This window comes from Nicotiana sylvestris, chromosome 6 (assembly GCF_000393655.2).
Source record: "Nicotiana sylvestris chromosome 6, ASM39365v2, whole genome shotgun sequence".
NCBI classification, from domain to species: Eukaryota; Viridiplantae; Streptophyta; class Magnoliopsida; order Solanales; family Solanaceae; genus Nicotiana; species Nicotiana sylvestris.
The window spans coordinates 24,471,360-24,542,971 of record NC_091062.1 but is presented as its reverse complement, the minus strand read 5'-3'; the positions used below and the strand labels follow the sequence as shown (position 1 = coordinate 24,542,971).

At 37.9% G+C, this 71,612-nt stretch overlaps 5 protein-coding genes and 1 pseudogene across 7 annotated transcripts; 4 read left to right on the top strand and 2 right to left on the bottom strand.

Moving 5' to 3' along the window:
- Window positions 1-6,735: 6,735 nt before the first annotated feature.
- Window positions 6,736-8,732, bottom strand: LOC138870374 (uncharacterized). Its single transcript, XM_070148172.1, has 4 exons — window positions 8,703-8,732; window positions 7,509-8,405; window positions 7,208-7,390; window positions 6,736-6,840 (listed from the first exon to the last, which is right to left on the bottom strand). The coding sequence occupies exons 1-4, from the start codon at window positions 8,730-8,732 to the stop codon at window positions 6,736-6,738; spliced, it is 1,215 nt and encodes a 404-aa protein (XP_070004273.1).
- Window positions 8,733-9,604: 872 nt separating this feature from the next.
- Window positions 9,605-10,135, top strand: LOC138870373 (uncharacterized). The gene has a single exon (XM_070148171.1). It carries the CDS (start codon window positions 9,605-9,607, stop codon window positions 10,133-10,135), a length of 531 nt encoding a protein of 176 aa, XP_070004272.1.
- Window positions 10,136-41,325: 31,190 nt separating this feature from the next.
- On the top strand, window positions 41,326-41,682 carry LOC138870372 (uncharacterized). The gene has a single exon (XM_070148170.1). It carries the CDS (start codon window positions 41,326-41,328, stop codon window positions 41,680-41,682), a length of 357 nt encoding a protein of 118 aa, XP_070004271.1.
- Window positions 41,683-45,248: 3,566 nt separating this feature from the next.
- Window positions 45,249-47,979, top strand: LOC104243393 (uncharacterized). Its single transcript, XM_009798575.2, has 2 exons — window positions 45,249-45,547; window positions 46,000-47,979. The coding sequence occupies exons 1-2, from the start codon at window positions 45,341-45,343 to the stop codon at window positions 47,977-47,979; spliced, it is 2,187 nt and encodes a 728-aa protein (XP_009796877.1). The 5' UTR covers window positions 45,249-45,340.
- A 343-nt stretch (window positions 47,980-48,322) lies between these two features.
- LOC104243394 (uncharacterized) lies at window positions 48,323-53,448 on the bottom strand. Of its 3 annotated transcripts, none has more exons than XR_011400409.1 (5): window positions 53,214-53,393; window positions 52,959-53,029; window positions 52,152-52,202; window positions 51,031-51,117; window positions 48,323-48,607 (listed from the first exon to the last, which is right to left on the bottom strand). XR_011400409.1 is itself a non-coding variant. In XM_070147945.1 (5 exons), exons 1-5 carry the CDS (start codon window positions 53,320-53,322, stop codon window positions 48,528-48,530), a joined length of 414 nt encoding a protein of 137 aa, XP_070004046.1. In that variant the 5' UTR covers window positions 53,323-53,416; the 3' UTR covers window positions 48,323-48,527. The 3 variants fall into 3 exon arrangements, 2 of the variants coding, with proteins under 2 accessions (XP_070004046.1, XP_009796878.1); XM_070147945.1 differs by having other exon boundaries at window positions 52,152-52,218; window positions 53,214-53,416; XM_009798576.2 differs by lacking the exon at window positions 52,152-52,202 and having other exon boundaries at window positions 53,214-53,448.
- Window positions 53,449-67,182: 13,734 nt separating this feature from the next.
- LOC104243395 (tetratricopeptide repeat domain-containing protein PYG7, chloroplastic-like) lies at window positions 67,183-68,165 on the top strand (annotated as a pseudogene).
- Window positions 68,166-71,612: the final 3,447 nt, after the last annotated feature.

Below are 71,612 nucleotides of genomic sequence, written 5' to 3'. Positions count from 1 at the left end.
ATTGCACGCTTGAATCCCTCATAAATTGCTTGCAAAATTGACTTGCTCTTTTGCTCTCAATTTACATTTAACTTCTGCTTATGTGCATTACTTGTAAAAGAGAACAACACTGATATTTAATGGGTTAGTAATTAGAGATTGACTGGGATACAGATGCTACTCTTCTATGGTAGAAGAGTTCTAGTTGATCTCATACTCTAACATTATCCTCTTTCTAAACTGTGTTCTCTTCGTGTAAGGAGTCTTTCTCTCCTTATCCAATATGCAACCTTTTTGATTAGATCAGGAGATATTACTTCTGATAAGTTAGATTTATATCCTTCACATGCATCTCACATGTTTGGGTTGATCATGACTGTGCTTCACAAGATGGACCTGGTCCATGTTTGAGTTCCTTTAGTCAGTCTTCAAAACTTCACATTTACTTGGGCCAACAAATTCCCCTTTTTGATGATGACAAACTTTGTGTTTTTTACTTACTTGGACCTTGTAAGAACTCAGCTTAACCATCAATACAAAGTTTAGAAAATTCACTTATCATTAAGGACCAGGTTAATTAGATTATAAATATCACTTATTCAGAATATGTAAAGCACAATATCTCTTCTCCCTTTTGGCATCATCGAAAAGTTGCATACATAAAGTGTGAATCCCAGATTTTAATAAGTACTCATGGCCACTGGGGTAACTGCAAGTGCAATCATGGATTAATCATCGATAATCAAGCAAACATATTTAAACTATCAAGGAAATGTTAACATTTAACAAGAGCAAAAATAGTAGATATCATTGATAGAAGATATGTTGCTACCACAATCCACAACCAGAAAGCAAAAATATTCAAAACATGAGCAAAAAGAAAGAAAGATCTCTAATTTGGGTCATTGAAGGCGCTAGACAGGTTCAGGAGATAAAGGCTAGAATTCCTAAGGCTTGGGAGAGCTAGAGGGTTGGTTTTGGGCTTGGAGAAGATTCATCATATTGTGAAGAATTCCATCATTCTTCTTCTTTTCCTTGGTGAGCTTAGTTCTAAGAGCATCCCTCTCAGATTCCACCTCTGCCACACGAGCCTTTAGCCTAGCTATCTTAGCATCCTTGTCCTCACTTTCCTAAACAAGAGCCTGACTTTACTGTTGATAGGAGTCTTCTTGGATGAACTAGGTTCATTTGGGATGGCATTGACTAAGTAATCACAAGCAAGCAGAGTATTAATACCAAAGTAATCCTTGCTTGTAGCCATTTTCCATTTCTTCAGAGGCACATTGCACCTATCCAGAACTGTAGTCAGAATAAAGCCATAGGGGGTAGCATGAGCCTTGGAGCCATTGATAACCCTGTCCAGTAGCTTGATGATGAATGCATGCCAATTATTTTGCCTTCCATTTTCAAGGCACTCCATCAGAACTAAGTCCATATAATTTGCAATATGCCTTCTCTCCTACCTGGGCAGTAGGCACGTGTTGACAAACCCAAAAATGACTTTGTGTTGTGGCTTCATTTCACTCTTGTGCACAAACATGGCCTCATTCACTTCAGCAACATCACAAAATCTCCTAGTGACTGTAAGGGTAGATGGAAGGGAATCCAGACTTGGCCATCTTTGTCTGGTGTGATCATCATATCCCTCAGTAGGGATGTCTAGAATCTCTCTCAGCTTCTCTACATCAAATGTCACTTGAACTCCTTTGACTTTGCTTGTAACTTTGCCATCTTTGACTTCAGTATTTGCCATGAATTCAATGATTTCATTTTTGGCCAATCTCCCATCCATCTGAAGGACCATGTCCTTCTAGCCCTGAGCAGCTAGTGTGTCAACCAAACGAACCATTCCTGGTTCTACCAAATCTTTTAGCAATCTTCCCTTCAAAAGATTTTTTTTGCCAAACATGGCTAGCTTGTCTAGTTCACCATCAGACTAACTTTCTTCATCACCATTCCATTCCTCATCTTTAGAAACTCTAACTTGTTTGCTTTTTACTGCAGATCTGGTCCTCTTGGCCAATGAAGGTTCAGGAGTCTCAGACATAGAGGAAGACTTCTTGGAAGAAATCTTGGTCTTTTTGGGCTTGGGGGTCTGAACCTCTACTATTGTAACTTTCTCCTCATGGACCTGTTCCATCTCCTCAACATCAACAGCTTCTGAGGACTTTGCAACCTTACATTTTCCTTTATCCATCCTTTTCTTCTTACTTTCAGCTAAAGCCTTTTGTAGATCACTCTCACTCTATTTTACTCTGCTTCTTGTGGCTCTTCCCTTTGGAAAGGAAGCTTCAGTAGTTGTTGGGGAGGAAGCCTTTCATTTCTTGGAAGGTTTAGCAGCACTGGGGGCTTTTGGTGTGGGAGCTTTCCTTTTCTTTGGATCATAACTTGCACCTACATTTTTCAGAAGATCTGCTAGGGTTTCTTCAATTGATGAACCAGAATCATCTCCCTATGAACTTAGATTAACTAACCCTTCAGCAGCTTCACCAGAACCACTTCCCCTGACTTCTTGCCACTTTCTTCAACAATTTCCAGTGCAACCCCACAAATAGCAGGTATAGCCAATACAACAGTGGGTGAGTAATCAGCCACTACTTTCCCTTTTCTCTTCACATCACCATATTCACCCTCTCTCTCCTTTTCTTTTTCAAATATCTTTTTACATTCACTCCTTCTTAACTCAGGCAATTTCACATCCCTGATAGGCCCAACCAAAACAAATCTATTTTCTAAATTTTCAGTTAAAGAAGAACTTACCTTAAAAGGGATTTTTTAGCCTTTTCAGAGTCAGAAGATCCAGGTCCTTCCCCCTCACTAGCAGATTTGTACGACTTAGAATCAAAGTTAGAATCAGAATCTTGAGCCTGACTTGCCTTTAATTTTTCATTCAATTTCTTTGAGAGAGCACCAGATGCCACTATTTTGCGAGCAAACATTTTTACTCTCCTTAACCTGGGTTGGGGAGTCGTGCTAGGTGGATGAGGGGTAGATGAATCAGAGGGAGTAGGTTGTGGAGGAGTTTTAGGGTTGTCTTGTGGGTTTATCATTATAGCTGATTTCTTAAGAGAATTAGTGAGTTAAACCTTTGGAGAAGAAAGCAATTGAGGGTGAAGAAGGTTTTCGACGGTTTTGAATTATGAGGGTGGCAGGAAGTAATAATGAGTATTTAAAGGGAAAGACTCATTTAATAGATAACGGTAGCTTTAGCGGTCAATTAGAGGTCTAATCAACCTGAAATTGTAGGTTGAACGAATGGTTAGGCTTCCGTAGATTTTAGGCAATTTTTGTGGTTAGAATTCTAATGAGGACGGAACTGGTTCAAAAACAAACGAATAGGATTTTATAAGGAGTTGAACAATTGTAGGACTCTGCTCATGATTTAAATATTTATATTTTTAATTGTGAAGAGTATAGAAAACATACCTTGGCATTCAGATGAAACAATACTGATGAACCAGGTTCTTCATTTAGAATTCTCTTGACCATGCCTCAATTTACCACAATAGAGAAAATTTTGTTAGAGATCGGTGAGTCATATTAACACATGTCACAGGAGTATACTATTTACAGTATCAAGCTGAGTAAAAATTAATCTAGATATTTACACAAGTTCAAATTTCCTAGCCAAATTTTTTTTTTCTTTTTTTCAATATTTTTTTTCTTTTTTTTTCATTGTGCATTCTGAGCTGGTCCCATTAGGTGATCTTAATCATCCCTAATACCAACTTGTTCCTTTCAAAGTTTCTCTACTCAGTGCTTTAGTAAAGATGTCAGCAATTTGTTTATCAGTAGCATAGAATTCTATGGTAATCAATCATTTCTCATAGTTATCTTTTAAGAAGTGATGTCTAACATATATGTGCTTAGTCCTCTTATGATGAATAGGGTTCTTTGTCATACTTATAGCACTAGTGTTATCACAGAAGATAGGAATGCAACCAATTTCAATGCCAAAATCTATCAGTTGTTGTTTGATCCACAACAATTGAGCACAACAAGAGGCAGCATCAACATATTCAGTCTCAGCAGTGGATAAGGCCACTAAATTCTTCTTTTTAGTGGCCCATGATACAAGACATGAACCAACAAAATGAGCCATACCTGAGGTGCTCTTCCTATCCACAAACAAACCTACATAGTCAGCATCAACATACACTACTAGATTAAAATTACTACCTTTAGGGTACCAAAGATAAAGATCAATAGTGCCTTTCAAATATCTCAGTATTCTCTTGACAGCAGTCAAGTGATATTCTATAGGATTTGCCTAAAAACAAGCACAAAGCCCTACACTGAAAACTATGTCACGTCTGCTAGCAGTAAGATACAAAAGTGAACCAATCATGCCCCTATACAACTCTTAATCAACAAATGAACCAGGTTCATCTGTGTCTAATTTAGTAGTTGTTTCAATGGGTGTGTCTATTTCCTTTGATTCATCCATTTTAAACTTTTTAATCAACTCTTTTGCATATTTCTGCTGATGGATCATGGTTCCATTTGGGTTTTGTTTGATCTGTAAGCCTAAGAAAAAGTTAAGCTCACCCATCATACTCATTTCAAACTCACTCCCCATTAATTTGGCAAAATCTTTACTTAGTTTGTCAGTGGTTTCCCCAAAAATTATGTCATCAACATATATTTGTACCAAAAGAAAATCCTTACATTTTTCCCTTAGGAATAGAGTACTGTCAATTTTACCGCTTTTGTAGCCATGTTTAAGAAGGAATTTGGACAGTCGTTCATACCATTCTCTAGGAGCCTGCTTGAGTCCATAGAAAGCCTTGTCTAATTTGTACACATGTTCCGGACACTCCTTGCTCTCAAACCCTGGAGGTTGTTTGACAAATACTTCTTCTTTTAGGTAGCCATTCAGGAAGGCACTTTTGACATCCATATGATTAAGAGTGAATTCCATGTGTGCTGCAAAGGCTATGAGGAGTCTTATTGCCTCCAATCTTGCAACTGAAGCAAAGGTCTCATCATAATCTATACCCTTCACTTGGCTATAACCTTGGACCACCAGTCTTTCTTTGTTCCTTGTAACTGTTCCATATTCATCAAGCTTGTTTCTGAAGACCCATTTAGTGCCAATTACTGATCTGTCCTTGGGTATTGGAACTAGATGTCAAACTTGACTTCTCTCAAACTGATAAAGTTTATCTTGCATTGCATTTGCCCAATCTGCATCCTGTAAGGCTCAGCAACATTTTTAGGTTTAATAGCAAATAGGAAAGAATCAAAAGCACACAGATTCTTTAATTGTGATCTAGTTTTAACTCCAGAGGTTGAATCAGTGATTATGTTCTCAATGTGATGAGAACTTTGATACTTGTGAGGTTTCACAACCAACTGATTTTTGCTTGATGTTTCTCCCATGTTCTGTTGCTGAGGAACAAGGTCATGAACAGGTTCCTTTAGGGGATTGGTTTCAGTTTCACTTCGTTCAGTTCCCCCTGGCAGGTTGCCCTGGATGGAAGAACCTATTCCATCACCTGTTCCTTCTTTTGGTGCAACTTTAGCTTGAGCTGAGACTTCATTCAATTCTTTTACCAGCCCAATAGCTTCATCTTCATGTCTTCATCAAAAACTACATGTACACTATCTTCTACACACAAAGTTCTTTTATTGTACACTTTATAAGCTTTTCTATGTGAAGAATATCCCGAGAATACTCCCTCGTCACTTCTGGGATCAAACTTACATAGGGAGTCCTTTCCATTGTTGTGCACAAAGAACTTTCATCCAAATGCCCTAAGATGAGATATATTTGGTTTTCTCTCTTTAAGTAATTCATAGGGAGCCTTCTCTACAAGAGGTCTAGTCATGCATCTATTAATGATGTAACATGCAGTATTTACAGCCTCTGCTCAGAAGCTATGGGGCAGTTTACTAGAAAGAAGCATAGTTCTAGCCATATCTTCAAGAGTCCTATACTTTCTTTCAACTACTCCATTTTTTTAGGAGTCCTAGGGGTAGAAAAATTATGATCTATACCATGCTCATCACAAAATTCAGCAAACTTAGCATTTTCAAATTTAGTTCCATGATCAGACTTGATTGATGCAAGATGATTACCTAGTTGTTTCCGAGATTTCTAACAAAGGCAGTAAACATGTTAAATGTTTCATCCTTAGATGTTAAAAACAGTACCCAGGTAAACCTAGAATAATTATCAACAAGTACTATCACATATTGTTTACCACCTCTGCTCAATGTTCTCATTGGACCACAGAGATCCATATGAACCAATCCCATCGTCCTAGTTGTGCTTACCATTTTCTTGCTTTTAAAGGATGATCTTACCTGCTTTCCTATTGCACAAGTGTCACAAACTTTGTCTTCCTTGAACTTGATGTTAGGTAACCCTATCACCAGGTCCTTGGAGACTTATTTGTTGAGTTAATTCAGACTTGCATGACCAAGTCTTTTGTGTCACAGGAGGGGATCATTGTCTAACACACTCAAGCAAGTGAGTTCATTTTCTAAAAGAGTGGACAAATCTACAATGTAAATATTGTTAACTCTTTTTCCCTGCAAAACAATCTTGTTAGTGGTAAGATTAATCACAAAGCATTTGGTAGAGGTAAATGCTACAAGGTTACCTCTGTCACACAGTTGTGATACACTGATTAGGCTATATTTCAAGCAATCTATCAAGTAGACATTCTCAATGGAATGTGAGTCTGTCTTACCTACCTTTCCAACCCCAATAATCTCACATTTCTTCCCATTTCCAAAGGAGACATTACCTCATTTTAAGTCCTCAAGTGAAAGGAACTGGTTCTTGCTTCCAGTCATATATTTTGAGCAGCCATTATCCATGTACCATATTTGGCTACTTCCCTTCACTTGGACCTGCAACAAGAAATCAGGGGTTAGTCTTAGGAACCCAAACTAGTTTGGGTCCCTTTCTATAGGCAAAGAGGTAAATTAAATTCCTTTTGGCCCACCCAGGAAGCCTATTTTTCTCTTGAACAAAGATTTTGTTCTTTTGACTAGACTTTTCTTTTGCATTACATTCATTTTTGTAATGACAAGTCTTGCCACAGTGTGTGTAGATTTTGTTTTCAGGAAGAGTGATGTACTTGCTTTTGGGGTCCCACTTAGTTTCTTGGGTCCCATAGACAAGTCCTCTCTTGTTGCTAATGTGGTGTTCTTGTAGTCAGGATAGTGCATCAGAAGCCTTATTCCATTTGCAAGTTCTGTCAAGTTCATGGTTTACCTTCCCTAGGTCTTCTTTTAAGACTCTTATTTGTTCATCTTTCTTGTACAGCTCATCCTTCAATTTTCCTAGATTTTCTTCCAAGGTGATATGTGTGTGATCAGCTTTCTTCTTATCTATTCCTAATTTTTGTTTTAAATTTTCAGACCTAAGTTCTGAGACACAGATGTCAAGTTCAAGAACCTGGTTCTTCAACTCAGCATTTTTACTGTCACTCTCATTAGCCCTAGATTCTAGATTTTTGCACTTGGCTTTTAAGATCACACTCCATAGACAGCTGTTCCTTCTCATTGTTAATTACCTCAGACTCATTGATGAAGTCTAGCAATAGTTCAGATAACCTTTCTTTAGACAGAAATTTAATCTTGTCTTTGAGATGAATCACACTTACCTCTTGTTCATCATCTGATTCTCTGATGGCCATAAGTGTTTGTTCATCACCAGCTTCATCCTCATCTGATATTTCTCCCCAAGCAGCAACCATAGCCTTTGTTGATCCTTTGTTCCGTTTGGATTGAACCTGTTCCTTCTTCATGTTCCTTCGTTCAGCCCTTTCCTTCTTCCATTTAATTCCCCACTGAGGATAGTTCTTGATCATGTGATCGGTCTTGACACATTTGTAGCAACCCTTGTTGGTCTGTTTCTCAAGAGCCCTTGGTTTGTTAAAGGTTGTACCTCTTGAAGAACCATTTCCTCTCATTAGGTACTCTTTCAAATCCCTTGTGATCATGGCCATTACATCATCCTCTAGATCTGCACCTTCAGCTATTCTGAGAGCCAGACTCCTTTCCTTCTTGGGTGCATCCATTTTTATGGTTTGCCTTCTCAGTTCATAGGCAGTGAGATTTCCAATCAGTTCATCCAACTTGAGAGTCGCAATGTTCTTTGATTCATGAATAGCATTGATTTTGCTTTCCCAAGTTACTAGTAAGACCCTTGTTAAGATTTTCTCAACCTTGTCTTCTTCAAGGTTAATTCTCCTAAGAGATTTAAGTTTATTTGTTATTGTTGTGAACCTCGTGTACATCTCTTGAATAGTTTCTCCTTCCTTCATAGTGAAATTCTCATATTGAGAATATAGCAGTGTTCCTCTTGATCTCTTTACTTGAGGAGTTCCTTCATGAGCCACTTGTAAAGTGTCCCATATCTCCTTAGCAGTGGTACAGCTTTGAATCTTGTTGTACTCATCTGACCCAATCTACACACAAGCCATTTCTTGGCCTTGGCATTCTTGTCCCATTTCTTCAAGCCTTTAGCAGTGCAGTCAGCTCTTGTCTTTGGCACGTCCACTCCTTCAGCATTCTTCTTTGTAGTAGCCAGGGGACCATTAGTGACTATGTCCTAGAGTTCATAGTCTTCTCCTATGATGTGATCTCTCATCCTGTTCTTCCACCAAGAATAGTACTGACCATTAAAGAGTGGGGGCCTAGTAGTGGATTGCCCTTCCTAGTTTTCAGGTGGTGCCCTCATCTTGATCTTTTCCTAAGGTGTTAACCTCTTCAAGGATAACCCGCTCTGATCCCATTTGATGTTTTATACTTCAATACCACACAAGGGGGTGATTTGTGGGGTATCCAATTTTCACTTAACTAGAGTATAGAAGGACCTGGTTCTTCTATGTATTCCAACTACTACTATTTGCGGAATAATAAGTAAAGAAAATAAAGAATACAGAGATTTTTACGTGGAAAACACCTGGCTCAAAAGGTGAAAAAACCACGACCTACTACTTAGTAGGATTTTCCCATACTTCCACTAAAATCACTAAGCCAAAAACTGCATTTACAAAAACTCTTTTGTAAACCTAGGATTAACTCTAATCCCGTTGTGGCACATAGCCTCAACTGTTGCGACAACTTCAAGTTAACTCTAACTTGAACACTCTAGGTACCTAATACAATTGCTTCTATAAAAGCTGAAAGGTACAATGTAAAATCACCTACTACATCCATTGAACTAGAATAAAAGATAGACACTTGGAACTGGTTCTTTTATCTTGTTCAAGTAGCTTCAGGATTGCACGCTTGAATCACTCATAAATTGCTTACAAAATTGTCTTGCTATTTTGCTCTCAATTTACATTTAACTTCTGCTTATGTGCATTACCTATAAAAGAGAACAACACTGATATTTAATGGGTTAGTAATTAGAGATTGACTGGGATACAGATGTTACTCTTCTATGGTAGAAGAGTTCTAGTTGATCTCATACTTTAACACTATCTTCTTCCTAAACTGTGTTCTCTTCGTGGAAGGAGTCTTTCTCTCCTTATCCAATATGCAAACAGTTCGATCAGATTAGGAGATATTACTTCTGATAAGTTAGATTTATCTCCTTCACATGCATCTCACATGTTTGGGTTGATCATGACTGTGCTTCACAAGATGGACCTGGTCTATGTCTGAGTTCCTTTTATCAGTATTCAAAACTTCACATTTACTTGGGCCAACAGAGCTATTGAAAGACTATGATATCATCATCTTGTATCGCCCCGGGAAGGCTAATGTGGTGGTCGATGCCTTGAGTAGGAAGTCGGATAGTTTGGGTAGCCTTGCGTATATTCCAGTCAGTGAAAGACTGCTTGCTTTAGATGTTCAGGCTTTGGCCAATCAGTTCGTAAGGTTGGATGTTTCTGAGCCCAGTCGTGTTCTAGCTTGTACAGTCACTCGGTCTTCACTATTTGAGCATATCAGAGATCGGCAGTATGATGTTCCTCATTTGCTTGTCCTTAGGGACACAATACGACAGGGAGATGACAAGCAGTTCACAGTTGGAGATGATGGAATTTTGAGGATGCAAAATCGTGTTTGTGTGCCTAATGTGGAGGGACTTCATGAGTTGATTCTGGAGAAGGCTCACAGTTTTCGGCATTCTATTAATTTGGGCACTACTAAGATGTATCAGGACTTGCGGCAGCATAATTGGTAAAGGAGGATGAAGAAGGATATTATTGCATATGTAGCTCGGTGTTTGAATTGTCATCAAGTAAAGTACGAGCATCAGATACCTGGTGTTTTGCTTCAGAAGATTTAGATACTTGAATAAGTCAGCGTCTTTCATTCTTGTGGTAGTTTCCTATTCTTCGAAGTGTTGGCAGAGATTTACATCCGTGAGATCGTTCACCTTCATGGTGTGCTCGTGTCTATCAATTCTAACCGAGGTACGCAGTTAACCTCGCATTTTTGGAGGGCAGTACATCGTAAGTTGGGTACATGGGTCATGTTAGCATATCATTTCATCCTTAGACGGACGGACGGATAGTCCGAACGTACTATTCAGATCTTGGAGGATATGCTATGCGCCTGTGTCATTGACTTTGGAGGTTCTTGTGATCAATTCTTTCCATTAGCGAAGTTTGCCTACAACAACAGTTGTTAGTCGAGCATCCAGATGGCTCCCTATGAGGCATTGTATGGTAGACGGTGTTGATCTCTAGTTGGGTGGTTCGAGCCGAGGGAGGCTCCGTTGTTGGGTGCAGATTTAGTGCAGGATGCCTTGGATAAGGTTAAGATCACTCAGGAGAGACTTTGTATAGCTCAGTCCAGGCAAAAAAAAGTTATGCCGACCATAAGGTTCGTGACATAGCATTTATGGTCAGAGAGAGTGTTGCTTCGGGTGTCACCCATGAAGGGTGTGATGAGATTTGGGAAGAAGGGAAAGCTAAGCCCTAGGTTCATCGGGCCTTTTGAGATCCTTGATCAAGTGGGAGAGGTGGCTTACAAACTTGCATTGCCACCAGGTTTATGAGTAGTGCATCCAGTGTTTCATGTGTCCATGCTTCGGAAGTATCATGGTGATCCATCCCACGTGTCAGACTTCAGCATTTTCCAGTTGGACAAGGATTTGACCTACGAGGAGGAGCCGATAGCTATTCTAGACTGACAGGTTCATCAGTTAAGATCGAAGAGTTATCCTTCAGTTTGTGTGTAGTAGAGAGGTCAGCCTGTTGAGGCAGCTACCTAGGAGTTCGATTCTGATATACGGAGCAGATATCCCTATCTTTTCTCTATCTCAGGTACTTTTCTATGTCCATTCGAGGATGAACGGTTGTTGGAGAATGTGATGACTCATATCTAGGGATTTTGATACATTTTATACCCCTTTTTGCTTAAGTTTTGATTAGAAAGTCATACAAAATAGTCCCAAAAGGCTCACAAGTTATGCTTGATTGTAGGTTTGATCAACAAAGTGACAAGATGTTAAAGATCAGCTCAAAAAGGAGTGAAACTTGCACAAGTACCAAGGCAAGACAAATCTCAGGCAAAACAGGCCCAATGCGGCCGCACACCATTCTGTGAGGTCCGTACAAGTGAGGTTCAGAGAAGGTGATTTCCAGGCCAACAGGCAATGCGGCCGCATGAGATTTTATGAGGTCCGCACTCGATTTAGTGTGGTCCGCAGAACCAAGATCATAGAGGTTCCAATTTTGGAGATTAAAGCCAATGCGGTCCGCGCTCCATTTCATACTAACCGCACTAGAAGCCACCGCGGTCGCACTCGATTCTGTGCGGTCTGCATTGCCCAAGTTTAGAGAGCTAGAATTTTATGTCAAGAGCCTTAGTGCGGCCGCACATGATTTTGTGCGGTCCGCACTAGCCCCGCCGGGGTATTTTTGTCTAGATTTTTCAGCTTAGTATAAATAGCTTTTTTTCCCATTTTTAGGTTATGAGATAGTTTTGGTACTGGGCTGCACTCATGACTTTGAATATTTTAACTTCATTTCAACATTGAATCTTCTAGTTTATCTTAGCAATTAATTAATATGAGTTTTTCTTCATCTATTTTCTTGTTTTCTTCTCTAATTATGAGTAGCTAGACCCATAAACTAGGGTTGTGGCTCAACCTTAGTGTGGGTAATTGATGGTTCACTATGGGTGTTTGATATTTGGGCTAATTTCATATTTAACTACTGAATTGGTGGTTGCATACACTAGTTTGTGTTTAGTTGACTTTGGCTCTTCTTGAGAAAGAGAGCCTAAGTGTCTGAAATTGGTCCAACAAGGAATTGGGGCGTACTCAAGAGATTGATAGCCCCAATTAAAGGGTTAAACCTAGAGATAATAATACCCGACTTGAACCTTGATTGCTTGTGCATATTGGCATACCCAATTGGTCTTGAGAAAGTCAATTCGGACAAAATCACTCAAACCACCGAGAGGTGTAGAGTGGGTAAAATCGTTTATATCATACTCCCCAAATATGTCAATCATGCCTTAGACTCAAGTATCCGTCAATTGACCACCTAGGCGAAAGTCACTACCCTAGTGCCTTTTAACCATTTGAACAACTCGCAATAGTTTACTCTTAGCTTATTCTAGTTTAATTTAGCATTGTAGTTTGATAAAATTAGAAGTAAATCAAAAACCCAAAAATATTAAGAAGTGAAATTTGGAACACATACACAACTCCACTTTAGACAGACACCCGACTCCAACTTCTAGCTCCCTGTAGAAATTGATCCTGACCTTAATCGGGTAAAAGCTGCTTCGACCCTCTCTCGTTACTCAATAGTAGTGCAGGGTTGGCCTCGATCACTTTTTGGCACCGTTGCGGGGAGCTAATGGTTTTGCCTATCTATCTAAATAGTTTTGTGTATTGTTCTTCTTTCCTTCTTTGTTACTAATTTTGTTTGTGTCACAACTCAGGTACCAAATGGCAGCGAACAATGTCAATGACCCTCTTGGAAATGTGATTGTGGGGGAGGAGGTAGATGATGTCGGAGATGATGAGGTGCCTCTTGTACCTCAAGGACAATGTTGAGGCCGCCAGTCTAATGCTAATGTTAATGACAATATCCCAGACCCTCCTCCACCACCTCCAAGAGTGGCTCCTAGAGTACTTCCGAACCAAGGCTATGTAAGTGCTACTGTCCCACCCCGAATCCGGGCGGATAATTTTCAAATAACCAATGTGAGGTTGACCTTACTAGAGCAACGTGGGTACTTCACGGGCGCTGAAAATCAAAATGCTTACAAATATCTCAAGGGGTTCGTGGATACATGTTGGGGGAGCAAGCAAACTAATGTGTCCGAGGATGCTCTTAGATTGAGACTCTTCCCATTATCACTTAGAGGGAAGGCATTGGATTGGCTAGAGAGACTTCTCAACCATTCCATCACTACTTGGGATGAGTTGGCGAATAAGTTCATTGCAAAATTTTTCTCACCGGGGCATATGGCTGCATTGAGAGATGAGATCTTGGCGTTCAAGCAAGAGCCCACAGAACCTTTGCATGAGATTTGGGAGCGTTATAGAACAATGGTGAAGGAATGCCCCAACAATGATATGATTGTGGTAATGATCCAACAAACCTTCTACCGGGGCATTAATACAACAAACCAATGCATAGTGAACCAACTTACTGGGGGCAACTTCATGAAGCTGTCGTATGATAAGGCTTGTGACATTCTTGACGAGATGGCTGACACTTCTTCCGCTTGCCAAAGTAGAGCCAATGTGCCCCAGGGTGACCCCACAATTATTCATTTGCACAAGGAATTACATGATCATGGGCAGGCTAAAGCTGAGTTGACAACCACGATGAACCAACTAGTGAAGGCACAGTTGCAACAAGTTCAAAATCCTTGCCAAGTGAATGCCATGGAGGGTGTTAACATGCTTGTCAACAATAGAAGACAAAGAGGGCAACAGAACCAAGGGAATTCAGAGCAATTTGACAATGATTATGGTGGATTTCAAAATGATGGTTATGATGAACAAAGTGAAGAGGTGCAATACGTGAATAATTATCAAGGCCAAAGAGGCAATTCTTCCAACCAACAACAATGGAGACCCCAAGGCAATTGGGGCAATCAACAACAAGGATGGTAATTGGGAGAACAACAACTAGGTCAATCAGAACAACAATCAAAACAACCAAGGAAATTGGAATGGTAATAACAACAATTGGGGTAGTAATAACAATCAAGGTGGATGGAATAATGGAAACCAAGGAAACCGGGGGCAAGGCTTTCAAAGGCCCCCAATGTACCAACAACCGAACACTCTACCCCTATTTCCATCTCAAGGTCCTAGTTCTTCTAGAAATGATGTGGGTAGAAATAAAATGATGTTCGAATAGATGATGATGAAGAATGCGGACTCGGATGCTCAGTTGGCTTCCTACAATACCTCTATCAGAAACTTGAAGGTGCAGTTAGGCCAAATCTTACAATCTTCAAATACTCGCCCTAAGGGTGCGCTACCAAGTGATACGGTAGTGAACCCGAAGGGTGGGAACAATCATGTTATGGTGGTCGCAACAAGAAGTGGGAGAGGAGGTGATGTGCATACCTCCAATCAAAAGCAAATTGTGGATGATGATGTTGAGTTGCAAGAAGATGAAGTTCCTTTGGTTGTTTAAAATGTGATTGATGAAAATGTGAATGAACAAGTGAGGATTGATATTCAAGATGTAGAGGTGGAAACTCAAAATGATTGAACCCGTCTAGGGAACACATAATAGTCATGCCGGAGCCGGTTGTGCCTAAAGCCAAGGCTCCTTTGCCAAAGCCACCTCCATCTTATCCTCAAAGGCTCGCGAAGCAGAAAAATGAAAATCGATTTAAAAAGTTCATTGACATGATGAAGAGCTTATCCATCAATGTGTCTTTGGTGGAGGCTCTTGAACAAATGTCGGGCTATGCTAAATTCATGAAGGACTTGGTAACAAAGAATCAGTCTATGGATTGTGAAACTATAAAGATGACTCACCAAGTTAGTGCATTAGTACATTTAATAGCCCTGAAGCTTGAAGATCCCGGTGCTTTCACCATTCCTTGCACCATTAGGAGTGTGAATTTTGCTAAAGCTCTATGTGATTTGGGGGCTAGTATCAATTTGATGCCCTATTCCATTTTAAACTTTGGGTATTGGCCAGCCAAGGATGACTTCCATGAGATTACAAATGGTAGATAGAATGATGAAGAGATCATTGGGTATTATTGATGATGTGCTTATCCAGGTGAACAAATTTATCTTGCCAACTGACTTTGTGATCTTGGATTGTGAGGTAGATTATGAAGTTCCTATCATTTTGGGAAGACCTTTCCTTGCTACAGGGAAGGCCTTAGTTGATGTGGAAGCAGAGGAACTCACCTTCTGGGTGGGTGACGAGAAAGTGGTCTTTCATGTGCGCAAATCAATAAAGCAGCCCAACAGTACCGATGTGTGCTCTTTTGTGGACCTCGTCACAGTAGTGATAATTGATGACACCAGTGCAATGATCAATGTGAAGGACCCATTGGAGGCTGTATTATTGAATCTTGATGTCAATGAGGATGCAAGCCGAGTGGAGTACATGCATGCTTTACATGGAATGGGCTCTTACTCTTATGAGCCTAGGAAATTATCTTTGGACCTCGAGAATAGAAAGACTCCACCAACAAAACCTTCAATTGAGGAGCCTCCGGTGTTGGAGATGAAACCACTGCCTCCACACCTCCGGTATGAGTTTTTAGGCTCAAATTCTACTTTGCCAGTTATTCTTTCCTCTTGTCTTACTAACATGCAGGTTGATGCCATATTGGCGGTACTTCAAAAGCGAAAAAAGGCAATTGGATGGACTTTAGCTGATATTCAGGGGATAAGCCCCGCATTCTGTATGCATAAGATTATTCTGGAAAATGATGCAAAGCCCTCATTGGAGCATCAAAGGAGGTTGAACGAGGCAATGCAAGAAGTTGTGAAAAAGGAGGTGATCAAGTGGTTGGATGTCGGGGTTGTGTACCCCATCTCTGATAGCTCTTGGACTTCACCGGTGTAATGTGTACCAAAGAAGGGTGGCATGACCGTGGTTACAAATTCACAAAATGAGTTGATTCCTACCAGAACCGTCACCGGTGGGAGGGTATGCATGGACTACCGCAAGTTGAATAAAGTGGCCCGCAAGGATCACTTTCCTTTTCCTTTTCCTGATCAGATGTTAGATCGACTTGCTGGGCATGCCTTCTACTATTTCTTGGATGGGTATTCTAGGTACAACCAAATCTTGATTGCTCCGGAAGATCAGGAGAAGACCACATTCACTTGTCCATATGGCACCTCTGCTTTTTCTAGGATGCCTTTTGGGTTGTGTAATGCACCGGCTACATTTCAGCGGTGTATGATGGTCATTTTGACCGATATGGTGGAAGACATTTTGGAGGTGTTCATGGACGACTTTAGTGTTGTGGGGGATTCATTTGATGAGTGCTTGAAAAATCTTGATAGGGTTTTGGCCCGTTGTGAAGAAACCAATCTTGTTCTCAATTGGGAGAAATGCCACTTTATGGTGGAAGAGGGCATAGTTCTTGGGCATAAAATTTCAAAGCATGGTATTGAGGTAGACAAAGCAAAAATTGATGTGATTTCAAGGCTCCCTCCCCCTTCATCTATCAAGGGAGTCCGAAGTTTTCTTGGGTATGCGGGGTTCTACCAGAGATTTATCAAAAACTTTTCAAAGGTGGTGAATCCCTTGTGCAAATTATTGGAAAAAGATGCTAAGTTCGTGTTTGATGAAAATGTATGCAAGCCTTTGAACTTCTCAAGCATAAGTTGACCACCACTCCTATCATTACCACACCTAATTGGAGTTTTCCCTTTGAGCTCATGTGTGATGAGAGCGATGTTGCGGTTGGGGCGGTTTTAGGTCAAAGAGTGAACAAAATATTTCATCTGGTGTACTATGCGAGCAAGACAATGAATGATGCTCAAGTGAACTACACGGTGACCGAGAAAGAACTTTTGGCTATTGTGTTCGCAATGGAAAAATTCCGGTCGTATCTTATGGGTGCTAAGGTTATTATTCATACCGACCATGCCACACTCCGGTACTTGATGACAAAGAAGTATTCCAAAGCTAGACTGATACGATGGGTCTTGTTACTTCAAGAGTTTGATTTGGAGATTGTGGACCGGAAGGGTAGTAAGAACCAAGTGGCGGACCACTTGTCCCGCTTGGAGGAGGAGGGGAGGCCTCATGATGGCCTAGAGATCAATGATTCATTTCCCGAAGAACAACTCATTTTGGTGTCGATGAACGATATGCCATGGTTTGCCGATGTTGCTAATTTCCTTATGACTGGTATAATCCCCTGTGAGCTCTCTTCTAACCAAAAGAAGAAGCTCAAGTGGGATACTTTGGATTTCTATTGGGATGAGCCCTACTTGTTCAACATTTGCATGGATGGTGTGATCCGAAGGTGTGTCCCGGAGGAAGAGCAATTGAGTATCTTGGAGGCTTGTCATTCCTCTCCCTATGGTGTCCATCATGGCGGGAGAGGATGGCTTCCAAAGTTCTTAGTTGTGGGTTTTATTGGCCAACGTTGTACAAAGATGCAAGTGAACTTGTGAAGAGGTGTGATGAATTTTAAAGAGCGGGTGGAATTTCGAAGAAAGATGAGATGCCTCTCAATACCATTCTTGAGGTTGATATTTTTGATGTGTGGAGCATTGATTTTATGGGCCCATTTGTTAGCTCGTGTGGGAACACATACATTCTTGTGGCGGTGGACTATGTTTCAAAGTGGGTTGAAGCCGTGGCTTTGCCCAAAAATGAGGCCCAGAGTGTTGTTGCATTTCTCAAGAAGAGCATCTTTACAAGGTTTGGTACTCCTCGTGCAATCATAAGGGATGGGGGTCTCATTTTTGCAATAGAGCTTTTGAAACTTTGCTTTCAAAGTATGGTGTCAATCACAAAGTTTCTACTCCCTATCATCCTCAAGAAAGTGGTCAAGTTGAAGTCTCCAACAGGGAAATCAAAAGTATATTGTCAAAGATGGTCAATGCAAATAGGACCAATTGGTCAAAGAAGTTGGATGATGCTCTATGGGCTTATAGGACTGCTTCCAAGACTCTGATTGTATGTCTCTGTATCGATTGGTGTTTGGGAAAGCTTGCCATCTACTGGTCGAATTAGAGCACAAGGTCATGCGGGCTTTGAGGAAGCAAAATCTTGAATGGGATGTTGCATCAAATCTTCGTGTGAAGAAGCTTAATAAACTTGATGAATTCCAATTCCATGCCTACTCCAGTTCGTCCTTGTACAAGGACAAGATGAAGTACCTTCACGATAAATATGCTCGTAGCAAGGAGTTCAAAGTTGGTGATTTGGTTCTCTTGTTCAACTCTTGGTTATGTCTGTTTCCGGGAAAGCTTAAATCAAAATGGAGTGGACCTTTTGAAGAGGTGTGTGTGACCCCGTTTGGTGCTTTTGATTTAAAGACAAAAATGTGGAAGTTTTTAGAGTGAATGGGCACAGGGTCAAGCACTACTTGGGAAAACTTGATGACAGCTACGTGGTGGCACTTCTTCATCTCAAATGATTTGATGGTAACCTGCGTCGTACCGCGACGTTAAATCGGGTGCTTCTTGGGAGGCAACCCATGTGTTTTTCTTCTTGTTTTTTTCTTTGATTTTTATGGTAGTATAGGATTTATTTTTGGACTAACTGGTTGTGAGATGCTACAGAATTGTGTTGGTACAGTGCAGGACATAGAGGGAAAAAGTGTCAAGTCTCTGAAGTTTTCAATGCGGATGCACTACATTTAGTGCGGACCGCACTAATGAAGGATGAAATGTCCAACTCTCTGAAGTTTGCCACCGCGGTCACATTATATTTTGTGATGTCCGTGGTGGACCATTGTGGCCGCATGGCATTTTGTGTGGACCGCAGTGGGTTGCCCTCTCAAACTTAAAACAAGTTGTGTGGTGCGCACCGTAGTCCATTCTGTGCAGTCCGCATTAGGTTGGTAAGACTGGGCCCAGGTCCTTTTCTATAAATAGGGCCCAAGACCCTCCTGTTACACTTTTTGATCTCTAGACTCTCAGAACTTATAAATCATTGTTCATCTGTTCTTTTACTCGCACCTAACTGCTTGGAATTGTTCATCTTCATTTCTTCTCACATCTGCTAACATCACCTTCATTTTAATTGTTTTTAATTTTGTTATTCATCCTTTACTTTTTGTTTTCTTGTCTATTATTCTTTTCTTCCTATATTTTCTGCAATTGGTTAGGTTAGCGTAGTTGATTTCTTGATTAAAGTTGAATTAGGTAGTTAAAATCACTGGGCAAACACTCAGAGACCTTTATTAGGTGTGAAAATGGACTTAAAATCAAAATTTTATAAACCCTAAGTTAGTGCCGCAGCTGAGCACTCAGTGCAGACCACGATCGATTTTGTGCGATTCATGGTTCCTTTGTGCGGTCCACAATAACATTCTGTGCAGACCGCATTGCTGAAAGCCCTGCAATCTGATCTTTGGGGACTGCAGCCGCATTACATTTTGTGCAGTTCGCATTGGTCCCTATGCGGTCGCACTACATTTTGTGTGGTTCGCATTGCCTAGATATAGAGAGTGGGTAGTCTGAACCCCACCTCTGTGCGAACCGCATTGCCATTTTATGCGGTCCGCATTGGCCTTTGTGCAGCCGCACTCCATTTTATGCGGTCCGCACTGTGTCACCTCTACAATTGTCTGCAACTTTTCTTTTCTGCAACTCTAATCTTAATTGTTTTTACTGATACTAACAAGCCTATTGGATGATGTTTGCAGACAATGGTGAAACAAAGAGGCAAGGGTTCTAAACGAGCTAGCCGAGGTGAATCCTCCCGGGGAGGGAAATATAAAATGGTATGATTGACGGCTCAAGCCCGGCAAAATATTAAAAACATGAGGAAGATGATTAAAGTTGTTGATAGGGCCATTGACATGTCTAGGAGTGAGTACGAGCTCTCCTAGGAGATATCTTCAGACTCAATCCCAGAGTACATCCCTGACTGGCCGGAGAGAAACAGACTAAGAGACACTCCTCCTACTTCCCCCGCTGCCCAAGCGTTAGTAAATGTATCTTCTGGGTCGTCTGAGGGCTTAGCTGAAGGCAGTGGGTATGAATACTCCATCTCTCCCACAGCTTCATTATCTGGAGAGGGTGCAGTAGGAGAAGGGGGTGAGCCCCAGGTTGGCGGGGTAGAACGAACTAGAAACCCGGAGGTGTGGCAAGACCGGTTTGTGAGCGAGGTAGCTTATCACAAATTTAGGGAATGGTGGCCGGTGATGAAGTTGATCTCGGAGAGGAGCTTTGTTAATAGAGACTTATTACCTTACAATCCCAAAGTGAGGAGGCAGTTTAGGGAGAGAGTTGGCTGGGAGTATTTCTTGAACAACTGTGAGGATACAAACAAGCACCTGGTCAAGGAATTCTATACCAATGTTGCCCACATCAAAAAGGGCACAAAAGTGACCAAGGTGCGAAATCTGAAGGTGTTTTTTAACGAGAAAACAATAAATAATTACCTCGGCTTTGATGAGGAGGATGAGGAACTGTATATGGCAAAGATGGAATTGCCCGAGGAGGTCCGTCCCTAGTTGGCACAGTATCTAGAAATACCAGGTACCACCCCCGATTGGCTAAATGCGGGAGTGAAAATTTTGAGAAGAAGTCTGAATTTCGAAGCCAAGGGGTGGGAAACATTTGTGTGCAGCAGATTGGACCCCACCACTCATGACAACTCCCTCCCTCTTCATCGGGCAGTTTTGGCGGCATCGATCATGGCGGGGTACCCAATTAATGTCGGGAAGGTAATGTATCGGGTAATTATGCAGGTAGTCAGTGACAGTGACAAAACCTACCCCTTCCCCAGCTTCTTGACCATGTACTTTAGGGAAATCAAAGTTGAAAAGAGGTCATTTGATATAAAGGTAAAAGCGAAGGCCCCGTTCTCATGGTACAGTATGCAGGGTGATGACAACCCAAAGAGCAAGAACTTCAAGCGAATAACTACTGCTCCAACTGGCTAGTCTGAAGAGCCAGTTGTGGTAGTGGCTCCTACTCAGTTTGCCTCCACCTCCGCAGACATTCCTCCTGGTCCATCCACTTCATCAGATCCCGAGATACCCTCTTCCCGAGCCTACCCAGTGACTGCACACTGACTGAGCCAGGCTCTTCTTAGCATCAACAACTGGATGTAGACAGCTTCATCCAAGTTATCTATCCTCACTACTATAGTGGAAGCTCAGTCGGCACCTCCGCATCCGCAGGTCTCGCAATCTATCGAGGATGCCCTCAAGGAGATTCAGGCATAACAGAAGAAAATCATTGACACCCAAAAAGTGCTCATAGATGATGTTGATTCACACAGCAAGGCTCTCAAGGAGCTTGCTAAGGAGCACAAGAAGTTGAGGAAGACGCGGGCTTACAAGGAGTCCGTAAAGGCGCTAAGGGCTGAGGTTGACAGGATGAAGGCAGATCATCTACCTTTGGACTTATTGCTATAGGACCCGGTACCAGCAGCTCATCCCCAGCCTGAGGAGTCCCAGAGGCCTCCCATGAGGAAGAGGATGATTCTCCGAGCAGACGATGTCGTCATCCAGTTGGCAGACCCATCAGAGACTTCATCCAGTCAGCCTCAAAATGCATCTTAGCAGTTTGTCCAGGTCCAGGCCCAAGTCCCAGCAGTAGAGCAGCAGGCTATAGGGAACCAGTCTAAGGTTCCCGAGTATATTGAGGACCCAGGGACCACTCAGGAGCCCATGCAGACAGACGGGCCATAGGGAGTCTCTATATCCTTTTCCCCTTTTCCCCTATTCTTTTTGGTGCTTATTTGGTTTAATTAACATTGGGGACAATGCCAGTTTTTATTTGAGGGGATAGGCCCTACTTTTATGGATTTGGATTATTGTATATATTTGACAGTTTTTATGCTTCCTTTATTTTTCATCTTTGGTTTGTATATAATTTTAACATTACATTACATTTCTTGTACTTTTATTTTACTTTGGGTCTGTATATAAAGTTATGTTACATTTTACATATTCATCCCATCTATTGTATATTTGATTAAATCCCCTCTTGTATATATTCATTTTACTTTCCGCAATTTTTCTTTCTTAACTTCTTATTTATGTTCGTAGCTTCCTGTTCTGAACGTTTGTAATAAGCCTTTGGTTTTCTTAATGTCACGGTTCTTTCCAAAGGTGGAGTTTGTGTGAATCAGGTGGCTCATGATGGATGGAGTGACAACCTTCTTAAGGGTTTGAGTCCGTTTTTCTTTTTGCTTTTTAGTAGTTAGTGGTAAGGGTACCTCAAGCAAAGTTTCACTTGGGCCTAGCACATTTGCCCTTGATCTCATGGTCAAAAACAAATTGTTGTGTTTAGGATGGTGAAAGTTGTGACCTTGAGACTCTTGTGTTGACCGATAATCATCAAGTTGTTTTTCGGGACCATTGTGTGCTCAAATCTTATCTAAGGTTGTTGTGGGCCCCCGAATATGTGTCTTTAGCAATCCCATAGCTTGTGTGGTGAGAAAATTTCATAGCAAGTTCAAGTCCCGAGCCATTGGTCTAGAACTTTCCCTGAATGTTTGTTGAGGTGAAATCCTAAGTGAATTTTGACTTGAGACATTATTATAGGCTCTCCTTGGTCCAAATGATAGCTTGAACACTTCCATAACCTAACAATGATAAGATCTCTAGTCAACCCTTTTGAGCCTTAGATCTTTTTCCTTCAAGAACCATGATACAAGTCTTTACCCGTTCTAAAAGATACCCTCTCTTGGCACCCGATCTTTTCCTAAGCACATGGCAAAAGTATAAGCTTGGGGGGAGAGATGAGGATTGCAACAAAGTGGTAAAAAGGCACAAAAATGAAGAAAAGGAAAGGAAATGAAAAATAAAGAAAAGCAAAAAGACAAAAAGAATGTTCATTATGTAAGGGAATAAAAAGGGATTCAAGAAAAGCAAAGAATGAAAAGTGTGGAAAGTTGAAAAAGGAGAAAAGATTTGAAATGAATAATAAAGAGTGATAGTGTGTCTCTCTAACCCCTTAGAAAGAAGTGAAAAAACTCAAAAAGTCAAGTGAATGTGTGCCAAAATGAAACAAAAGAAGTGTTTAAGGGAAGATGGAACCTACTTAGACCATACATTGCCTACCTTGAACCAAAAGCCTTCACTATATCTCCGCAAAAGCCCTGTATGATCTTGATTTGAATGAAGCTTACATTAGTGGTGAATCACATAAGGGGAAAGCATATGGTACTTAGAGCCGGACTTGTGACTTTTCTTTGAGAGAGATGAGTGATTTTCCATTAACCTCGTTCTGAGTGCTACTATTCTAAAGGTAAGGTTTGCTTAGGGAGAGTTGAGGATGTGTGAGTTTGGGTTCCACAATGACCAAAGTAATAGAAAGAGTTCTTTGATGTGTTAAGTCAACTCTTGATGCTCTTGTGCCGCACTTAATCCATTGTGTTTCAAAGAGTAAATGTTGTTAATGATTCATGTATTGAGGGCAATTGTTAGTCCCAATTGATGCTAGATGAGGTCAACTTAGGACAGCTGAATTTTCTTGGATTTTCCCTTAAAGGGTGGGCCTTATTTTATTTGCTTGAGGAAAAGCAAAAGCTTAAGTTTGGGGGTGATGATAACTAGGGATTTTGATACATTTTATACCCCTTCTTGCTTAAGTTTTGATTAGAAAGTCGTACAAAATAGTCCCAAAAGGCTCACAAGTTGTTCTTGATTGTAGGTTTGATCAAAAAAGTGACAAGATGTCAAAGATCAGCTCAAAAAGGAGTGAAACTTGCGCAAGCACCAAGGCAAGACAAAGCTCAGGCAAAACAGGCCCAATGCGGCCGCACACCATTCTGTGCGATCCGCACAATTGAGATTCAGAGAAGGTGATTTCCAGGCCAACAGGCAATGCAGCCGCATGAGATTTTATGCGGTCCGCATTGAAGTCACTGCGGCCTCACATGATTTAGTGCGGTCCGTAGAAGCAAAGATCAGAGAGATGCCAATTTGGGAGATTGAAGCCAATGCGGTCCGCGTTCCATTTCATGCGGATCGCACTAGAAGCCACCGGGGGCGCACTCGATTCTGTGTGGTCCGCATTCCTCGAGTTCAGAGAGCTGGAATTTTATGTCAAGAGCCTTAGTGCGGCCGCACGTGATTTTGTGCGGTCCGCACTAGCCCCGTAGGGGTAGTTTTGTCCAAATTTTTTAGCTTAGTATAAATAGCTTATTTTCCCATTTTTAGGTTATGAGATAGTTTTGGTACTGGGCTGCGCTCGTGACTTCGAATATTTTAGCTATTTTGAGTAATTTTAGCTTCATTTCAACATTGAATCTTCGAGTTTATCAATTAATTAATATGAGTTTTTCTTCATCTATTTCTTTGTTTTTTTCTCTAATTATGAGTAGCTTGACCCATAAGCTAGGGTTGTGGCTCAACCCTAGTGTGGGTAATTGATGGATCTTGTATTTTCGGGCTAGATTGACTATGGGTGTTTGATATTTGGGCTAATTTCATGTTTAATTGCTAAATTGGTGGTTGCAAACACTAGTTTGTGTTTAGATGACTTTGGCTCTTCTTGAGAAAGAGAGCCTAAGTCTCTAAAATTGGTCCAACAAGGAATAGGGGCGTACTCAAGAGATTGATAGCCTCAATTAAAGGGTTACACCTAGAGATAGTAATACCTGACTTGAACCTTGATTGCTTGTGCATATTTGCATACCCAATTGGTCTTGAGAAAGTCAATTCGGGCAAAATCACTCGAACCACCGAGAGGTGTAGAGTGGGTAAAATTGTGAAACGATTATATCATACTCCCCAAATATGTCAATCATGCCTTAGACTCAAGTATCCGTCAATTGACTACCTAGGCGAAAGTCACTACCCTAGTGCCTTTTAACCATTTGAACAACTCACAATAGTTTACTCTTAGTTTGTTTTAGTTTAATTTAGCATTGTAGTTTGATAAAATTAGAAGTAAATCAAAAACCCAAAAATGTTAAGAAGTGAAATTTGGAACACATACACAACTCCACTTTAGACAGACACATGACTCCAACTTCTAGCTCCCTGTGAAAATAGATCCCAACCTTAATCGGGTAAAAGCTACTTCGACCCTCTCTCGCTACTCAATAGTAGTGCAGGTTTGGCCTCGATCAATGACCCAAAAGGTCATCTCGTATTTGCAAACCCAATTCGGGGTTTAGAGCCCTTCAAAATTCCATTTTCTTTCTCCTTGATTTGTGGCGCCGTCCGGACGTGTTTCCGGAAAGCCGTTATGTAAAAATTTGGGAAAATACTAAGTTTTGCCTTTAAAATTGATTTAAGTTGACTTTGGTCAATATTTTGAGTAAATGGACCTGGACCCCACTTTTTACGGTCCCGGAGGGTCCGTAGTAAAATATAGGACTTGAGTGTATGCCCGGAATTGAATTTCGAGGTCCCTAGCCCGAGAAATAAATTTTTAAAGAAAATTGTTAAATTGAAAATATAATGATATTTAGAAATTGAATAATGTTTAATCTTGTTAGTATCTGGTCAGTATTTTAGTTTTGGAGCTCAGTAGAGGTTTAATATGGTATTTAAGTCATGCCTGTGAAATTTGGTGAGAAACGGAGTTTATATGACGTGATTCGGACCCTCGGTTGTGAAAATAGAAACTTTAAGTATTCTTGAGAATTTCATTGATTTTGATGCTAAATCCGTAGTTTTGGGTGTTATTTTAGCGATTAGATCGCCCGAGTAAGTTCATATGATGTGTTAAGACTTTTGGGCATATTTGATTTGGAGCTCCGAGGGCTCGGGTGAGTTTCGGATAGGCTACGGGATATCTAGGCTTAGAAAAAAACCTAGTGTAGGAAGTTTCAGAGTTGCAGGTCTCTGAACCTAGGAGTGCGGCCGCGCTAGAAATTTTGCGGACCAAGGTGGGATTTCGCGACCGCGGTAGAGGGCTTCGCGGACCGCGGTGGGTAAGGCCAAATTTTCGCGGCCGCGCCCAATATTTCGCGGACCGCGGTGAGGTTCGCGGCCGCACCCAGTATTTCGCAGCCTGCGTAATGGGGATCAGAGAGGACCATATAAACGGGACTTTTCATTCATTTTTCAATCTTTCAAAACCCTAATCCTTAAGAAGCGATTTTTCAAATACTTTTTCTTCCCCAAATCATAAGTAAGTGATTTTAAACTCAATTCTTTCACTCTTTAGATTTTTTTACAAGATTTCAATCTAGAATCTAGGGTTTTTATGGTGGAATTGGGAATTGTTGGATAGAACTTAGGAATTTTGAAATTTGGGGATTTAGACCTCAAATTGAGGTCGGATTCCAAAACCTATTGTATATCCGGGCTCGGGGGTGAATGGTAATCGGATTTTTGTCCGAACTTCGGGTTTGGACCAAGCAAGCCTAGGTGTTGACTTTTTCAAAAATGACCTAAATTGAATTCCTTGCTATCGTGGGTAGTTACTAAGGCTTAAATGGAATCGTTTGGTTGGTAATTTTCTAGATTCTATTGGTTCGGAAGCTTGTGTGAAAGGAAAAGCTGTGATTGAGCTTTGAGATCGGTTGTAGAATCGAGGTAAGTGTTGTGGCTAACTTTAGCTTGAGGGAGTAAGTATTGTTTCCTTATTTGCTACATGTTTAGTTGTTGAGTACGACGTATAGGTGAGGTGACGAGTATCTATACGCTCTTGTCGGGTCATAGCATGTGAGTGAGTCTTATACTTGTGACTGTTGTGTTTCTTTATACGTATTGTTCATGCTTAAACAGGTTATTCTTCATGTTACGCAAGTTTTATTATGTTTTCCTGGTATTGAATATTTGTTGAGTATTGACTCAAGTTGAGATTTATATTGTGAAGTTAAATGTTGAAACGAGGCTGTTTAATGATGATTCCCTTGTTGGGTTGCTATTGTTTCTATTGATTGGGTGAGGAAGAGATTAAAGCACGAAGGGTGATGTCATGCAACGTTTTGTGAGTGAGTAATAAAGCACGAAGGGTGATGCCTGCCGTATTCCGATATTGATAATGCCCGAAGGGTGATGCCGTGCCAAGTTATGAGAGAGTTAATCCACGAAGGGTGATGTCGTGCCGTTTATGTTATTTTTTATGGTAAGGACGAGAGTAAAAGCACAAAGGGTGATGCTGTGTACATGTTGCTATGTTATTATTTCCGTTGGTTCAAAGCATGATACTTACTGTGTTTCTGTACTGTACTATTTTCAGAATTTGTCATTCCCCTCAATATGTTTTCCCCCTTCCTGTTCTTATATGTTAAATTTCCGTTATTATTATTTTCTCGTATATAATTTAACTGCCCATGTTTATGTTATTTGTCGTGTCCTAGTCTCGTCACTATTTTACCGAGGATAGGCTTGGCACTTACCAGTACATGGGGTCGGCACTTACCAGTATATGGGGTCGGGTGTACTGATACTACAGTTTGTACTTTCCATGCAGATTTCGATGTCGGACCTTGTGATTAGAGTTGGGTTGCTGCTTTCAGTCCATCAGGAGACCCAAAGTAGATTTGTCTGCGTTCGCAGACCCTGGAGTCCCCTTCCCTCTATCTTAGTTTTCCTATTTTCTTTCATTTCGAAAGCAGATGTATTTATTTTAAACCTGTATTTGTAGCAAATTATTAGAAGTTCGTGAATTGTGACACTAGATCTTTTGGGTAGTCGTGTATTAGTGTTTTAAACTGCTATGAAATTTCCGCACTTCATATTTGATTAGTTTAAATTATTATTAATTATTGTTTTGGTTAATGATTAATGTGTTAGAACCGTATCTGTTGGCTTGCCTAGCATTTTAAGAATTAGGCACCATCACGATCCCGACGGTGGAAAATCCGGATCGTGACAAGTATATACCATAAATAATTATTTTGCTATAAAATATGAAAGGTAGTTGTAGAAAATAATATTCTAAAATAATATTGATTTATAATAAATAGGGTGTATATCTTTGCTATATGAGGTAAAATTTTCTTGGAATAAATGCCAGAAATTATTTAAGGCCCCAAAAATATAAAGTACTACTATATCATTATATAACATATGTAATTATATTTATACAATTATTGTTGATTTTTTTAAAAAAATTAGTAGAAGTAAGGATTGAATAAGTTAATAGGATAAAACGTTTCTCTCACTAAATTAAATAATATATTAACGTTCTCATCAATTCTATATTATTTTCTTTCTATAGTCTTTTTTCATAATTTTTCACTAGTTTACTTTCTAATTTCAACTCAAATTCTCTAAATTAGATAAAAATAATTTATCACATTTGATTGATGCACACATTAGAAAGCAAGTTCTTTTGTTTCTCATCTTTTTAAATAAGAAATCACTGAGACAAGTGTTGTAAGGTTCAAAACACGGTGAATAAGGCTCAATTCCCTTTTACCATTTTCACCTAATGTTATAATTTTATATAGGGGAGAGTTCAATACCATATGATGTACGCCTAACGCCACACATTATACGTTGCTCTCTCACCACTAGATCAAAGCCATCTAGACTTTTTTCTCTCTCAATATTATGTGAATTTTATGAAAGAAATTTCAGGGTTTCTTAATATATTTTAGTTTTAAGTCACCAGTTCTATTGAGCCGCCCTGATTAATAATCAACAATTATTTATAGATCACTCCTGCATGAACGTGTTGTTCAACTAATTTCATTCACATTGGTAACTAAATAACACATTCACTGATTTTTGTCTTATCTTAATTGAGACTCTATAAATTTTGATTGAGAATTTCAGAGGTGGACAGGTGGCTCAAGTAGGAGACTAGTAAAGCTTTGATTTTCAATAATGGATTTTATGATTTTATTTCAAGTTAGACAATATTAAAGTTTGTAAAAAAATGTAGAAAAACCCTTGGACAAAAGACAGAAAGAAAGATTGTCTACTCTTTAATACTAAAAATATATTAAAACTTTGAATTAAATTACTTAAATTTTCATATTAGTAAATATTTTTTTACAACAATATCAAAGGTAGCATATTGAAAATACATGTCTAACATCTTATTTATTTAAGTTACCTCTTACTAATATAAATAATAATATTAATATGTGAAGTTAAAGGCTTTATTATTTAAGAATGTTATACTTTAAATAAAAGGTATGAAAAAAATAGTAAAACTAACTTTTTTCTGCATGTGTTTATATATACTAGGTGAAAATTCATACCGTGTGTTGTATTTTGAAACCTTTACATGTACTATATTAGGTTTCAATATGAGAATACAACTGCTACTATCATCTACATGGAAACACTAGCTCTCTTCCATGGGGTAAAGCTTGCCTTGAAATTTTTTTTACTGCTATTAACTATCGAAACTGAATGCCAAGAACTGATCAACCTTCTCTAAACTCTAGAATCTTGAATTCTTTTTTATTAACTAACCAATTATGCAAAATTGGTTTAATTAGTCTAGAGATATAAAAACAAAGGTTTTGAGAACTTCCTTAGCAAAAGAGATATAACCTTCAATCGGCATGTTCCTGCAAATAAACATACGAATTTGTAAAATTAGGTACGTTAATTTGTAAAATATACAAGTAGCAACAGTGCATAATCACCTAAGATTGAGATTTGTTTGTCTGAGGTGTGAAAGTGTAGTGAAGGGTTTTGTGATTGATGATTGGTGTGAAAGGATTCAGTGATCGGTGCCCATAATAAAAAATATTGAGCCTGAATGTGGAGTTCGGAAGATTAAAATTTGATTGGTGCAGCTATGGGCCGACAAATATCAAAGGCACTTCGTAATTTTCATATTATACATATTCGTACTTATATAATTTAGGTTTTCCTTTCATATTTAGCCTGCGCCAGGTTTAATCTTTACTTTTTCTAGCAGAAAAAGTGTATAAAATTTATCTAATTTTTTTGTATAACATACAGAATGTCTATGTGACGACCCGGCCAGTCGTCTCATGAGTTACCACTCTGTTTCCCCATTTATGCTTCTTATTGCTTTGTTTATCGATTCTATGTGTGATCGGGTTGGTTGGCTCGGGTTCGGAAAAGTTTTGGTAAGGTTTGAGATATTTAGTCTCTTTTGAGGAAGCTCAAGTTGGAAAAAGTCAACTAGATATTGACTATAGGTTAGAGGGCTCGGATGTGAGTTCCGATGGTTCGAATAGCTTCGAGGGGTGATTTGGGGCTTAAAAGCGTGATCAGAATGTGTTGTCCGGAGTAGATTTAGGCTTGAATTGGCGAAATTGGAATTTTGGCGTTTTTCCGGTTGGTAGGTGAAATTTTGATATAGGGGTCGGAATGGAATTTCGGGAGTTGCAGTAGGACCGTTGTATCATTTGGGATGTGTGTGCGAAATTCCAGGTCATTCGAACGTGGTTGGTAGACTTTTTGATCAAAAGCAAAATTCGGAAGATTTTGGAACCTTAGGCTTGAATTCGATGTGTTTTGGTTGATTCGATGCTGTTTGAGGTGTTTTGAGGATTGGTACAAGTTTGCATAGTGGTATGTGACTTGTTTGTGCTTTTGGTTGAGGTCCCGGGGCCTCGAGCTGATTTTGGGTGGTTGACGGAAAGAATGGAAATTGAAAATGGTAGCTGGAGTTGTAGTCTGTTGTCATAACCGCACCTGCGGCTAATGCTGCACTGTGGGCCGGTCCCAAACCGGACCGTACTTGGCCCGCGGTCTTAACGGGCCTCACGGGCCTGGTGGGCCGGTCCTGGTGGTCTCTTAAAGCCCGAGGCGGGCTCGTCTTGTTTGGTAAGCCCATGAGCCCGGGACCGTTTAGCCCGGGACCGGCTGGCGGGCCTGGTCCGGGCCTAACGGCTATAATTTAAAAAAAAAAAAAATTTAAAAACAGCCCAACGGCCATATTTAAATAGTAGCCATTTGGGGTTTTTTTTTACCGTTTGGTAGTTTAGAAAATGGTCATTTGGCCCCCAAACTTTATTCTAACCTCAAACTTTATATAATTACACTTTTCCCCATTTCTCAACTATAAATACTCCCTCATTCTTTCATTTTTATTCACCAATTCATCAATATCTTTCAATCTCTCTCAATCTCTCTACTACAATTACTTAATCTATTGTTGAAATTTCGTGAAAAATTGTGAAGTTGTTGAATTGAAGTTTTCAAGTGTTCAACGATTTTCAATTTTCAAGAAGTTGTTCGGCAATCCGGTAAACTCGTTTCAACTCTTACATTTTAAGAATATATTTTTGTGTGGTTTAGATTGCATAATAATTAATATGGCATTTTCTTTGAAAAAATATTTGGTAAAGGAAAAGATAAAACCGGTGAAAGTAGTGGCCAACCAACTACCCTTCCCCCGGCTCCCCGACCTAGAAAAGATAAGCAAGTTGAAAGTAGTCGCCAACCTAGACGTCCTCCTCCTTCTTTAATTCTTGATAGTGATCACCCTTGTTTTCAATTTACCGATAGTGAATTTTACCATAATGTTGCACCAGGTGAAAGATTAGATGATGAAATTATGAATGCTCTTTATCCTAATGAAACCATCTTAGAAAATAATGAGGAAAATGAGGATGATGATGAAACCCAAGCACCGGATTTAGATGATACACCTACTAGTCCTCTTAATAACCCAACTGATGCACCGGTCGACCCACCTGTAGAAACTCCTACTTTTAATAGAGAACCTGCTAAACGCCTAGAAACATCATTAGTTTGGAATTTTTTTACTCAAGTAAGAGAACAAAATAAGGCTAAGTGTAAAACTTGTGGGAAATTAATGTCGCATAAATATACTGGAGACCGTAGCGGCACAGGTAGTTTGACTAGGCACATAAAAACACACCCTAGAGATAAGGCTAGATTTTTTCAAATGAAAGCGCAGCTAGAGGGGACAAGTGTAGATTCTGCGGTTAACCCTAGTACAGGTTCAAATCTAGTTCAACCAGGAATTAACACTGTCACCGGAGGTATTTTATATTACGATCCAAATAGAGATCGTGAAGAATTAGCAAAGATGATTACTGTTATGTGCTTACCTTATACTTTTGCTTCTAATCCTAATTGGGTTCATTATATTAGAAGAGTTTTTAATCCTACTTATAAAGGTTGGCCTCGCGCAACAGTTAAGAGTGATATTTATAAATTCAAACATGAATATGAACAATATTTGCGGTATTTATTTACTCATATACCTAATCGGATTTCTATTACTACTGATATTGGTAGAAGTGGTAATGATTGTGATTATCTAACTGTTACAAGTCATTGGATAGATGAGGAATGGATAATGCAAAAACGCATAATTGCATATAGAATAATTAATTCGCGTCACACAGGTAAGTTTATAGCTAACACTGTTGCAGATATTTGTAGATATTTTTGCTTTAGCGATAAAATAATGGCAATTTCTATGGATAATGCTTCTAGTAACACTAGTGCTATAGGCATGCTTACAACAACACTAAATCCTGCATTTACTAATATTTTTCATGTTAGATGTATTTGTCATATTTATCATTTAATTGTCGGTGATGGTATGCGAATTTTAAACATAGAAATTGAAAAGGTTAGAATGGCTCTTAATTGGCTTTTTTATTCAAACCGTAGAAGTAGACTTAGAGAGTATTTTAAAAAATGTGATGAATATGGCCTTAGAGAAAGAAAGGTTCCTAAACCTTGCCCGACTAGATGGAATTGTATGTACGAAAGTTTAGTAGTTGCATATGAATATAGAAACCCAATTAATGCAACGTTTAATTCTCGGGTAGGTGGTGAGGATGATGATGAAATGCTTACTACTCAAGATTGGACGAATGTTAAAATTCTTTTAGATTTTTTAGAACATTTTCAAATTGCTACAAATGCATTTTCTGGGCAATATTATCCTACTATTTCAAACTGTTTAGTTTATATTGCAGCACTATCTGATTTGTTTGTTGAATTTGGTGAGGGTGGGGACATTTATGAACTTGCTATAAATGAAATGAAACAAAAGTTTAAAAAATATTTTTTTCCTATCCCTCCTATTTATGGTCTTGCTGCAATGCTAAATCCTACAATGAAATTGGGAGGTCCTCATTTTTGGTATTCAAATATTTATAAGGCTTTAGATCTTTCAAATGAGGAAATTGCTACACTTGCAGATGCAAAAGCTTCAATTAAAATTAATGCTCAAACAGTTTATAATGCTTATCAACTTGCCTTAGAGCATGCTAGGCCAACTATTCCAACCCCTACTTCGTCTAGCTCACAATCGTCTAAAAGAGTTGCGGGCTTAAAAGCTCTTAAATCTTGGACGGAGTTCAGGGGTTCTCAAGGTGATAATTATGATGAAACTTCACATCTAAATGAGCTTCAAGTTTATTTGTCTCAGGGACTTGAAAAGGAGAATCCAGACGGCTCTTTTGATCTTTTGGAATGGTGGAAGGCAAGGGAAAAACATTTTCCGGTTCTTGCAAGGATGGCTCGGGATATTTTATCAATTCAAGCTTCAACTGTTGCATCAGAGAGCGCTTTCAGTCAAGCAAGACTGCAAATAGGTGATCATAGAGCGTCTATGAGGGATAGCTTGGAAAAATCAGTACTGTTTAGAGATTGGATCCGCTCGGAAAGAAGAAACTTTGGAATTGCAGAAGCACAACCGGCGATAGATGAAGCTTATGAAGAAATGATAGCGGAACTTGCGGAGGATTCGGCTTCGCCCGGAAGTGGTGATGAACAAGCTTCTTTTCCACCACCACCAACGCAACCTCCTCCGAACCTTGAAGGATTTATGAGATTTGTTAGAGATAATACATAGACTAATATGTAACTTGTATTTTGGCACATCTTCCTTAGTTTTTTTCCTTCTAATGGTGGTATTAGTACCTTGTTGTGCTCATTCCATTGGGGGAAGGATGACTAAGAAAGATATGCCATTTTTGGTAATAAAATTTATTGCTTCTACCCTTGAATATCTTTTCGCAATATTTCTTTGTCTTTACTTAGAATTATTTATAAGCTACAATATATACATAAGATACAATATATATACTACAAGAAAATATATAAGAGAATATATATACATAAGATACAATATATATACTACAAGACAATATATTATGCGAATATATATACATAAGATACAATATATATACTACAAGAAAATATATAAGAGAATATATATACATAAGATACAATATATATACTACAAGAAAATATATAAGAGAATATATATACATAAGATACAATATATATACTACAAGACAATATATTATGCGAATATATATACATAAGATACAATATATATACTACAAGAAAATATATAAGAGAATATATATACATAAGATACAATATATATACTACAAGACAATATATTAGAGAATATATATACATAAGATACAATATATATACTACAAGAAAATATATATGAGAATATATATACATAAGATACAATATATATACTACAAGACAATATATTATGCGAATATATATACATAAGATACAATATATATACTACAAGACAATATATTATGCGAATATATATACATAAGATACAATATATATACTACAAGACAATATATTATGCGAATATATATACATAAGATATAATATATATACTACAAGAAAATATATAAGAGAATATATATACATAAGATACAATATATATACTACAAGAAAATATATAAGAGAATATATATACATAAGATACAATATATATACTACAAGACAATATATTATGCATGACAATTTAGTGTTTTACTATTGTTTTGTTATTTTTCTTTTTCGTCAAGCACTTTAATAATTAGATCTACATATATACTACATATATATTTTTAATATAGCCATGATACTACAAGAAATTGCCTTAAAAAAACCGCTAGGCCCGCGAAGCCCACGAGCCCGGCCCGTTAAGCCCATGACCATGTGGGCTTAGGCCCGTCACAGGCCGGTTCCACCCATTGAGCCCACGAAGCCCGGGACCGCCAGAGCCCAGGCCCATGAAGCCCGGCCCGTTTGGCCCACGAAGGCCCAGGCCCAGCCCAGAATACAGCACTACCTGCGGCTAGAGGACCGCAGGTGCGGGCTCGCAGAAGCGTAGAGACAGCCGCAGATGCGGCCAAGGAGAAGGTCATCAGGAACTGCAGAAGCGGTGAAGTGGGCACACCTGCAATAGTGCAGGTGCGAGGTTTTTAACCGCAGATACGGAAATGGTCATTTAAGTGAAGACCGCAGGTGAGGAGTCTCGTACCACAGAAGCGGACCGCAGAGGCGGTAGCTGGACCGCAGGTGCAAAAAGCCTAGGCCAGAAGGTATAAATTATTTCCTTCGCGAATTTTTGGGTTATTCCACCATTTCTAAGTCGGTTTTGGAGCTTTTTGGGAGATTTTGTAGAGGGAATCAAGGGATAACGTCTGGAGGCAAGATTGTTGAACCTAAAACTCGTCTCTATGGAATTTTTTCACGGATTAGGGCTGTAATTATGGAAATCAAGGGTTAAAAATTGGGAAACTAGGGCTTGGTATTGGAGACCTTGACTTGAGGATTTGAGAGGCCATTTGTGGTCAGATTTTGAGACTTTTGATATGTATGAACTCGTGGGGAGATAAGGAATCTGTTGATGTAAATTTTATCGAATTCCGAAACGTGGGCCCGAGGGTCGGATTTTGGTTAATTTCGGGATTTATGTTGTAAATTGATTATTTTCGCATGGGTTTCATTCCCTTAGCATATTTTGACGTTGTGATTATGATTTTGGATAGATTTGATGCGAGTTGAGGCCGATTCGAGGGGCAAAGGCCTCGCGGCTAGAGTTTGGACCGGATTGAGGTGAGTAATGATTTTAAATGTTATCCTGAGGGTATGAAACCCCGGATTACACATCGTTTTGCTATATTGAGGTGACGCGCACGCTAGATGACGAGCGTGGGGTCGTGCACCATTGGGGTTTGTGACTTACTCCGTCCCGAATGACTGTTTTACTGCGTATTTGGTTGAAAATTGTTTGCTATCATCATGTTTTGGGCGGAATGCCATATTTGGGCCTCGTGCCAGCTATTTGGACCATTAGGGGATTTTTACTGATATTTCCTCACTGTTTTGATTTTATACTTGTACTCAATCATGCTATATTCTACCGAGGGGCAGATTTTTATGTGTTTTATCTGTTCTAGCTGCTTTTCATTTAATTGTTTAACTGTTAAAAAGGTGTTTTAAAGAAGCCTATTCTAAACTAAGGTGTCTTTATATGTTTTGAATGTTTCATTGCTTTTACCGGATTTATACTGCTTCTTTATAGCATGTTGATGTGCTTTTACGTGATTTCTTATTTTTCATCCCTCATTTATTGTTATTACTCACTGAGTTGGAGTACTCACTTTACTCCCTTCACCCTGTGTGCAAATTCAGGCGCTTCAGATCCCGCTAGCGAGTGTTGATTCTTCCAGCTCAGGCGAATTCAGAGATTTCACTAGGTAGCTGCTCGACGTCCGCAGCCCAGTGCTTCTCCCTCTATCTTATTTTCTCTTTTTTTAGTTCTGTAATAGACTATGTAAACCCTTCATGTTTTTAATGGTGACACCGCGACGTCGGGTTATGTCTATTTCGCAAATTGTCTTATTCACCTTTACTTTGGGATTATTATTATGTTAAAGACTTAATTTGTATTATTTTAACTGCTTAAATGAATTGGGTGTGTGTCATCTGGCCTTGTTTTCACGATAGGCGCCATCACGACCGGGTCCGGGTTTAGGGTTGTGACAGTCTATACATACAAAAATATATATATAGACATTCCAGCTCGAGACTGGTTAGCTGATAAAACCGTCTTAGGTTCGACTTTTCAATTGAGCGGAGGCGAACTAATCAACTTTCTTTAGACTCTATAATCTTGAGTTCTTTTTTTTTACCTGATCAATTTCGAAAAATCGATTTAATTAATCTAGAAATATCAAAAGAAAAAAGATGGGTGTTTATTCTATCAGGAAAAAGGGGAAAGTGCATTTGCTTGAAATAATTTTCATTATAAAATTAACGTTATGTCTCCAATAACAAAAGGTCGCTTACTTTTTGGATACAATCACATATAGCACATGAATCTTATTGAGATAAAAGATAAATTATCTTAGCTTTTATATAGTTTCCATAACTTTAAATATCATTTTAAATGGTGTGCTAGCAACTACAACCACTTGAAACCTTCTTATCTACCACTTTGAAAATATAAAGTGTTTCAAAATCTGTACTATTTAAAAATTCACCAAAGTTTAGCTAGTCTTGAAAATGCTCTCAGGCACATTCTCCATGGATGCTCTCTTTCCTACTTCCTGGGATTGTAGAACTACTCTTTCCGGTGTACCTTCTCATCGAAATCCTCCTTTTCTTTCTTAAAACCTAGTGTTCACTTACTGTGATCACTGATTAAAAGTCATTTTGTTCTTTTTTTTTTTTAGTTAAAGTCATTTGCTCATCCATACTAACGTGAAAATCCTGCAATGAGGGAGAACAACATCATCTATTTTGCAGTGGGCTTCAAGTCATATGAAATTGTGAGATGCTCATCAAATGATGAAGAATGGTACGAATGGATAGAAAAAGGAAGGAACCTAATTAGAATGACTACATTCAGAGAGAAGATGATGGTGTGGTTGTGCAAAAATTTAAAGGAAGCATCGAAGATGAAGGGAAACTATGTGAAAAGATGGAAAACCAAGGATCATTACTCAGAAATATTCTGTGCGAAGAACTACAACAAATATGGTCGTTATATAACCATCATTAGGGTCCAAGGCAGGGGGAGATCAGTTATTATTGTTCCAGAGGTGGCATTCAATTCAAGATGGTTAGATATTGCAGCAAAAATTGAAAGGTTCATAAATAGCAGGGTAAGGAGGATTGTCATTAATGCTCCCAAAATAATTTAGGAAGGTCTTCTTTACTCAAACACAGGCAGAAATCATAAATGGGCAAGCAGAGAAATGAATAAAGCAGCGGTCCAACAAGAAGGAGACATCATGCGCATCTCTGGTGATTTAACACACAACAATTTGCTAGGCAGGTGCTTGGTGGGGTTCATCCCAAAAGAAAGTTTCAAAATTGCAACTTTATCGGAAATTCGTAGATAGGCATCTAATTCTTGAAAGCAAGCACATGGAACCAATATTTATGAGATGGATCATAATCAGTTTCTTTTCGAATTCTCTTCGAAATTAATCGCTAACCATGTATTGAGAGGCGACTGGTACTGGAAGAAACACAAAGTTAAGCTTCAATGGTAGAATCCGATGGTGGGGTCAGTTCCAAGATATAAGACGATGAACCATTCATGGATTAAGCTAGTAGGGCTTCCGTTACATATATAGTCCCAAAAAGTATTCAAAGAAGTTGGGGAATTTTGTGGTGGCTGGATTCAAACTGAGGAGGAGATGGAACTTAAAAATCACTTGAAATGGGCAAGAATAAAGGTTAGAGGAGATGGATCTGTTGTCCCAAAAGCAATGAAGATAGAATTTGAAGGGGTAGTCTTTGAGATCCAGATCTGTGTGAAGCTCCAGTGAGAACATACATCGGTGCAAATGGAGAAGACAACCATTTGAACCAACGGGTAATAGAGGACAAGCAGATATCAAGGGAGGGGCTCAATGTTATAAAGTTCTGATGGGATACGTGAGGAGTTCGAAACCAGTACAGCCTATCCCTAATAAGTCATGTGATCAGTCACGTGACTCTTTAGTCATATCTAACAAGGCCTCTCAGCAATATAACTTAAAGGAATTGGGCCTAGATTTTTTTGCGCAATTTATATCTAAAGAAAAGGCTTTTAAATTGCCCAATACAAAGCCTATGCCAGATCCTTTTAATGAAGAGGTAGCAGCTATACATTTTGAAAGTTCTGTGGGAAATCAAATAACCACTTACGCAGTGGAGCCCAGGGACAGTAGAAACAACGAAAATCCAGAATAAAAGGAAGAAAAGAGGGACAATGATGGAGATAAGGAAAATCAACAAGAATCTATTCTTGGGGATAATGCTATGTCGATTATTGCTGAGCACGAAGGGAAGGGAGATGATTCAGAGGACTACAACAACATGCACATGCAATCAAAAAAACATGATATATTTGTGGACTGAGCAATTGAAGAAGCAGTGCCTCTAAACCATCAAAGCTTAGAAGTAGAAGAAGATCTGGAATTTGAGGCATCGATTTGGGTGCATCAGAATATCATCAGATTGGGCAAAGAATTTGGGGTGGATTTTAACGGGTGCGAGAGAGAGGAACCAGAGCTTTTCATGAAAATTGACAATAGAAGGCAAGCAAACAAAGGGAGAGAAGTTACACAGGTGGTTCAGACTCCAAAGAAAAAAGGATTCAAAGAGCTTAAAGGTCTGGATATTAGAAGTAATTTCAAGAGTAATAGAACTAGAAGCAGGAGGGGATGCATTATCAGTCATGGCCAATGTTAGTGACCATTATATCATGGAATGTTAGGGGACTTAATAGAGTTAGAAAAAGGAGATTGATTAAAAGTTTGATACTTAGTTGGAAGGCAGAGATTTTTTGTTTCTAAGAATATAAAATATAAGGGGATATCAGGGAGATAGTAAAATAATTATGGGGTAATAGATGGGTGAAATTTGCACCAACTAGAAGCTAATGGGACTAGAGGTTGTATTGTAGTAATGTGGGATGGTAGAATATGAAAGGGGGATGGATGGTGTGTGGGAGCACATATAATTACCTATAAATTTTTAGGTAAGACTCAGGAATACACATGGTATCTTTCAGCCGTGTATGCTCCTAATGACACAAGAAAGAGGGAGGAAGTTTAGTGGGAACTGGTAGGTGCAAGAGGTCTTTTTAGTGGACCTTGGGTGGTATGTGGGGACTTCAATACTGTAAGGTTCCCATCAGAGAAGAAGAATTGCTCCAGAATCAAGAGCTATGACTGAGTTTTCAAATTTTATTGAAGACATTGAACTGGTAGACATCCAGCTATCAGGAAAGTACACATGGAGAAAAGGTGACAGGCATGTAATAGTAGCTAGACTGAATAGATTCTTGATTTCTGCTGACTGGAATGAAGACTTTAGAAACATAAAACAATTATTGCTTCATAGAGTTACTTCAGACCATTCCCCACTGATGATTCAATGTGGTACTTGGGATCCAGTCAAATCATACTTTAAGTTTGAGAACTGGTGGCTACAGATTGAAGGATTCAAAGATAGAATACAAGAATGGTGGAACTCTTTCACTTGTGAAGGAAGGCCTGATTTCATTCTAGCTTTTAAACTTAAAGCCTTGAAAGCAAAGCTTAAATAATGGAGCAAAACTCTCCAAGGCAACTTAGCATTACAGAAAGCAAGTATCCTCAGCCAACTTGCAGAGCTGGAAGAGTTACACGACCAAAGGAGCCTGACAGAGAAGGAAATATTCATAAAAACTTCATTGTCCATAGAGTTTGAGGAGATTGCAAACCATGAAGAAGTAGCATGGAGACAAAGATCCAGGGCCCTTTGGTTAAAAGAAAGAGACAGGAACACCAAGTTCTTCTATAGAACAGCTAATGCTCACAGGAGATATAACAATATTGATCAGTTGATAGTATAAAGGGAATCTTTGCAGAATCCTGAAGATATCAAGGGGGAAGGTATCAGATTTTACCAAAAGCTCTACACGAAAGAAGAGGAGTGGAGGCCACTAGGTACCATCAGAAATAACCAGATGATTACACCAAAAGATAACTTAATGCTACAAAGTCCATTTGGAGAACAAGAGATATGGGATAGTGTAAAGGCATGTGCTGGAGACAAAGCACCTGGCCCAGATGGATTCTCAATGGCCTTCTTCACTAACTGTTGGGATGTGGTTAAAAGGGAAGTGGTAGCTGTTGTTCAGAACTTTTATGACCAAGGAATATTTGAAAAGAGCCTTAATGCTACTTTTGTGGCTTTGATTCCTAAGAAGGTGGGGGCCAAAGAGCTGAGAGACTTCAGGCCTATCGGTTTGATAGGCAGTATATACAAGATTATTTTCAAGTTATTGACTAAGAGGCTCAAGAAGGTGGTCAACAAACTGGTGGATTCTCAACATATGGCATTCACAAGAGGCGGACAAATCATGGATGATATCCTAATAGCTAATGAATGTGTTAATACAAGGAAAACAAGCAAGGAACCTGGGATACTATGCAAGCTGGATATAGAGAAAGCATATGATCATCTGAACTGAAATTTTCTCCTTCAAACCCTCAGGAAAATGGGCTTTGGTGGAAGATGGATTAATTGGATAAAATTCTGCATCTCTACTGTGAGCTTTTCAGTACTCATTAATGGAGCACCAACTGGGTTTTTTCGTTCTCAGAGGGGTCTGAGACAAGGGGATCCCCTTTCTTATTCATTATTGTCATGGAAGGATTGAATGATATGCTGAAAAGAGCTCAGACAAACAATTGTATCAGGGGCTTCAAGGTAAATTGTAGGGCTGATAGCAACATGATGATTTCCCACTTGCAGTATGTTGATAACACATTGGTGTTTTGTGAAGCTGATAGAGAACAACTGAAAGTACTAAGGGTGATCTTCATTCTTTTTGAAGCCACCTCTGGGCTATACATAAATTGGTACAAAAGCTTCATTTATCCAGTCAATGAGGTAATAGAGCCACAAAGTCTTGCTGATATTCTTGGTGGGAATGTAGGTGACTTGCCTACTGTATATTTGGGAATGTCATTGGGAGCCAAGAGCAAATCAAAAGGAATTTGAAATGGAGTGCTGGTGAAGTGTGAAAAGAAGCTAGCAAACTGGAAGAATCAATATCTATCTATGGGGGTAGACTAACCTTGATTAACTCTGTATTTGATGTCATGCCTACTTATATGATGTCTCCATTTCCAATTCCAGTCAATGTAGTGAAGAGAATTGATGCATTAAGAAGAAATTTCTTATGGGAAGGAAACAGTGAGAAGAAGAAGTTCCATCTGGTTAAATGGAACTATCTAACTACTAGCAAGAAGACATGGGGATTGGGAATCAAAAACCTGAGAGTTCAGAATCAGAGTTTGATGATGAAGTGGCTATGAAAATTTGCGGGCATATGAGCAATCATTGTGGAGAGAGGTAGTTAGGGAGAAGTATGGAATGGAAGGAAAATGGACCACCAAACCAGTGAGAAGTCTATATGGTGTCTGTTTGTGGAAGTCAATTAGGAATTTGTGGCCAAAAGTGATTAACAAATTCAAGTTCAAAGTAGGAAATGGTATGAAGATTTCCTTGTGGGGTGACAATTGGTTAGGCCAAGGACCTTTGAAGCTACTCTTTCCTGACATATATACGTTGAATCAACAACAACAAGCAACATTAGATGAGGCATGGACTAATCAAGGTTGGAATCTTACCTTCAGAAGACTTCTAAATGATCGGGAGATTGACAGAGTAATTGAGTTTTGCAATACTTTGGAGCTATTCAGTGGAATCAAATCTAATCAATATCTCATCATATGGTAAGGGAATAGGCACGGGAAGTTTTCTGTTAAGTTTGCTTATAAGAAATTCCTTACAAGGTTGCTTGCTTTACATGGTTACTAGCAAAAGAAGCGGTTCTAACACAAGATAATCTAATTAAAAGAGGATTTCACTTGTGCTCTAGATGTTGCTTATGTAGAGAGGAGGCAGAGACAATTAGTCATCTCTTTTTGCATTGCAAATTCACTATACAGATATGGAGAATTTTTATCAGCTTAAGGAGAATTTAATAGGCAATGCCTGGAAGAATTGTTGATGTTCTAGCTGCTGGAATAAAGAGGGCAACCTTTCTAGTTATAAAGAAAGATGGAGAATTGTCTCAGCCTGCATATGGTGGACAATCTGGGAAGAGAGAAACCAGAGATGTTTTGAATACAAGTCGAGTAACATCCAGAAGACAAAGATGAAATTTTAGCTCTTTTCTGTTTTTGGTGTAAAAGAAAGTTTTTGGAGGATCATGAATCCATTTTTGATGTTCTAGATTCCTTGTGAGAAGACCAAGGATTATAAGTATTTTTATTTTCTTTTTAGGCACTCCTTTTGTAATTATGGGTGATTTCACAAATTTAGTGAAGGCTATATATTAATATAAACATATGTTACCTTCTCCAAAAAAAATCGTACTATTTTGAGTTGAATAATATAATATGAAAACACTTTTTGTAGTTCCACTCTATTTCAAATAATTAGTGAAGTTAGAGATATTTTATTATCTAACTAAAATTATTAGAATTTAGCCAACTTTTAAATTGAACTGATAAATTAATTATTTTGCAGTGTAAAGAGAAAATTTGGATAAAATACTCTAACCAAAAATACAGAATCACTCCAACAATCGAAGCTAGACCTCGATACTTTTATATGTAAAACTTCATCATACTATACTAGAATTCGCAAATTTCTCTACAGGTGAAAATTAAAAATTTTGTGTTGTACTTCAAAATTTTTACATGTACTATATTGGATTTCAATATGGGAATATAACATGCTACTAACATCTACATGGAAACACTAGCTCTCTTCTATGGGGTAAAGTTTGCCTTGGAAAACAAAACTTAGTGCCATTAACTATCGAAACTGACTTTCAAGAACTAATCAGTTTATTATCTAACGATAATTGTCTCTACGAAAATTTGATTGATGATTGCAAGTCCCTATTATATGATGCGGGTAATCCAACCCTAAAGCACGTGTATAGAGAAGCTAATGGAGTGGCGGACTAATTAGCAAAAAATACATGTAGCTTGGACGTTTTTGGAAATCTTTTGTTGTACCCGACTCCCCCTCCCCTATCTTTCATGCTTTTGTTAGAGATAGTATGGGCATTATGTTACCTAGACTAGTCTCATTATGCAATGAACCTTAAAGTAGTTTTTATTTCGAATAAAAGTCTTTTATTACCAAATATAAATGCTAAATATCCTTGGATATTTTGCTGATGTCACAGTGAATGATGATTTACCATTAACATCTTAATATCAAGTTTGAGTAAGCATTAGAAAAAAATTATCAACTTTTGAGTATTTGTCCTTTGAGTTTTTATGCAATAGTGGGGTTGGGAGTTTACTTAGATGGTATCAGAGCCATTCTTGTGTCAACCTTGTTGATGGTGGGTCAGAGTTCAACTGACTTTAGGCAAATCCCGGTTAGGCGGGGCAAACCTCAGTAAGCGAATCTCATGCAGTGGGGCAAATCTTACCGAGGGCCCTAAGTCTATAAGAAGGGGTGTATGTAACATCCCAGACTTTAAACAGAGTTTCACGTCGGCAAAACACAAGAGGGATACTGGGTATATAAGTTAACATATTTTAGACACTAGTGACGTGTTTTAAACCCGTGAGGGCTTAGGCCCATAGCAGACAATATCACTAGCGGGCTGGGCTGTTACATGCAGCCTATACAGCTCTAGTCTATGCAATATGGAGAGTCAGGAATGAAGCGGTATGGAATGATCGGGTAACAAGAACTCAAGTAATTTGCAAGCAAATAAAAGAGAAATGTAGATACAAAACCCTTAGTTTAGAAAATAGAAGCAAAAGACAGATGGAATGGATTCAAAACTTGTACAGAAAGATAGATTTAGACACAAAGAAATAGATAGATGAACTGATTACTATTCATTACTAATCAGTTACAGTTAGTATAGGACTTTTGTAATTGGGGCTGTTTTAGTAGGTGATTAATAAGATTTCTTTCTTTTAACCAAAAAATAAAATAAAAATGCAACTCCTTAGTTATTTGGTCAAGCAATCTGTTGCTTATGTTTTCGGTCAATTACTGGTTTGAAGCCTTTTACTTTTGTCCTTTTTCTTTTTCCAAAATTTGCCATAGATGACACTGAAACGACTGGAGAAAAAAAAAGGAAAAGTAGAAGCCACTGTCGCAAGTATGCAAAAACAAATGCAGAGCCCTGGTTGATCACAAATGCGGTGTTGCAGTTTTTACCTGCCTCAGTTAGTTGAACCACTTAAAAAGTTGAAAGCCAACTCTCTTGCAACGAAAGACGAGAATTCAGAGGATAATCAGAGTAATTAGGCAAAAGAACGTATTATTAATTAAAAAGAAATGCTAAAAGTGCGCCAGAATCAGTGGCCTTTTGTACAGACCCCATGCCATGCACATTTATCCTTCAAAGCCTTGTTATTTCCGCTGCTCTTTTCCTTAAGCTGCTTCCATGTGTTTGTGTGTGTGTGTGAGACAGAGAGAGAGAGAGAGAGAGAGAGAGAGGCAGTTTGAAAACCTCTTTGGGATGACCAGCAACATGCAATATGTGACATTCTCTGTTGGCATATAGGAAGAGCTGAGAGAGAGATTGAGGCCATTCTTGTTCTCCATTCCTATACATTTCTTGAGAGAGAGAGAGAGAGAGAGAGTGTGTGTGTGAGAGAGAGAGAGAGAGATGGCAAAGGGGGGAAGCATGAAGGGGCACATGCAGAGTCAGAACAATGGGAGTAGAGGAAGAACATATGCAGTGCTGGTGCTTCTGGCATTTGGGGCTGCTATTTTTGGAGTTATGATTCTCCACAAGCTCAGGGAGAGGCGCATCTTCAACCTCCTTGTCAAGGATAAAGAAACTGAACTCATCGACCTTAAACTCCTATTGCAGGTACTCCCCCCCCCCCCTCTTTTTAATGTGTGTGTTTTCTCTCTCTCTCTCTCTCTCTCTCTCTCTCTGTAGACAATAACAATTGTCCTGAACCAACATCAAGTTCCATGTAACAATGCTACATCACTCTATTGTTTTCTTTTTGCAAATAAAATGAAACTAATACAGGAAATCCGAACAAGGACATCTTATTCTTTCTGTTAATAGAGGAAAAACACACAAACAAGGACATCTTTTAATAAATGCAGTCCTCTAATTTTATGCAACTATTATAGTTAAGCATGATACCAGCTGAAACGTATGATGTGTATAGCAAAGATGAACCTTAGGAAACAAAACAATATGAACTATCAAGACACAAATTGCAAGATCTGTATCTTCTACCACATTTTTGTGTATTTGCAAGTTCATTATGTTACACAAGCTAATGTTAGTTGTCACCTGTGGGACAGAAAGAAAGAGAACATACACAAGAAGCTAAAAGGAAAACAGAGGAAATGAGATCCAAAATACACTCACTTCGTACTCAGAAAAGGGATCTCGACAGCAGGATCTTGGAGATGAAATCAACAATCTCTTCCCTTAAAGATGAACAAAGAATAATTGAAGCGGCTCTCAAGGAAAAGCAGGATGAAATCAAGATGCTTAGAGAAAAACATATGGAAACAAACCCAGATAATTCCCATGTTAAGCTTCTTTCTGAATCATTGCGACAGAAGGAAGCTGAAGTTGAGGATTTAAAACACCGTCTTGAATTACCTGTAAAGGTCTGGTCAGTGAGTGCAGATGATCCATCAAATCCACCTATAAACTTCACCACCAAGGCTACTGAAAGAAAAGAAGCAAGTGAAGGAGAAACAGAAGAATCACATCAATCCTTTAGGAGAGATGACCAGAAGAATTCAACAGAAAATATACAGAGAACTGCTGATGAATCTGCCCTCAGTCGAAATGAAGGTACAAGGCAAGGTGAAGACAGAGGACAAGCACAAGATGGAGAGACATCTGCTGACAGGAAGAGCAATATTGGAGAACAGGAGTCTCAGGAGTTGAGAACTGATCAAGAAGATGTTCCAGGCAACAGAAGCACCAGTTTTCAGAATTTGGATGGCCAAAGAGAGGCTGCTGACAGTTCCAAAGCTGGGGAAAACTTCCTAGAAGAGAAAAGGTACAATAGCAGAAATGCAACTGTGGAATCTATCAATCATAGTGGTCTAGTGCAAAAGCAAATCAATGAAGTTGGTGTAGTAGATGCCCCAGACTGGAAAGAACATGGAAGAGCACTGGAAGATGATCAAGGAAATTTTGCGGATTCTCAAGGTAATAACCAGCAGTCTGGACGGAAGGACAATCCCAAGAGTAGAGATAGATCAAGAGTGAACCAGGAGAACATAAGAAAGACAAAAGGGAAGAGCCGACGAATAATTGCAGAGAGCAAGGTCACTGAAAGTGGAGGGCTTCCTGAAAAGAGAAGCATTGTAAGCATGAGAAACAGAAAGTTCTTTGAAGAAATGCATGGAAGTGAAACAAATGAGAGAATGGGAGGCAGTAAACAGGAGAAACAGGAACATCAGCAAGATCAAAATATGGACCTAAACAGGAATAACGGATCTGCTCCAGAAAATCAAAGGATTGACATGACCGATAAAAATCAGCAATTTAAAGATTTGGAGGAAACTTTTGGAAACCAAATCAGGTCAGAACAAGAACAGAGACCAGAAATGGGCAGACAGCAAATGCAAGATGATAGCTCAAACCTCGATGAAGCTCCACCACGTAACGCATTACTTAACCCTGAGAAATCTGCAGGTGCCAAAGAAAGTAGCCAAGGCAGGAAAGCTAACACAAATGAGAAAATTGAGAAAGGGCAAGAAAGAGAAGTCAAAGACGCAGAATCTGAGATAGCCCAGAGCTCTCAGGAAGTGCATGCGAAGATAGCTGTTTCTGAGGTCAACAGAGTTCCAAAAGAGGTCAGAAATAGAAAACCAGATGAAACTGCACAATCACAAGGCGCAACAGGCATCAATAGAAAACGTCAAGACCAAAAACAGGCTGTCAATCTTCACAATTCTCCAGAACATGCAAATATTGCTGAAAGAGACGTCAAAGCAGATGACCTTCAGTTTGAGAATAATCAAGAAACAGAAGGACAGCTAGACCAGTCTAAAGGAATTTCACAAGAGACCAGAGATCAAAAACCCAATAGAAATGCACAATCAGAAGAGAAAAACACCACTGTCCTTAAAGATACAGAGCAAAGGCTGGCCAGCAGCCTTCACAGTTCTTCCGCACATGCGAGAAATGCTGTAAGGGCTGTAAAAGATGGCAACCTTGACCCGGAGAATGATAAGGAAACAGAAGATGCAGACCATTCTGCCAATTTGGAAGAGGGGGAAGAAGACAAGGACCAAACAGCTGAGCCTGAATTTTAGGTATATAGTTGCCTGACAGAATGCCAAATGCTTTGTTTCATTTCAATGTTAGATCATCATGTTTTTAGTTTAGTATATTGTAAAGAAGATACTTGCGTCTTCTTAATTTCTCCAGCAGTTGAGTATGCTTATGAATGTTCAATCACTGTGATTTAGTTAAATTACTCTATTGTTTGACATTTTCACTAACCAACTACCAGTGAGAATAATTTGCATACTCCACTAGAAATACGTTAAGATTAGTGAATCTCCAAAGCTTTTAAGTAGATAGGATCTTCCAATTAATGCGTACACAATTTCCAGACTAACATGATTAAGATGACAATGAAGAAAGAAAAGCAAATGGAGAAAAACCAGTTCCACTTATCATAGCATAAGAAAGAAAGAAAGAAAGAACTGTACTACAGTGCTGATGCGACCAACTTTAGCCCACCATTTAGTAGCTCAGAAGCTATCTGGTGCTTTGTATAAAAAGAAGAAAGTTCATACAATGAGAGTTGAAGTTATCAGTGTCATGTCCAATAAATTGGATTATTAGAGAGAACTTCTCAATTTAGGACATGAAATATCCCAACCATAGCATGATACGACGTAAATTCCCACCTTATTGTGATGCTTGCACCAAATTCTGCACAAATAAAAAATAAAATAGGATATCATTCCTCTTTAACAGAGAAAAACTCACCCTTGTTTGCAGGGCAGGTAAAGGACACCCAAAAAGAAGCGATTATCATATCAGAAAATAATTCCTAATCTGCTATTATTTCAACTGACACAACTTCACTACACCAAATTTTAAAATTCGCATAGAATCTAATTCTATCTGGCATCGCACAGCTGGAAATTCTTGTTCTATTCAGGTATCAAAAATTGAGTTTTAATTAATTGCAGTGTTGTCAAAGGCTCATTTAAGGCGCGATTAAGCCCTGAAGCTCAAAAAAGCTCAGGGAGGGCACTCCGCCTCGCTTAAGTTGCGGTTTAGCATAGTCAAAGCACTAAGGCTGCCTGATTCCGCATGGGTTCTATCTTGATTGGAGCGGTCTTAATAACAAATAGAATTGGCATATAAATGTATTAGTTGTTAAAGAAAACATTATGAATGAATTTGTTACTTTTTTTTCTTGAATAACATATACTCCCTCCGTTCCAGTTTATGTGAACCTATTTCTTTTTTGGTCCATTCCAAAAATAATGACCCCTTTCTAAAAAAAAAATTCTGATAAGGTAAAGGTTTCCCCTTTCTAAATTTGGAAACAATCTAGCGTAAACTTCCAATTCTACCTTTAATGAAAAGCTTTTATAACCACACAAATAGTCTGGACCCTTTCTGACATGTTTAGGAGCACAAATTCCAAAAGTCTTCATTTTTTCTTAAACTCCGTGCCCAGTCAAATAGGTTCACATAAATTGGAACTGAGGGAGTATAATTACTTTAAATGCGCTTTGCAACTAAAGCCCCAATAGACCTGGAGCGTTTTTAGAGCTTTTCGCCTTTGACAACACTAATTATTTGCTTGCTTATATGAACTATCATCAATATGAGAATTCACTTAAATGTAAACCTTGCAGGACTTTTTTCTTCTTTCGAGATTAGGGTACACACTAAGTAAATATATTAGTATTTGTTTCTGAAGAAAGGTTTTATCAACAGTATACTCGAACCTCTTTCTTTCTTCTAATTGAAGAAATCCCTACCTAACCAAGTTTGTTCGAATTTCCATTTCTCACATTTCTTATGACCGTAAAGAATCTGTAGCAATGTTATTAAACAAGAAAAGCTTCTTCAAAAAGTACTAGGGAAATGTGTTGGATATTTTCAACAAAGAAAATGCATTTGGATTATTTAACCTATTTCTTGAGCAAATGAAACAGCAATAAGTATCATCTATTATTCAGAATAGGTGAACCCATAGAACTGCATATGGAAAGGAGGCATGTTTGTAACTTTAAAATACCAAATGGCCACATGACTCCAATATGATATAACTAACTGCTTGAATAAAAAAACTTTGGCGCTTGACACCTCTATAAATCCCCCAAAACGCCACCTCCAGTCTTTCTTCACTTCTCCCTCCTTGCACTTAAAATAGACAAAATTTACCAAACACAATGGAAGCTTAAGAATTGTTCTTGTTCTCACTATGTCTAGCCCTTCTAATCATATATCTAAGGTGATACACTCTCTATCTTCCCTCACTGATACGGGAACTTACATTTTCAATCATTCAACTGTGCCTCAATTTCAAATTAGTTAGGCCTGACTATATGAAACATTTGCATCCAATTGACTTTATTCGAGTCACTCAATATTCAAATTTCATCAAATTTAAACCATTTTTAGCAGGCCATCAAGCTTTTGTGATCCTCCTAATTTATCCGAATTTGAAACCGGCAACGCTTTGCGAAGCTCAAGCAAAGTTAGGTAAAACCTATTCTTTGATGCATGAAAATTGTGTGCCAAGAAAATTGCATGAAAACTGATAGACTACACTTGTTAGCAATGACCAATCATATGCCCTATTACATAATTAATTATACACTTGGCCAGGAAAAGTTTAGCCGAAAACTATTTGAGCATGATGTTGTAATAGTGTTATTTCTCTTTGCACCAGCGACCATCAGGAAGAGGGCAGTTATGGAGCGAAATACAAATTAAGTGCCCTTTTTGCAAGTTTCACGTTCACTATTTTTAATAAAGAACGCCACAAAGCATCTCTTTAGGAACTTATAGAGACACGGACTGCTGGTACATGGTTTTTAACAAAGAAGACATTGAAGTTTCCTGATTCAAGCTTGGTTCCCAAACAGCAATTCAATGCTTTTTCGTTAGATGTTCCAGATAGCCTTTTAATGTTTTAAACAGGCTATTGAATTTACTCGACACTCTCTTCTCAGTCTCATCCTAGGTTCATTGATATTCTAACTAGATTGAGCAATCTATTGAAAAACATTACTTATAGCAGATATGATTGACTCTGTTTCCTCAATCAATTTATCTCAATTTATATGATTGAGCAATCTATGTGCACTTTCAACAGAACAGACAAGTACCTCTTCTTTGTTCTTCTTGCCTCCAGTGAAGAGTTTGTACCCACCATAGAAAAGCAAGCCCCAACCGGACAAAGACACAATCACAAACTGCAAAGACCAAGAGAAATATTATTGCAAGTTTTTGCATTTACATTCCAAAAAACATCAACAGATAACCTTTGCATTTACATTCCAAAAAACATCAAAAGATAACCTTTCCATTTACTTTCCAAAAAGCATCAAAAGGCAACCTTACTAAGGTTAAGAATGTGAATTTCCAAATACAGATTTAATAGGAATAAGGTTGATCCTATTTTAGGACTCTAGTTTAGCCAAATAGGATCAAATTGGGTCCAAAAATGGGCTAAACCTATATTAGTTTTACACCAAAAAGAATTGAAACAAAAGTAGTCGGGGTTTAGTTTGGTCAAGGAAAACAAGCACCAGCTCTCCTAACACATTTCTCTATTTTGTTTCTTTTCAATTTTTTCAAATTACTCTTTAGTTATTTGGAAAAAGCACACTTTCTCGTATCATATATGAGATATGTCATACAAACTTTATATAAATAAGCGTAATTTACTAGGTTTTTCAAAGTAAGATCGAACAAGATCATGATCACTAACAGTGATAAATTGGATATGTACAGTTGCACTAAAAATTCCATTTTGCATTTATTTATTTCGATAAAACTATACTTATGTCAAAAAACAAAGCCTCAACATTGCTTAAACTCAATACTGAGCTATATGTACTTCTATTATCCTGTTTTCTCTTTATGACTACTGTAAGTGAGATTAAGGGTTCTAGAAAACTTTTCTAGTAGTTACTGATTCTGTTCCCATGGACTCTTTTAGTACCTATTCATCCTTGATATGGATGTGTCTAGGCACATTCAAGTTGCTCCGCTGATATTATCTTCTTCTTCTTTTCTTTTCTTTTTTAATTAAAAGTGGTGACTGGATGAGCTTGTGCCCACCTTGACTATCCATCAAGTACTCGCTATCCCCACCGACATAGCTACCAGGTAACACCTACTCTGTTGGTAGTGCCTTAACAAAGTCTTTGATACAAAGACATTTTGAATGCATAGTGTACAGATTGTTCAAATCTAAATTACCTATTTACATATACTATCATACCTAGTCTTTCCACAGTTAAAAAACCAGCTTCATTGTCTTCAATACTCCGTCCTGGTTCATGTAACACCTTGTTATTTTAGAAATCCCACAATAAGTTATACTCTTCAAATTGAATTTAAGTTATATACACTGAGTAATGCATTCTTTACATTATCAGTATAATTTAATTTGTTATTCCAACTTACCATTTATATTACATTACCAATCAGCGTTATTAAATAGCCTTTTAAACATGATTGTGTAAAAAAAATTGTAAATATTTTTTGAATCGTCAGTAATTGAACTCTTTCAAGTTACAAGTTTGATTTTGCATGATTATTACAAGAAGAACTGAATATATAATTTTGTATAGCATTTTTTCCGAGAATATGTGGCATCATACAATAATATTTTTTTGGAAATTTTGAATCCTATGATATTCCGAGTCGCAATTGCCAAACTAGCACAAGCATTAATTCGGTAAATCTCCAAAAACAAATTACTCCTTTTGAACAAACAATCAAGAAAATGGTAAAAACTACACCCGCATACAGTGTTTACACCAAATCAATAAAATGCCACACATGTGTCTTTCATACACACATTTACGAATTAATCATTGTTTAGTGATATGTATTATTACTTTAATGTTTGTTGGCTGAGGTTAAATTGCTTGATTTGGTGTAAACAGAGCGTGCGTATAAGTTTATACCAACGAAAATTAATCTATTACATTTATAAAAAAAATATGGAAAAAGAAAAAAACAATTAAACTATCACAAAACAAAGTTTCATCCATAACGTGGATTTTATAGTAAGAGAACTAACATGTTCTTCCTTCCATTGGGCAGGATTCATCGGCTCTGACCAGCAATTGACCTTAGGAGGCCCGTGATGATCTGTTAGAATTTTTCACATTTCAATACCATCAATGAATCAAAAAAATAGAGCTACAAGAATAAATCAAATGATTGTATATTCCTGGATCAACAATTAATGGAAATGAATCGGTCCAGAGATGTTACGCATCTGATTAAATCGATCAAAAAAATTGAGAAACAGAGAATAAGAGAACATTATTACCAGCTGCGCCGGCAAGGCCACGGCGCTGAACGAGAGAAGAAGTGGTTGAGGAGGGGAAGCGAGTGAAGGCCGCCGCTCGACGAGCCGCCGTTGTCAACGAAGTAGCCATGGCTTTGTTTGTTCTGGGATCGAAGAGAGAAAGAAAATAAAATTAGCTCGGGATGTAGGCTTCAACTGGACAAGGGCTTAGAGTGGGAATTAAGGTCTATGAAACGACGTAGCTTACAGTTTTGTTGCTTTTTTTTGTTCCATTTTCCTCCCTGCTACATTTTATATACGGGACAAAGGCCAAATATAACACTGTACCATTACGATGGTTTGAATTTAAATATGCCTTGTCATTATATTATTGGTTCAAATATAATTTTTTTTGATTAAGTTTATCTAAAGTCGATATGCAATCCTATGTGACACTAATGTTTGATGAATGGATGTCACGTTGGCTTGCTACCTTAGCGCTCCTAACCTATGTTACCGCTCCCTTTTATTTTTTTTCCATCACTAAAATTTACTTCCAGTCCATCACTATTACCAGTACCATAAAAAATATAGTATTTCAAATTTTAATCTTTTATATATGGATTAGGGCCGCTGAGGTGGCATGCCACGTAAGATTGGATGTCTACCTTGAACAAACTTAACAGAAAATTTGAACCAATAATATTACGGCAAGAATATATTTAAACCCAAAATATAACAAAATATATATTTAAACCTTTTCTCACAGTAGATAGATAGATTTGGCCCTTTGCCATTTTATATACACATGGTTAACTGGGCATTAGATGTAAAAGAAAAGATTGAGTTTTGAGGCGTACTAAAATTAGTTTACCGTTTGTGGTCTTAAACATGATAATTTTTTATTATAATATATATTATTAAAAGTTAAAAAAATTAACAAGAAATGTTTCATCTTCTGAACCAGTCTAAAAAAAAGTTATTGACGTTCAATTTTTTTGGTTAAAAGTAGCATACAATTTATATATCTATACCTATACTATATTAAAAGCACGAAATCCCTTAGCGAAATGTCGTTCACCTCTTTTACCCTTTTAAAATAGTCTTCACAATAGACAAAATTGTAATTTAGTTTTTATTTTCCTAATACTTAGACTTTGAAATCAATTAAAAATCTTTATTATTCTTAACTACTTATTGCCTTAATTATATTTGAACTACTATCCTTTTGTGTATGAACTACGTATTATATAACACTTTTTCGTTTCCTTATAGTTTCTTACGGCAATTTCCATATAAATATGTTTTAGGTATTCATTCTTCTGACAGGGAACTTATTCTTATAAGGGGAAACTTCTATAAATTGTAACTATTAAAAGTAAGAGGCATGTACTTAATAAAAAATAATAATTATTGAATGTAATTTTGAAATATTATTCAAAAATTAATTAAGAGAAAAATTATGATCGAGTTAAAAAATTATCTATATTTTCTATGTTATTTTGACAGCACAACGCCCCAATACAAAAACAAAACAAAAAAAAATCTTTAAATTAACTAAGTAGATAAAGAATCTAATTCAATTCTTTTTCAAAATCTTCATAAGTAAAATTATTTTTTAAGTTGATAAAACTTCTAAGTTACATAAATTTATTTTCACAAGAAGAGCACTAGCAGTAAAAGAAATTAGAAATAGCAAAATTAGCTATATTATGGTATTATTTGTTACTTGCTTGACTAATTAATTTGAAAGACACTTTTGAACAGTACTTTTAAGTATTATTCTCAAAAGTAATTTTCATAAAAATGCTTTTAAAAAAAAACTATTTTCTGCTTCTCAAAAACTATTTTTTCCTTTCTAAAAACTTGGCCGAATATTTTAACTTTAGAAAAAAACACTTTTAATAATAAAAAACTTGGCCAGACAAGGATATAGACTGCAAGCAAAAAAAATACCATAGTCAATATTAATGTTTCTAATTTATGTAACACAGATATAAAACACCACCAAATATCATAAAGTAAAGCATGTTTCGTAAAATTTGTATCGAGAAGCTACAAGTCTGAAATTATAAACCATTGCAGAGAAGCCATGGGAGTTGGGACCCTAAATTTTATTAAAATTCCACCTGGGCAGAAGTTGTAAACTTGTCTTTGAATGGGTATGTCTTCTCTTCTTCCTATCGGCCAAAATGTGTGTGTTTTCTTATTTTAAGCGGGTATGTTCTTATTTCTAGTTTGGAGTTTCTGCACACATTTTATTCTGGTTTTATTACATTATCTATGGGTTTGGTCAGCATTATTCGGTCTTCATTCACTCCTTTTTTTTTTTTTTACCTTGGATGTCTGATTTGTGGATTTCTTTTGCTATAAATTTTGAAATAAGGCGCAAAATATGCTCTTTGGAACAGTTATTGTTGACCTACTGTGGGCATATTGTTTAACCAAAAAATGAAATTTTAGTCAAAGCTAGAATTTAGAAGAACATGGGTAACTGATAATCAAAAGAGTGTATAAAAGGAAGTAATTTAGGTAGCAAGAGAGTAATCAAGAGAAAAACAAGTAAACCAAAGTTTATATGAATAGTATTTTTTTTGTCCTTACAATTGATTAGATATCTCCCTTTTATAGATATCTTGGAGATATACGTTTTGCCCAAATCATAATGAGGCTATTATGAGTAATTAAAGACATTGAATGCTACGTTACATAATCATTACATTTAATATAAATTCTCTAACGTATTCCACATTTAATGTCTATTAAATGCCGTATCTGCACTCTTTTCTATTGTCAGATTCATTCCTTTTGATTCTTAGACATAAATGACTTAGATAGGTGCGGGCGATGGGTTATTTGTATACCTTCTCGTGCCTCTTCCTCTGCCATTTGCTCGTATCTGTTGCAACTCGTGCCTCTTGGCTAGTTTTAATTCTTTGATCATTTGACCAGTCTACGTGTTTCGACACGTCACCTTTATATTTAAATACAATTTTTTCCAATACATATAGTACCTCCACTTTCCATTTATTCATCAGTTGAATATTTGGGAAGTGGATTTCATTAAAAGAGAATTTTTGTCACCATTAATGCTTTGACAAAATTGACGCTTCAATTGTCGCTTCCATTTAATGCTCCGTACACGTGTCATTTTTCCATTGGTTTTGCAGTTTTGCAGCCCTTTTCAAGGCTTTTTACGGCTCCACTATTCACGAAGTGCCAGTTATCATTATTATGGTCCTTCCATCACTGCACTTTTACCTTTGGCGGTGGCTTATTAATATAAATATAACTTCTTTCCTTGTCTTTTACCACATAAAACTTATTGAACACTTAATTCCTCAAATCTCAGTTCACTTCTTCTTCACATTATTCTTCTTCACCATGTCTTCACCAAATCCTAACCCTAGGAGAGTTCCCATTGTTGATACCTTCCCTAATGCCCTCATTAGACATAGAAAGGGAGGTAGGCTTCGTAGCTTAGGGTCTACTCGTGGTGGTGGTTCGTCTATACATTCTCCTAGTTCTGGTCCTTCTTCTAGAACCAGAGGTTCCCTTTCTCACAAATCTTCTTCTAGGGATAAAGAACCTTCTAAACAATTACGTAAGCCTTTAGTAGAGGAGATAGTCCCTACAAAACTATCTTTTTACCATGATAGGGAATCTTTTAGAAACCAGGTTTCCGCTTTAGATCGTGTTGACGCTTGCCCCACTCAAATTACAGAAGTTTTGACTCATGTAGTTCGCAAAGACTGCCATTGGAGTAATGATTTTTCCATTATTATCCCTAATCCAAATCAGAGTTACTTCTTACTTGACTGAGTTCTCTTTTGTTTATACATACCCTTTCACTTTAGGGTTCAAACCAGCTATTGACCCAGTCATTCTTGAATTTTGCCGTTTTTTTAATGTCTGTTTGGGTCAAATTGGCCCAATCATATGGAGGGTTGTTGCCTGTTTGAGGCATTTAACTAATATGGCTGACGTTTCCTTTACTTTCCCTCACCTGATTCATCTTTACTTCCCTAGACTTTTCTGTAATAGTGTTTTTACCCTAGTGGCCAGGAGTAAGAGGGTTTTAGTGAGCCTTGAAGATGATAAGGACCGTGGCTGGTACGCCCGAGTTGCTACCCCCATTGTTGGTTTAGTGGGTGAGAATAACGTTCCCTTCCCTGAGAAGTGAAATTTTGCACGTAAGTTTTTTATCCATCTCGTGCCTTTTTCCTTCAAGTTTATCAACTTCTCTAATTTTGCTTTTTTTAGCAACCATGGGAGTGGTGGAGGATATTCCCAATTTTCGTGGTTGGGTAGATAAATTGCTGAAGACCGTACCAATAGATGGTAGGTCTTGGAAAACACTTTCTAGCCATTACGGTTGGAAAGTAAAGACTCATGGCAAGAGTTTTTATTTCATCTTTCACGTATATATATATATATATATATATATATATTTCTTTATTGTTCTAACTTCCATCATTCTTTTTATCAGGATTTGCTATTCGAGAAATTACTGTTGAGGCAGTTGCGGCCTCTCGTGTCTCTTCGGGAACCCGTACTCATTCGAGAACCCGTATCTTTTTAGAAAGAGCCCGAGAAATAGTCTTGGGTTCTTCTTCTGCGAAAAGGAAAACTGTTGAAGAAGAAGACTCTGAAGAAGAGGAAGATGGGGGTTCCCTGGTGACGAGGCCACGAGCTAGGAGACGCATCGTCTCTGATGACGAAGCTGAAGTTTCCCCTCGTCTTTCTGTTTCTCTTACCGAACCTGTTGAAACCCCAGTAATAATTCCTGACGATGACGTCACTCCTCATGATACTCATGAGTCTATTGATCAACTTTTCTTCAGCGGTTTTGGTAGTGGAAGCTTAGGGCTTGTTTTAGATGAAATACCCTTATCTTCTTTTTTAACTCTCGTGCTTGTGATTCCTTCCTTACCAACCCGAGCTATTTCTATTCCTTCTTCTACTGTTTTCACTTCCTCTACCATTGTTCTTTCGACAATTCCCCCTCCTATCGTTCACCATACGGAAATGGGCTCTTCAAGTAGAAGTGCCGCTATGAGGAGGGTAACCATTGAAGTTCCTGCTGATAGCAGCCTTTTGAGGAAGTCACGTCAAGCATATGTATGGCTGGAACCTTTAATTGGTCCAATTGAAAAATCAAAGCTGGAGAGACATAGTTCCTTAACTCTAATGAATGATATCATGCATGCCACTTTGAAGGTATTTTCCTTCTCTCCCTTCTTTACTTTGTAAAAAAAAAATTTATCTTTGGGATTCTTATATTCTTATTTCCCTTCCTTTTTTTAGGCCAATCTTATCGGCATAGAAATGATGAACAGGATCCCTCTCTTGGAGAAGGTAGCACGTGATTCTCAGTTGGAGGCGATCAATTGGAAGGAACAATTTGAGAGTGCACAAATTGATATGGAAGATTTACAAGAAAGCAAAAGTACCTTAGAGCAGCAGGTGCAGGCTTTAACTTCAGAGTTAGCGGTTGTAAAAGCTTCCTCAAGCCAAGCAGAAAAAGACAAAGAACGTCTCGAATCTTCCTTCTCAGAGCAATTATCTAAGGCCAGCGACGAGACTCTATAGAGTTGAAGGCTCTTTTGAGTCAAAAAGAAGTTTACCCTGGGGAGCTCGTGCAAAGCTTAACTCAAGCACAAGAAGACCTTCGAGTCTCGGCTGATAAGGTTCGTGCTTTAGAGAGCTCTCATGCCTCTCTTCAAGCTTCTTACAACTCCGCCTTGGTTGAAAATGAAGAGCTAAAGAATGAGATTGCTGATTGGGAAAAGGATTATGAGACCCTTGAAGAAAAATCTGTTGTTGAGGTAAGTTGGGCATTTTTGAATTCACGTCGTGATACCCTAATTGAAGCTGGCCAAGAAAAATTCAACCTGGAGTCGGAGTTAGCTAAGATCAATGAAACTATTGAAAAAGCTCAGCAAACTCAGGATTTCCCTTCTCCCGTGGTTGAAGCTCCCGTGAATGTTGAAGCTGATACGGGTATCCCAACTCTTTCAAGCCCAATCGAGCATGTTGCTGCAAGCCAAGTTGAAACTGCATCTGTTGATGCACCTGCCCAAATTGAGCCCGCTGTTATTGATGTTCCTACTTCAGTTTCACAAACTTCTCAGTGACCAGTTTTAATCATTTGAATGATTTTGTTTTTGTTTTTATTTTGAAAAATTGTAATCAAACCCTTTGCTTCATTTGAGGGTTCATTTTGGAAACGCAAGTCCCCAAGTCTTTTATGGGGCAATCTGTATAAACAATTTTATAGTTTTATGACTAAGTTCGAACTTAGTCTTAGATTTTTTATATATTAAGAAGTTTTTCATGTTATTATCTTAAACTTTTGTTTGTTTTATTCTTGACTTTATTTTTAAAGACTTACAGAATAATTTGCATTTTTATTTTTCGAAAATGCTTCTGTTAACCTCATGACTAATTAATTTAAACATGAGTTTTATAAAACAGGGCCCTTTTATATTTTGACACTTAATGAAGAAGACGTCTCAACTTTATAAAGGTGTTGTCATACGATAAAAGAAATAGGAACACACATGTTTCTTTGAAATAACTTTGACAAGTTTTGAATAATACTTTACATGTATTTGAATTACATCTATAACTTTCTCGTAACTGTTTTTCTTGTAACAGATTTTTTTCAAAAGAAGAATAATAGACACGGGGTTTTTCATTATAACCCGTTTTAGTACATAGCCTTTACCCTAACTATAGTGAGGTTTTTCTTTGGCCTTAGCTCGTAGCTCCATCTCGTGACTTTTACTCTACACTTGACTCTTTTAGGCTTGATTTTTCCTTAATCTTATTTGCCTTCTTTATACACATATCTGTGTATATTATGTAGTCCCCCAAGTGTTTGAGTGTTGAAGTATGAAGCCTCGAGCACTTGATAGTTTATTTCATTTGGTCCTATTCCTAAAAAGGAAAAACATACGGGACTCGGAGATGCGATTATAGATGAAGATTGTTTAACTCGTTTAAATTTCTATCAGAATAACTATAACCCTAGGTCAGGAATTTTAGGTTATTCCGTGTGCCTTACAGGTCGTGACTCATCATTTAGTACAGGTTAGCTTTTTTTTTCTATCATCTAAAATCGTTAGTAAAATTTTAACAATTAAAAAATTAAATTTAAAATGGTGATACCTGACCGTGGGTATTCCTTAGAAATAGTATCTCTTCAAATGAACAGCAGTCCAATGTGAAGGTGGTATCTTGCCATCCATTGTCTCCAGCTCATATGCTCCCTTTCCTGTAATATCACGAACTCTATAGGGTCATTCCCATGTTGGACTTAATTTACCCGCGTTAGCTGCCTTTGTAGATTGAAAAACCTTTTTAATCACGAAGTCCCCCACTTTGAAGAATCTGAGGCGTGCTTTTCGGTTGTAATATCGTTCTATGACTTGCTTTTGTGCTGCCATTCTTATTAATGCAGCTTCTCTTCTCCCCTCGAGTAAATCTAGATTGATCCGCATCTCCTCGTCATTAGATTCTTGTGTCACCTGTGTGAACCGTGTACTTGGTTCCCCTATCTCAACTGGAATTAAAGCCTCAGCTCCATAAACCAATGAAAACGGAGTTTCTCCTGTACTTGTTTTTGCAGTTGTGCGATATGCCCACAAAACTCCAGGTAACACTTCAGGCCAGTTACCTTTTGATTCCTCTAATCGTTTCTTTAAATTATTGATAATAACCTTGTTTGTTGATTCTGCTTGCCCATTACCCACCGGATGATAAGGTGTTGACGTAATCCTTTTAATTTGCCAACTTTGAAAGAATTCTGTGATTTGAGCTCCAATAAATTGAGGGCCATTATCACACACGATCTCCTTTGGTACACCGAATCGGCATATGATATTACGCCAAATAAAATCTTTGACTTTCTTTTCTCGCACCTGTTTAAATGTTCTTGCGGCCACCCATTTAGTAAAATAATCAGTGAGTATGGGCAGAAACTTTACATGTCCTTTTGCTTGTGGTAATGGACCCACGATATCTATTCCCCATTTCATAAATGGCCATGGCGCAATGACCGGGTGTAATAACTCCGCAAGTCTATGCATATTGTTACCGTACCTTTGACATTTATCACATTTGGCCACGAAACTTTCTACTTCTTCTTCCATTTTAAGCCAGTAATAACCTGCCCTAATTAAGGTTCTTACCAATGACCTTCCTCCTGCATGATTCCCGCAATGTCCCTCGTGTATTTCTTTCATTATATACTCCGTTTGCGAAGGTCCGAGGCATCTTGCTAAGGGACCACCGAACATTTTACGATATAAATTGCCTTGCTTTAAGCAGTACCGAGCAGCCTTCTTTCGCAGCGCATGAGCTTTCTTCTTATCATCAGGGACGATACCATACTACAAAAAAACAACAATCTCATTCCTCCAATCCCAAGTTAAATTATTAGAATTTACCTCATTCTTATCAGGATCGAGAACTGAATGAAATAAATGTATAACTGAGGCGTTTGCATCGCTTGCCACATCAGCTGCAGATGCGAGATTAGCTAGGGCGTCTGCTTCAAAATTTTCATCCCTTGGTATTTGTATAACTTTCCAGGTTTGAAATTGCATTATCAATTCTCGTACCTTTTCTAAGTATTGTTGCATCCTTGCTTCCCTAGCTGTATAAGTCCCCAGCATTTGATTAACCACGAGTTGCGAATCACTCTTAATTATAATCTGATTTATGCCAAGATCTCGTGCCAATTCTAGACCTGCAATCATAGCCTCATACTCCACTTCATTGTTAGTTATGGAGTGACATTTAATAGCTTGTCGAATGGTCTCACCCATAGGTGGTACCAAGGCAATCCCTAAACCTGCACATTTACATTAGATGAGCCATCAGTGAATAAAGTCCAAGTTTCTGGGTTGGCTCCATTGAATACCTGCAATTCTTTTTCTGCTTCTAATTGCATCCCTTGGCTAAAATCAGCCACGAAATCAGCTAACACTTATGATTTTATAGCAGTTCTAGGTTGGTATGTGATTTCTATTCACTTAACTCTATTGCCCACTTAGCTAACCTACCTAATAACTCATGCTTATGTAATATATTACATAAAGGGTAGGCAGTTACTACAGCGATATGATGATATTGAAAGTAAGGTCTTAACTTTTTAGATGCCATGATTAATGCAAGTGCAAGTTTTTCTAACTGAGGATACCGTGTCTCTGCATCTAACAAAGATTTACTAACATAGTAGATAGGGGATTATTTACCTTGTTCTTCTCGGACCAAAATAGCGCTTACCGCAACTTCCGAAACAGCAAGGTAAATGAGTAGTCTTTCCCCAGCCTTTGATTTTGCCAGCAAAGGTGGATTTGATAAGTACATTTTCAAATTCCTGAGTGCCTGTTGACATTCCTCATTCCATTCAAAATGATCTTGCTTCTTAAGGGCTGAGAAGAATTTAAAACACTTCTCTGATGATTTAGAAATGAATCTTCCCAAGGCTGCAATTCTCCCTGTTAATCTTTGAACTTCTTTTTTGTTTGAAAGTATATCAGGGATTTCCTCAATAGCCTTAATCTGTGCAGGATTTATTTCAATACCACGGTTAGAAACAAGAAAACCCAAAAACTTGCCTGATGCAACGCCAAATGCACATTTTTCGGGATTTAACTTCATATTAAATTTGCGCAAAATTGAAAATGTGTCAGATAAGTGTGATATGTGATCTTTTGAATACTGAGTTTTAACAAGCATATCATCTATATATACCTCCATAGTCTTTCCTAAATGCTCTTGAAACAATTTGGTAACTAACCTCTGATACGTTGCACCTGCATTCTTTAGACCAAAGGGCATTACTTTATAACAGTAAGTCCCCCTGTCTGTTATGAATGAAGTTTTTTCTTCATCTCCTAGATCCATTTTAATCTGATTATAACCTGAATATGCATCTAAAAAACTTAATAGTTCGTGACCTACAGTTGCATCAATCAATTGATCTATGTGTGGTAATGGAAAAGAATCTTTAGGGCAGGCTTTATTAAGATCTGTGTAATATACACAAACCCGCCACTTACCGTTCTTCTTTGGAACTACAACAGTGTTAGCTAACCAGTTAGGATACTTTACCTCACGAATGGAACCATTTTTTAGCAATTTTTGGACTTCTTCTTGAATCACCTGATTCTGAAAGTTCCTTGCTTTCTTTTCTTTTGCTTGACAGGAGGGTATGATGGATCTTCATTTAGTTTATAAGTCATCACCTCCGGTGGTATTCCTATCATATCAGAATGGGACCAAGCAAAGCAGTCCACGTTAGTTTTCAAAAATTCAATTAACTTACCGATCATACCTTGGCTAAGATTGGCTCAAACATAGACTTTTTTATCAGGCCATTGAGCAAATAACACGACAGGCTCTAATTCCTCTATTGTTGTTTTGATATTTTCATTCTCTTCTGGTTCTTGAATGGTATCAGGCCTTGAATCTACATCTGTTTGCCCTTGTTCAGTTGAGGTTTGTGTTGTGGTGACCTCAACTGCCTTCTGTGATTGCTATTTACCTTCATTTCTCGTGCTTGTATCTGCAACAGAGTTGATAGCCCTGGCTGTATGTTGATCTCCACGAATTTGATAGATTCCCCAAAGCAATGAAAATTTAATAACTTGATGCAAGGTTGAAGGAACAACATCGATTTCGTGGATCCATGGTCTCCCAAGAATCATGTTGTAAGCCATCTCCATATCTACCACCTGGAACTTTGTATCTTTAACGACTCCTTCAACGAATGTGGTAAGTGTTACCTCTCCTTTCGTGAGGACACTAGAATTATCAAATCCAGATAGAGTATGCGCCTTTGGTATCACTTTATCTTCTGTTTGCATCTCACGTAATACTCTTAGTAAAATAATGTTCACGAAACTACCTGGATCAATCAAAACTCATTTCACATTAGTATCATGTGCAATTAAAGATATTACCAGTGCGTCGTTATGAGAGGTTAATACGCCATCTACATCTGCGTCATTGAATGTAATGTTGTCTTCCTCTAAAACATGCCGCACCCGTTTCCCTTGGGTAATTGTTACTTAAGAAATTTTGTTAGCTGCAGTATATGATATACCATTGACGTTTTCACCCCCACTTATAACGTTGACAGTTCTTTTGGGAGAAGGTGGTTTTGGAGGCTCCTGTCTGTTCTTCATGTAAGCTTGCTTGCCTTTCTCACTGAACAACTCAGTAAGATATACTTGTTTTAATAAATGATCAACTTCACTTTGTAAAAATCTGCAATCTGCTATTTTATGTCCGTGGTCATTATGAAACTCGCACCAATGGTCAGGGTTGCGCCTGTTTGGATTCGATCTTATTTCCTTTGGCCATCGAACCTTATATCTCATGCTTCTCAAAACAGCTACGAGCTCGGAGGTGCTGACGTTGAAGTTGTAACCACCGAATCTCACTTTTAAATATCTATCATCATCTCGTGACTCATAGTTGTTTCGCTCGTTCCTGAATCTTGATGAAGAACCCGATTCTCTGTTTCTTGATCTGTGATCGTACCTTTGATTATCCTGCTTTGACCGTGAGTCCTTTCCCGCAGGTCCCATGTAAGGCTCGTACTTATTTTTACCGGATCTTTTTTCGGTCTCCGCACGTCTCGAACTTACCTTTTCTTCTTTTTGAAATCGTGGAATAGTATCTTCCTCAATCCTCAACTTCATGCTATACCTCTTATAAACATCATTCCATGTTGTAGCCGGGAATTCTCAAAGGCTTTCCTTGAGTCTCCTCGTAGCTTCCGAACGTTTTTCATTCAAATTGTTTGTGAAAGCTATAGCTGCCCAATTGTCAGGTACACGTGGCAATGTCATTCTTTCACGTTAAAATCTGTCCACGAATTCTCTAAGCAGTTCTGAGTCCCCTTGATTAATTTTGAAAATATCCTCCATTCTTTTCTCTACTTTTTTAGATCCCGAGTGTGCTTTGATGAAAGAATCTGCAAGCTCAGCAAAAGAATTTATAAAATTTTCGGGTAAAAGAGAATACCATGTTAGCGCTCCTTTGGTGAGAGTTTCACCAATTTTTTTGACTAATACTGATTTAATCTCCTGCTTAGTCAAATCGTTGCCTTTTACACCCGTTGTGAATGCAGTCACATGATCTCGTGGGTCTGTTGTTCCATCATATTTTGGAATATCAGGCATTTTGAACTTTTTTGGAATTGGGAGTGGAGCAGCACTTGGCTTCCAGGGTTGTTGCGAATATCTATCCATATCTACCCCTTTGATTATGGGCGGCACCCCGGGTATCTGCTCTATGCGCTCACTTTGCTCCTTGAGCTGTTTCTACAAGGTTAGTACTAAATTTTGTAAATTTGAATTTAACTAAATTACCTGGTTCTCCATCTTGCGATTCACTGAGGGTTCCACCGCTGCCTGAATTAACAAGCCCGGAACGAGGGTTCTCCAGAGTGTTGTTATTTGGAGTAGGTGTGGGTGGTGCAGCAGGTAACTGGCTAACCAAGGCCTGAATGGCTTTATTGACCTGTGCGGTAATAAGTTTTTGCAAAGCCTCATCCATAGCTTCAACATTTTCGAATTGAGCCTGTCCATCTGTATGAGATATCTCAGGAGTGCCTTCACGAGATCGCCGAGGAGAGCCTTGTGGAAAAATAATCAGTGCGTTATTATCCTGAGGGTCTCTCTGAAGTTGTTGGTTTATTTGGGTTTCTTGGTTTCCTTGAATGTTATCATTGTTTTTCGATATAGTTGAAGCAACAAGGAAAGTTAAGCGAAAAGAAAATAGATTATCAGATTCCCGGTAACGGAACCAATTTGTTTAACCAAAAAATAAAATTTTAGTCAAAGCTAGAATTTAGAAGAACACGGGTTACTGATAATCAAAAGAGTGTATAAAAGGAAGTAATTTAGGTAGCAAGAGAGTAATCAAGAGAAAAACAAGTAAACCAAAGTTTATATCAATAGCATTTTTTTTGTCCTTACAATTGATCAGATATCTCTCTTTTATAGATATCTTGGAGATATACGTTTTGCCCAAATCATAATGAGGCTATTATGAGTAATTAAAGACATTGAATGCTACGTTACATAATCATTACATTCAATACAAATTCTCTAACATATTCCACATTTAATGCCTATTAAATGCCGTAGCTGCACTCTTTTCTATTGTCAGATTCATTCCTTTTGATTCTCGGACATAAATGACTTAGATAGGTATGGGTGTTGGGTTATTTGTATACCTTCTCGTGCCTCTTCCTCTGCCATTTGCTCGTATCTGTTACAACTCGTGCCTCTTGGCTAGTTGTAATTCTTTGATCATTTGACTAGTCTACGTGTTTCGACACGTCATCTTTATATTTAAATACAATTTTTCCCAATACACATATATATATAAATATATATTTTATTATGTGTGTGAGATTACTTCACAACATGGGATAATACTAAGTATGTTGTTGTTGTGCGTGGGATAAACTTCCTTGCTTACTGTAAAGCTTAAATCATATATCTGTCTCTTTGGCTTTTTTCCAAGAGACTGAAGAGTTATGCTTGAAGTATTATATCTGTCACCAGTGTCAGTAGCCACATACCGGGAATGATGGTCAGTTGAACACCCCGGCCTTATTCGAAAATTATACTGTGTAAATAAAAAATTGTATTACGTATATATGTCAAAAGTTTTTCTTGTACACATATATTAAACATTGAACACCCTTAGCGACATTTCTAGTTTCGCCACTGTTTGTAGCTAATGCTTCTTCAAATGCCCCAACAAAATTCAATCTTGATGCTTCCAAGTTCACTCCCTATTACGCAAAAAATCAGAAAAGGACACTAACAAAAGACCCTTATAGCAGATAGAATCATTCTCACTTTTGGTTCCAGAGAAGTTGCTGAATGTGAACATATTACAACTAGTAGTCAGGTTCTTTCTCCATCTGCTTTGTCATTTTGGTCTTTTTTCTGGTTGACGTCTCTTCTATCTTGTTATGTATGCTGCTTTTACATGGTTTCTTGGTGATGTTATTATTGTGGTACCTATGCTTTCCTAAGCTGAGGGTCTATTAGAAACAGCCTCTCTACCTCTACAAGGTAAGGGTAAGGTCTGCGTACACACTACCCTCCTCAGACCTTGCTATATGGGATTATACTAGGTATGTTGTTGTTGTTGTTTTCTGGTTGATATCTGGGAAAGTGGCATCAGCGAGTGAAGGTGTGAGAGTAAACATGGTTTATGAGGTCAGAAATTTGTTTGAATTGGGAATCCAGCGTATGTAACTACCTGCTTTTACTACTAGCATTGCTTGTGGTTGGAAGCCTCTTTGTGATTAGGCAAGTCTTTGTCTGCAGAGAGTTTGATCTTCTGCCGAAGAATTGCAAGAGCAAGTTATAACTGGTGGTTCTAGCTAGTCCGACAAAGCTTTTCGAACTTGGACCTGTGATATTGAGACAAAATTTCTACCAAGCTGCTGCCGAGCATCTGCTTCAGGCAGGGACAGAACTAGGGGTCCAACCCTTCGCCGGAAAGTTAATATACTGTATATACAAGGTCAAAATTATATTATATTATATATATATTAGATATTGTATCTCTTTGGCTTCTTCAGAAGTTTTACTTCTTAATATTTTCAGTCTCCATAGTGAAAATTATGGCCCGCCACTGACTTTAGGTGGTAGAAAAGTGGGATGGAGATAATCAGGACCTTGAGCAAGTTTACAATGCCCTTGGTGTCAGTTATCTAGTTGATAGGAAAATTGACAAGGGAATTGCTCAGTGTGAGAATGCTGTAATGCTCTCAAAGCATTTGAAGAGGTCCTTTTTTATCCAAATACCAAAATAGCTCGTCCTAGGCGCGGCACATTGAAGGATAAAGTGAAGATGTGCAAAGGAGTACCTGTCAAATATAAGAAGAGTTCATACATGAGGCTTGTTAGTGTTTTTACACACAGGGCCGGCTCTAACATAGTATAAGGTAAGGCAAGTGCCTCATTTTACGAATAAGGAGTATATTTTATAGGTTTATAGGTATTTCTTTTTAAAAAAAATTATATGTATATAATATTTTTGTACTTTCCATATAAAAAGAAAGAAAAACTTTAAGATATATTAATAAATTAAAGTTTAAAATAGTAGGTAAATAGTTGTCACTTTGATTTGATTTGACAACTTTACTTTTTATTCTTCCAAGTAATCCCTAATCAACGTTTCAATTCTATTTCTAGTATTCATTCATTCTTCATATTCCAGAAGACATGTCTTCTTCTTTCCTCTTTATTTATGATTCATGCTCATCTTTTTAATTCTTTCTATTGGATCTCTTTCTTTCTCCAAGACTCCAACAAGCCAACAACTAGATATTTTGGAATCAAAGTCTTCAAACTTCTTGAATCAGTCAGTCATTGGGTAATATCATCTAACTTTCTAGTATTTTTTTTATTTGTTATTTATTATTTAATTAATTTTACTCTGTACATATTGTTTAATTTTTTTTAGAATATAAATATGTCAACAAGAAAATATGCATCTGGTTAGTCAAAAAAAACAAAAGAAAAGAATACTTGAAAATTTAATAAAATCTCAAAAAGGAGCTCCTGACAAATTTTTGACAAACAATGAAAAATAATGCCCTATGTTAAACTTTCGCCTTAGGCCCCATATATGCTTGAGCCGCCCTTGTTTATACACTTGTGCTCATTATTATTTTTTGGCGAGTTTTTTTTTGTCCCTCCCCTTTTTTTCTCGCGGTCTTTCTTCTAAACGAGTGGAGCTTGGTCCTCTTGTGGCTATGTTGAATTTTGGGATGTTCCATAAAAGAGGGAAAGCAGTTTCTGAATTCTTCATCCCTCTGTCTTTGGGGTAAATGAAATAGACAGTGTCTATTCTACTTTATTTGCATAAAATCAGAACCGTTGAAGCAAAAAACATCGATAATTGAATAGGAGCAAAAGACATATGGGGGAGGAAACTGGTATGGAATGCTAAAGGAGTAATTCTTGTGACCGTATAGCTGTCTGTAAGCCATGCTTATTTTACTGTGGATGTATAGCCATGCTTAGTTTATTGTTTTATTGTGTAATGAGGAAAATTTTCAATTTCTCATGTGTTATAGATGACATAAACATGTTACATACACTCCATTTGTGTTATAATAAGTAGATATGTATAAACAGATTACATGACCGAAAAGAACAGGGGAAAGACTAAAAAGTTGATCGATCACTACAATGACTAATTACAAAAAGATAATAGTAACAATAATACAATTGACTATGTAAGATAATTAATTCGGAGTCATAACAGAGATTAAGACACAATCATACATATATTAAATTATACTCTTGCGTTAGAGTCTAAGGAAGCGTATCGTTAAACTCCATCGATTCAGCAGTGACAGCAAACAACGATTAAGCCTGAGACCAATTTTCACGATCCATTAGCTACGCGCTCTCACAGCCCGGAGAACTTGGCTGATGGAACGTCTACCGTTACCACGTATTCAAGAGGTAGAATACACTAGGGTTTTCTAATAGCTAGGAAAAGGGGAGTTGGCCTCTATTTATAAAGTGTGTCTACCCATCACATGCCAATAGTTATTGCGCCTCACTTATCCACACACACAATATTTAATATTAGGCATTTTATTTATCCACCACTTGGGCCACGCTACTATCCTTTCAGGCTATAACCAATTAACGTAAGTCCAAATTCCAACATTCTCCCACTTAGACGCCAACGTTAATTGAGGACAAGAAAACAATTTTAAATATTTGTGTTTTTAAGAAAATCATTTTGAAAAAGGATTTTAGACTCTACGGTGGCCACACTACTCACATAACCAAGGATAGAATGACCCATATAACAATCCATTCAGTCTCAATAGAAAAGACTAACAATGAATCGCAGTAGGCATCGCACCATTTTAAGGTATGAATTCTATCTACGACCAAATATGCTAGAATTTCCATCAACATGGATCAAACATGTGTGTTAAACATTTTATCTTTCTAATCAAGGTGAATAGATTCACACCTCTTAGAAAGAAATAATCCTCCAAGTTATATTATAACTATATCACCTCAGGAGTCTCCAAGTGACACAAAATCATATCACCTCAGGAGGATTTCCTTGTGCCTTACCCGGGATAATCAAGGCAACAAGCTGCAAGACTCAAAGATATCATGAGTTTATGCAATGTCCAATTGGAAATAAAAATAAATAAATTATCATGTTAGTCATAAGCATAACGAATATCAAATAACACAAGTTTGCATAAAAATAGAATTTATCAAAAGCAATATCTCAGTCAGCAATTACAAAGTAACTCCCACTGACTAAAACACATCAAAAGACTCTAAAATACCCATATTTTTAGCATGTCCATTAAACACTACAAGCCTAAGACCTTTAGTCAAAGGATTAGCCAACATAGATTTTGTGCTAATATGCTTAATACATATATCACCTTCTTTTACCATGTCTCTAACCTTAAGAAACTTAAGGCTAACATGCTTAGAGCCTCTTGTTCTCTTGTTATTCTTGGAGAAGAACATAGCTGCACTATTGTCACAGAAAATAGTCACTGGCTTAGATATAAAATCCATAATTTGCAATTTAGTAAGAAAATTCTTCATCCAGACAGTATGTGAAGCAGTCTCAAAACAAGCAATAAACTCAGCTTCCATTGTAAATGTAGCAGTGATACTTTGCTTCTCACTTTTCTAAGAAATATCACCTCCACCCAACATAAAAGTATACCCAGAAGTTGATTTCATAGTGTCTTGACAACCTGCAAAATCAGAGTCTGAATATACTAGAAGATCCAGATCATCAATCTTTTTGTATACAATCATGAAGTCTTTGGTGCGTTGTAGATATCTTATCACTTTCTTTGCAGCCACCCAATGTGCCCACCCAGGATTAGAAGAAAATCTTCCCAATATGTTAACAACAAATGCAATATCAGCCCTTGTACAAACCTGTATGTACATCAAATAACCAACAACACTTGCATATGGCACATCTTTCATAGTTCTCATTTCAACTCCATTTTTCGGACATTGATCCTTGCTAAGTTTGTCTCCTTTTACAATAGGTTCAATATCAGGTCTACAGTCTTACATATTGAAAGTTTTAAGAACACTCTCAATATAGGAACGCTGTGATAAACCCAATAAACCACGTGACCTATCTCTTTTAATTTCTATCCCAAGAACAAAAGAGGCTTCACCAAGATCTTTCATATCAAAAGAACTAGACAAAAATTACTTGGTCTCATTCATCAAGTGCAAATCATTTGTGGCAAGCAAAATGTCATCAACATAGAGAACCATAATAATAAAATTTCCATTAGCTATTTTGAGATAAACACATTCATCAAGTTTATTTTCCACAAATCCAAATTTTGTAATAATTTCATCA

What these genes read in the sequence shown, in the direction of transcription:
- LOC138870374 (XM_070148172.1), bottom strand. Translation starts at nt 8,732, where the DNA reads ATGGGATCAGAGCGGGTTATCCTTGAAGAG. An exon ending in ACTTCATCAATGAGTCTGAG is followed by an intron (nt 7,391 to 7,508) that starts GTAATTAACAAT and finishes TTGAAGAACCAG; the next exon opens with GTTCTTGAACTTGACATCTG. An exon ending in TAAAAGAAGACCTAGGGAAG is followed by an intron (nt 6,841 to 7,207) that starts GTAAACCATGAA and finishes TTCTTGTTGCAG; the next exon opens with GTCCAAGTGAAGGGAAGTAG.
- LOC138870373 (XM_070148171.1), top strand. Translation starts at nt 9,605, where the DNA reads ATGTCTGAGTTCCTTTTATCAGTATTCAAAACTTCACATTTACTTGGG.
- LOC138870372 (XM_070148170.1), top strand. Translation starts at nt 41,326, where the DNA reads ATGGAAGGATTGAATGATATGCTGAAAAGAGCTCAGACAAACAATTGT.
- LOC104243393 (XM_009798575.2), top strand. Translation starts at nt 45,341, where the DNA reads ATGGCAAAGGGGGGAAGCATGAAGGGGCACATGCAGAGTCAGAACAAT. An exon ending in ACCTTAAACTCCTATTGCAG is followed by an intron (nt 45,548 to 45,999) that starts GTACTCCCCCCC and finishes CCTGTGGGACAG; the next exon opens with AAAGAAAGAGAACATACACA.
- LOC104243394 (XM_070147945.1), bottom strand. Translation starts at nt 53,322, where the DNA reads ATGGCTACTTCGTTGACAACGGCGGCTCGTCGAGCGGCGGCCTTCACT. An exon ending in TGGCCTTGCCGGCGCAGCTG is followed by an intron (nt 53,030 to 53,213) that starts GTAATAATGTTC and finishes AAATTCTAACAG; the next exon opens with ATCATCACGGGCCTCCTAAG. An exon ending in CCCAATGGAAGGAAGAACAT is followed by an intron (nt 52,219 to 52,958) that starts GTTAGTTCTCTT and finishes TAAAATAACAAG; the next exon opens with GTGTTACATGAACCAGGACG.